The sequence below is a fragment of the Lygodium microphyllum genome, chromosome 3 (assembly GCF_053477565.2).
Source record: "Lygodium microphyllum isolate KBCC chromosome 3, Lygodium_microphyllum_v1.1.10, whole genome shotgun sequence".
NCBI classification, from domain to species: Eukaryota; Viridiplantae; Streptophyta; class Polypodiopsida; order Schizaeales; family Lygodiaceae; genus Lygodium; species Lygodium microphyllum.
The window spans coordinates 35,846,246-35,918,334 of NC_141137.1; the positions used below are offsets into that span (position 1 = coordinate 35,846,246).

The 72,089-nt window shown below is 40.5% G+C and overlaps 2 protein-coding genes and 1 pseudogene across 2 annotated transcripts; 2 read left to right on the plus strand and 1 right to left on the minus strand.

The window, feature by feature from the left end:
- Positions 1-6,506: 6,506 nt before the first annotated feature.
- On the plus strand, positions 6,507-8,243 carry LOC148038228 (uncharacterized; annotated as a pseudogene).
- A 4,878-nt stretch (positions 8,244-13,121) lies between these two features.
- On the plus strand, positions 13,122-15,476 carry LOC148038229 (indole-3-acetic acid-amido synthetase GH3.6-like). The gene is made up of 4 exons (XM_087675228.1): positions 13,122-13,579; positions 13,675-13,776; positions 13,958-14,766; positions 14,908-15,476. The coding sequence occupies exons 1-4, from the start codon at positions 13,122-13,124 to the stop codon at positions 15,474-15,476; spliced, it is 1,938 nt and encodes a 645-aa protein (XP_087531354.1).
- A 6,062-nt stretch (positions 15,477-21,538) lies between these two features.
- On the minus strand, positions 21,539-23,794 carry LOC148038230 (indole-3-acetic acid-amido synthetase GH3.6-like). Its single transcript, XM_087675230.1, has 5 exons — positions 23,666-23,794; positions 23,451-23,584; positions 23,236-23,337; positions 22,246-23,054; positions 21,539-22,107 (listed from the first exon to the last, which is right to left on the minus strand). Exons 3-5 carry the CDS (start codon positions 23,304-23,306, stop codon positions 21,539-21,541), a joined length of 1,449 nt encoding a protein of 482 aa, XP_087531356.1. The 5' UTR covers positions 23,307-23,337; positions 23,451-23,584; positions 23,666-23,794.
- Between the last annotated feature and the right edge of the window lie 48,295 nt (positions 23,795-72,089).

Genomic DNA, 72,089 nt, shown 5'->3' on the forward strand with positions numbered 1-72,089 from the left:
TTTTTTACAAGTCACCATATTGGACCCAATTATAGATCAACCATTAGTTAGGAGTTATAACGCTCTAGAAAAGAAAAAAAAAGATGCTACCTAGGAAATATGAAGGGAAGGGAATAATTCTATGCATATTTTCAAGAATGTGGATAGCTTATCATGGGACCACATCAAATAAAAGAGAGACATTGTAGGGGTACGAATGGATTTAAATGAGATAGGCAAGATGGAGGCACTTTGGCCACAGTCGAGCATTGATGGTTAGTTTCAACTACCTCATGCTCCTTGGGTCCTATCCACTAAAGAAGAGCACATTGTGAAGCAAACTATTAGGTCTATCTGCACCCCAATAGGTATAATGTGTTCCTATCAAGTTTGCTTTCTCTAAGACGACGAGCTATTAGGGTTGGAATCCCATGATTGTCATAAGTTTTGTCAAGTTTGTCTTGATATTGGTTCTAAGTAGCCTCAATATTTCATTACTTAGTGTCTACTCGATGTTTATAATGCTTCTCCATTTATGAAAATTTTTTGTACTGCCAATCGCGATCGCAGGGTGCCTTACTCTAGAAATACATGAGGTGATTTATAGGTTGTCAAATTTTGTGCAATGGATTTCATAGAAGGAGATCAAGACATTCTCTATTGAATCCACAAGGCCGGGAGAATCGGAGACAGTCTATCTCTTTGGGAAGTATCTATCCACAAGTATGCTCGTGATACAAACTCACCTCCTAGTGCATCTCGTAGCTGAAGTGGACATTGTGAGACCTCTCCATATGCGATGGATGTCCTTGTTAGAGCACTTCATGAAAACCCTAAAGGACTTTATGCGACAATGAGCTCGGTTAGAAGGTAGCATGACTGAAGGTTGGCTAATGTCGTAGGCATTAATGTATATTTCAGAGTAGCTACCGACGGTGGATTCAGACAATAGTATGCTATGGTCACTGAAGGACGACTAATGATAGACTGATTAGTGATGTGGTGGCTAGAAATGGAGTAGAAAAAAGCATGAATACTGCCATCATGGAGGAGAAAGTGAATTGTTGTTGTATGTTGCATCATGCATCCATGGAGAATTGCCTCGCTAGATATGAGCAAGACATGAGAAAGACTAAGAAGAAGTGTGATTAGAATTTTAATGTAGTACACCCCATTGATTGATTTGATATCTTGAGGGCATGGAGGAGATGCTGCGTTTATGTCTATGAGGTGGTTACATTGAGCTTTGATTGCAGTTTCTCATGAAGAGGTAGAGATCTCTACCAAGGAGTTGGAATTTTTGAGGGGATGTAGTGCAAAGGTAACCACATGCTTTATTTGATATTGTAACTAGATTTTATTGGCAATAACTAATCTAACATTTTCGGTGTACAGTAAAAAATGTATGACACAAAACAATCACAAATGTTGATTTACTCTTATATGTGATATTGAACAGGTAATCTTCTATCTAGATCTCTGACAACCTCGATGGTGGTATATTGTGTTGTTAACTCCTCGGAGTTCGCAAGTGTATGATGAAAGCAATGTTCCCACCATAGATGAGGAGATTATATAGGTGGAGGGGTCAATATTGTAGAGAGTGGAGCATGACGAAGAGGACTTGGAGCATGTAGAGGAGACATGCACAGGTAACGTAGATGAAGAGACAAGAGGCCAAGGGTTTTTTGAGAATGAAGGGAACTTATGTTTCTGTGGTGACCTATCTATAGACCTTCTAGTGTATGCCAGGCTATGCTAGAAGATTAACATTGGACCATATGCGAAGTCGTATTTGTATCCACTTACTCAATTTGTTGATGATTCACTTTTAAGGGTTCTTTCATATATATGTTTTAATTAATATCATTTTTTAAAAGAGTTATATCACTACAATAAAAAGGCCTCTTAGACGTGCTCTTAGACGTGATTTTTGAATTGAGAAAATCTTATGGGCGTGTCTATAAGCCCGTCTAACTGCGCGTGTATAATTTGAAGTCTATAGTTGCGTGTATATGAAAATCTACACGCACTAATAGACACGCTTTAGACGCGCATATACACACTTAAATAAACGTGCATATACACCCGAATATAGATGCTCATATAGACACACTTATAGATGCGCATATACACGCGCACATAGATGCGATTTCACCTATAACTTAGATGCATATATAGACGCGCAAAACAGTGTACGAAAAAAAGAGATGCTTTTTGGCCTTTTTCCCCCCATCAAATTTTGTGTGTTTGGGAAAAACACAAGAACATTACTCAAGAATATTAGCCATATTTCTCATGCAATAACAAAACATACCTTATCTATTATGAGCCCCTTCTCGTAAAAGTCCATTGCAAAGATCGTGTAGTACCAGTGTGAGAGATAAGTAATTTTACAAGGTAGCTAATACAAAAAAAAAAGTGATTTTATAAGCTAGGATCTGTTGCAAGGATCATGTAGTCCCAACGTAAGCAGGCTGTATAGCTTATGATAGCATGCATGTAGGGATTTCTCAACTATTTTGTTAATACTAGAAATAGAGCACATGCTTATTTCAATGCAAAGACACCTTAAGGTTAAGAGTAACATCGTTAGGCTATATAACACAATCAAAATATTGGTTGTGGTGATTATCGGCTTGCTATCCGCTCCCATGTTTACTCCTTGCCATCTTTTGCTATCTGTATTATCCTTTGCCTTCTCTTTTCTCTCCAATTCTGAATATATTATGTAGCCTACTGATGTTACTCTTACACTTAAGGTGCCATTGCATTGTAGTGAGTATTTCTATCTACATGTCTATCTCTTTGTTTCTTTATATGTTTGTCTCTCTATCTCTCTCTCTCTCCCTTTGCAAAACAAATTTGCGCGTCTATTAGCGCGTGTACACTGCACACTAGATACGCTTCTACACGCGCCAGGTCCACAAAACTCAAAAAACCTCAGAGGAGGTGTGTTTGTTTAATGTGAGTCCGTCTACAGGCCCCCGTCTACTCTTTTGATCAAATGCACTCTTACATGTGCCAACTCCATAAAACTCAAAAAAAACCTAGGAGGTTGCATGGATCTTCAACACTTGTGTGTGTATGAGCACATCTACTCTCTATATGAGACGTGCTTGCAGACATGAATTAACAATGAAGCACAAAATAAAACTAGGAAAAACAAGCAACAACTAACATACCCAAAGCTAAGAAGGAACCAAAATACAACTCAGAGTAAAGAGAGAGAGAGAGAGAGAGAGAGAGAGAGAGAAGAGAAAAAGGACTCACCTTGAATATTTGTTGTGATGGGCAGCGACACAACTACAAAATCCTTCTTCTCCTCCATCTCCTTGCTCTTTGGATGTTCTCCTCGTCACAACAAACATACCAAAAGCTAAGAAGGTAGCAAAATACAACTGATCAAAGCAAAGATAGAGAGAGAAAGAGAGAGAGAGAGAGAGGGAGAGAGAGAGGGAGGGAGAGAGAGAGAGAGAGAGAGAGAGAGAGAGAAGAAGAAGGACTCATCTTGAATCGGTGTTGGATGGGCGGCGACAGGGCTACAAACTCCTTATCACTACAAGGATCTAAGCTTATAGCGACGGCGGGTAGCGACGCGGGTAGCGGCATCGCTATTGGCATCGCTATTTGTGTTGCTTTTGTGATGCAAATAACGACGCTCCATAGGAAAAAAAATAGGCCGAAATTAAGCACGGCTTTATTTCGCATTTTTGCGTTTTGTGTTTTGAGAGCGAGAGCGAGAGAGAGAGAGAGCGACCATCGTGAGAGAAGGAGAGGAAGAAGACTTGCCGCCGCCGCCGCTGCCATTGTTCGTGAAGGAGAGGAGGAGCCTTCATCGTGAAGAGGAGCCACCCCACAGTCACCATATCTCATCGGTGAGTCTCCCTCTCTCCTTCTTTTGCTTGTTTAAGGTTTAAATCACTTTCTCAGCTTTTACTTGTTTAGGAGAGGAAATGAGAGAGAAAGAGAGGGAGAGGAAAAGGGAGGGAGAGAAAGAGAGAAAGAGAAAGAGAAAGAGAGGGAGAGGGAGAGGGAGCTAGGGGGAGGAAATGAGAGAGGGAGAGAGAGAAAAAGAGGGAGAGGGAGAGGGAGAGGGAGGGAGAGTGCATTCTCTCTCTCCCTCTCCCTTTTGCTTTTAGAGAGTGTTAGGATATATTGTGAGAGGGAGAGGAAATGAGAGAGAAAGAGCAAGAGAGGGAGAGGGAGGAAGAGAAAGAGAGAGAGAGAGGAAGAGAAAGAGAAAGAGAAATAGAAAGAAAGGGAGAGGGAGAGGGAGGGGGAGGAAATGAGAGAGGGAGAGAGAGAGAAAGAGAAAGAGAGGGAGAGGGAGAGGGAGGGAGAGTGCATTCTCTCTCTCCCTCTCCCTTTTGGTTTTGGAGAGTGTTAGGATATATTGTGAGAGGGAGAGGAAATGAGAGAGAAAGAGAGGGAGAGGGAGAGAGAGGGGGAGGAAATGAGAGAGGGAGAGAAAGAGAAAGAGATGTATACTCAAATGGATAGCTTTATGGAGATGTATGCCTACTCAAATAGATAGCTTTTGTCTACTCAAGATGTAGTCCACCTGTGTGTGTATATATTGGAAGGATAACATATCCATGATTATGGTAATTGTATGCACTTTGCTTTTTTTATGGGTACCATTACATCGACTCCTTACGAGGGCTAAAAATTGGTCATACACTTTATAAAGTCTAATTAGGAGATTTAAGATGCACGATAATAGACTTATCGATAATAGTATGCAATGTGCTTTACCATGGGCCACGTACATTGGTGACTCTTTAAGATGGCTTAAAATTGGTCATATCCTTCATAATGTCCAAGTAGGGGATCTAATTGTGATATGCATAATTCCTTGTTTTTGTATTAACTTTATAGGCATAACAAATTAGTAATCATGCCAACTAGTCAACGGAAGGACTAAAAGAAAATGATCCCCTAGCTAATGGTCATTATGGTACTTCATCAAAATGAACCCAAAAGTATTGCAATAGAAGAAGAATCCCTTAAATTGAGCATAGGATATTTTCTTCAAAGGTTATGACTATGAGTATAATTGATTGGAACAAATTTTTTAACTATGGTACACACACACACACCCCCACACATGCACAAACATTTTTACTATTTGATATTGTCTTTGACATGGTAACCTTATATTACATTGTTGCATTTGATGTCTTCCAATCATTATAATAAAAGTTGATAAATTTCATAGATGGCATTAATTTGGATACATGGACCTAGGACCAAAAAACCACATTACTAAGATGCTTTTTGTTGAGATTGATTTATTATTAGACTAAGAGATCCTCAATGATACTCATAGATTTTGTTGACTAGGATTACTTATACTCAAAGCCCTCTAGTACAATTGTATAAGTAATCCTAGTAGAGCCCCTCTAAGATACTCAAAGTACATAACCTAGAGACCGTAGCTAGGTATATAAGGTATAATGGCCATATAAGAAGACACCTCAATAATTGACTGATCACCACTAAATCCCAAAGAAGAATCGTGTTTCATCCCCTTCAACTCTATATTCACCTCATGAAGAACTTCATTAATCATAGCATCCTTGTCACCAATCTTTTTGTTGCAGTGATGAAGTAACATATTCATCACTTTTCCTTTTAGCATCTAAGGCATTATTCAATCGTTTAGTCAAGTCCAAACATTTAGTCTTCGATAACGCATGAACCTTATGAACCAATGCCTTTTTTTTCTACAATAATGAATAATTATCTATCAAGACAAACAAATCCTTGACCATGGTATACGACCGAGATATAACATCAATAAATCTCTCAACTACTATGTCCCATGCATTTTTTACATCAATCAATAAAGCATTTCTTATACCTTGAAGTTTAGATTTCAACACCATGGATGCATCAACATCAACCTCAATGTTTTTCAAAATTTTCTTCTCAACCTCTTGCAGAGGCTAAAATCTCTCAAGCAAGAGCTTATGGTCAACTTGCAACTTGACATACATCTCCATAAAGTTATGCATTTGAGCCTCGTTTTCCCAAATTGTATTACAAGTCATTAAATTGTTTGTTGTAACGTAGACAAGATGGAAAACGAAGAAGGTCATGTTGTTCAAGATTGCGAGGCGTATCTTAATCACTGTGTCCCATGTCCTTGCTCTCAATGCAAGTTGGCAATTAGACGAAAATGCCGATTGTCTATAGACGATTTGGCGAGTTTCAATCTGAGATCATTGATTAGGTGATTGCAGATTTTTGGCAAACGATAATTTGAAGTTAATATTAATCATGCATTATACTCATAAGCTAATTGAATACCATATACAATAAGATTGGGTCTTGCTGGCAAATTTTCTATCCAGGGAGGTGATGTCTCGTCCCAAGGAGGAGTGCACCCTTTGTAGCCAATTAGAAGAGTTCATGGGCGTGCGATGGATGGAGTGTAGGAGCCAATCCACCACTTGCAAGGCCAATCTATACCGTCAATGCCAAAGGAGACAGACAACCTTCCAAACCTACCTACAATCTTGGAGCCTGAGATGGAGGCAATGATCGATGCATTGATTCCCATGGATGTCGAGACTTCTGATCCGCTTAGAGAGGAAGCATCCATACCATTATATGATGGGTGCCGAGTATCTCGGTTGAAGACACTGCTTGCACTCTTAAGTGTGCAAGCAAAATACGGGTGGAGCGATACGAGTGTGACCGAGTTGTTCACGTACCTTGTACATAGGCTTCATTGATTTTTTTTTGACACTATTATTACAAACATTTGTGCTTTTTCAAGGTGTTTTATGATTTTTTTCAGGTTATTGAAATATCATATACTACCACCTGCAAATACTATGCCTGAGTCTCGTGATGATGCACAACATGTTTTACGGAAGCTTGGCATGGACTACAATAACATCTATTGATGTATCAACGATTGCATATTATTTCAAGGAGAATACGAGACTATGGAGACATGTCTAAAGTGTGGTGCTCATAGGTATCGACAGGACTTGCAAGGGCAAATCATCCCTCAAAAAGTTCTCAAACACTTTTCGCTCATCCCCCGCATAAACCACATGTTTCATACGTCCGGCATGGCGAGCTTGACAACGTGGCATGCGCAGAATAGGTCCACGAATGGAGTGCAACGAATATCAGCAAATTTGCACGCATGGAGCCAAATTAACTCTACCTTCCTAGGCTTTTTGCAAGAGCCAAGGAATCTTCGGCTCGGTCTCGCAATGGATGGCGTGAACCCATTCGGTTTGCGCTCAACTTCTTAGAGTGTGTGGCCTATAGTCCTTGTCAACTACAACATCCCTCCATGGCTTTCTACGAAGAAAGGACATCTCATCCTTAGCTTGCTCGTCCCAGGCCGCTACAAAGTAAGAAATATGGACGTGTATCTTCGTCCATTAGTCGACGAGCTTAAGATTTTGTGGGAGGAGGGGGTCATTGTGCAAGATATGAGCAAGCGCGATGGTCGACAGTCAGTCAATATTCAAGCCATTCTCATGTGAACGATGCATGACTTTCTGGGATTGGGAGAGTGCTCAGGTGAGCACGCCTCCATTCTTGCTGGTAATATCTATATTTTATCTCATGCAATCAAGTATTCACTAGGTCGTGGTGTTGGAACAGGTCTCGTTACCTCAGGTTATCATGCATGTCCATTGTGCGGGCCACAATTAGACTCCCGAAGGTCACGAACCATGAAGAAGTTGTTATATCAAGGACACATTACTTTCTTGTCGGAAGATCATGAACTCAGCGAAGGTTTCCTTGGACGACCTCCAACACGTATGAATGCCACAAGCTAGTACGAGCTAAAAATGGTCCACGCGGAATCACATCCAAATGGAATGCGGTGGTTCTCAGTTTTCTACCAGTTGCCATATTGGACCCACTTACAGGTCAACCACTTATTGGATCCCATGCATATTTTCAAGAATGTGGGTAGCTTGCTATGGGACCACATCACACGAAAGAGGGACACTATAGGGGCACAAATGGATTTGAAGGAGGTAGGTAAGATGGAGACACTTTGGCCGTAGTCTAGTGCTGGTGGTCACATGCAGCTTCCTTGCACTCCTTGCGTTTTGTCCACTAAAGAATAGCACATTGTGAAGCAAGTAATCAAGTCTATCCGCACTCCGATAGGTATGATGCGTTCTCTCAGGTCCGCATTTTCTAAAGACAACCAATTATCGGGGCTAAAATCCCATGATTGGCATAAGATATGTCAAGTTTGTACTACGAATGGATTGTAATTAGCGTGGGCATTTTGCTATTTGGATTGTGTCCATTATTCATAATGCTTTCTCATTTGTGGCAGTTTGTACTATCGATCGCGATCGCAGGATGCCTTACTCCAGAAATTCGCGGGGCCATTTACAAGTTGTCGACTTTAGTGCAATGGATCTCACAGAAAGAGATTAAGATGTCCTCTATTGAATCCACGAGGCGGGGAGCAGTGGAGACGGTCTGTCTCTTTGAGAAATACCTGCCCACTAGCATGCTCATGATACAAATCCACCTTCTTGTGCATCTTGTGGACGAAGTGGAGATTGGTGGACCTATCCATACGCGATTGATGTTCTTCCTGCAACGCTTCATGAAAACCCTGAAAGGCTTTATGCGACAACGAGCTCGGCCAGAAGGTAGCATGGTTGAAGATTGGTTGGTGTCTGAGACACTAGTGCATATTTCACAATGGCTACTAACGGTGGAACCAGACAATGAAATGCTATGGTCACTGAAGGACGATGATAAACTGACTGGAGATGTGGTGGTTGGAAATGGGGTAGAAGAAAGAATGGATGTCTCAATGGAAAATAACGTGAATCACTTTTGTATATTGCACCATGCCTCCATGGAGACGTGGCTCGCCAAGTACCAGATTGCAAGGCGAGATCGAGAGGAAGCGCGAGCTCAATTCCGACATAGTATGCGTTATCGACTGATTCGATATCCCAAAGGCATGGAGGAGATGCCGCAGTTTATGTCAACGCAATGATTGCATGGAGTCTTGACCGCAGCATCTCGCGAAGGGACAGAGGTCTCAATGGAGGAGTGGGAATTCTCGAGGGGATGTAGTCCAAAGGTGATGAGGGGTTTAGAATCTGTCATATCTAAATTTTATATGTGACATCTAATTTCAGTGTTTCAATGTATAGTACAAAATATATAGTACAGCGTGGTCGCACGGACGGCATTTTCGTGTGGAGCGTATTGACAAAATGCGCTCCACAATGGACTGTGGTATCATGGCAAGGTTGGAGCAAGAGAGCCAGCGACGAGCAACGGATCCGAACATGGTTGTGGATGAGATGGAGTATTTTGGGAACTTGCAAAGTATTATTACGGTGGATTACCATAGCTTTTCTATGATACTATTTGATGTGCAGTGGTTCAAAGTGGTACTTGGAGGAGCTGGAGCAACAGTTTGACGAGGTCCATTTGGATTTCTCGAAATAGATTCTGAAAAAAAATGGACGGATTTGCACGACACCTTTGTATTGCCGGCCCATTGTGAACATGTGCATGGAGTCATTTGCTTGCTAATGTATTACGACATGGTTTATGTCACAATGGTTTGAACTCTCTTGTACGTATTTGTGAACATGTAATCCTCTATCCAAACTCCCGACAACCTCGATAGTGGTATGTTATACATTCAACTCCCCGAAGTGCGAGAGTATATAATCAAAGTGATGTTCCGAGCATATATGAAGATAATATGCAAATAGAAGGGTCAATATTGCAAGGGGTGGAGGCCACCGAAAGCTTAAAGCCAGCATGGGCTAACAATGATGGAAATACAGGAGTCCAAGAATTCTTTGAGAATGAGACGGACTCATTCTTTTGTGGTGACATGTATATCGACCTTCCAGTGTATGCGGAGTTGTGTCAGGACATTAACATGGGACCATAGGATACTTTATACTTGGAACTTCCACTTACTCAATTCGTTGACCAATCCCTTATAAAGGTAGATAAGATATACATTTTAGGTGAGATTTTTTAAAAATAATTTATATTATTGTGCTTTATATGATTTAAATTGATTATTCTAACATCATTTTTTGTCTGTGCAGGTGACATTTTCAAGATGAGTCGAGGGATGAGCAATGAGGAGTTACAGGACATCTTCACACGCATGTTTCTAGACCAGCTCGCTAGATTCAGAGAGATGGAAAATCAGGAGCTATCTCGTTCTTCGTCAGGGCGCTCTACTAGATCTGCTTCAGCGTGATCGGATGCTTTAGCTTCGAGCAGACTTTCTCGACGCTCATGACCTGGGCCTGAGGGAGAGAGTGCATCAGGATCAGGGGAATGCTACTGTGGAGACACGGATGTGGTATCTCCATCTCGTCGTTTAGCATCACCTCCAGGATTTGTCACACCTGTGGGGACGTCTACACAAGTTTCCGGTGCCAGCCGCAGTAGATAGATTCTCTACGGGCTGGATGATGGATTGCATGCGTGCATACATGTCAAATAGACGATCCGACGCACGCAAGGCAATCAAGAGTGGGGCTGCAAAGCTCGAGTGGTTAGATGCAAACGACTGGCATCGACCGAGGGAGGAGGCTATAGATTCTCCAGGACCTTGGAGTCAGCAGTGCGAGGCGACGAGGACACGACTCGAGGCCGGAGTGGTCCATCATCTTGGAAGTGGTGGCCACATGACATATTTGGAGGACTTTGTAAGTTTTTCTTTTGTTTTTCTTGCTTGTTTTTTTGAAATAATCTTTGGACTGACAATCATGTTTCTAACAATTAGCATTTTGTTTTCTTTGCAGCACTCCATTACAAATCGCGATCCGACCGACCTTGAGACTCGATATGCAGAGAGGCATGGTCTCAATGCATTGATCGACTGATTGTATAGACACGGCGGCCCTGTAAGTCACTCATCTTTCTTGTTCGTAGTTACCATGAGATATTTGAATGCATTATTGTATGGTGGACTGATGTGTTGTTTCTTTTTCTGCAGAGTCCGTTCGATGCTCCTTTGCGGTGGGATGAGCTTTCGGGGGACAAGGATGCGTAGCTCGCCCTTGGATCCCTAGAGCTCATACACCTTTATTTTTAAGTCGCCTCATCTATGTAGACATGTTCTATGCATTAGTGATATCGTGTCATGACTGTACCAATCACTTTTTATGCGATCATGTATTTATTTCATGTATCAGTTTTATAATTTCAATATACGTTCTTTTTGTTTGCAAGCACTTTGTGCATAGTAGTGCAGAAACTATTTTGTATGGCTCTCATAAATCACACAGTGCTATATGTGGCAGGGTAGCTTGCTGCCATGTCACAAATTTTTTTTAATCCCTGTTACTGTCGCTATTAGCATTGCAAATTTTAATACTCGCGTCGATATTGGCGTCGCTATGCGCGTCGCAAACCGTTGCTATGCGCGTCGCAAACCGTTGCTACGATACTGATAGCGACGCCAATAGGCGACACTGATAGCGACGTCAATACCGATGTTTCTATGGCGTCGTTCATAACGACGCTTTTTGCGATGACGGGGGCAAATTTTGTTGTTTGTATTTTCATCGCTTTAAATGTCGGTATAAGACCTATATCTTGTAGTGTCTTCTTCTCCCTCTCTTTTCTCTTTGCCTCTTGCTTCCTCCTCTCTTTATCCTTTCTTCTTTGCCTCTTCATTTCTCCTCTCTTTGTGTCATGCGCCTGTCAGAAAAAACCCAAAAGAAATGCAAGACGGGACTACTTTGAAAAGAATGACACACCATCAATTTTTTTCAATTTTTTTTAAAATTTTAGTGCATGTCTGTATGCGCATCTGAAAGCGCATCTATAAGCGCGTGTATATAGAGCACGAATTGCATCTATATACATACGCTTATAGACGCGCTTATATATACACAGTTAAACACGCTTGACTATGCGCATGTACCAAGCACGTCTATAACTACTACTTGTTGTAGTGTATTGTCGTGCTTTATCTAAATCTTTATACCGATTGTGCTAACATCATTTTTTGTATGTGCAAGTTACCTCTGACGATACCCAAAGAGTAGGATGAATCAAGGGATGATCGATAAGGAGTTGCAGGAGATATTCACATGTATTTCTCCAAATCTTAGATGACTTGATTTAAAGATATGGCAGACCAAGAGCTATCACATGGACATCATTAGGTCTTTTTGTGAGGTCTACTTTGACATGGTTTGAGACTTCAATTTCCAATAGACGAGGTCGACGCTGTAGACTGGGCATGGATGGAGAGAGTGGTTGTAGGGGTATTGTAGAGATGTGGATTTAAGTCCTTCGTTGCTATATAGGAAACGACCAAAACCTCCTTGTTGTAAATGGATTTTTTTGGACAAGAGGTGTCCGATCAAGCGCGCTATAGCGCGAAACCCTTGTTGGATTCTTATCGATGGCCTGCTAATTATCCGCTGGTATCTCATATCGCTTAATTCTCTGCCGAGTTTCTCAGTGTTAACAACATCAGCACCCGACGTATTAAGATCTGCAGCACAATAAGACGCTGATGATCATGCTTCTTGGACGGCGGGTCTTCTTTAATCTTTTGCTCGTTAATGTTCACTTCTGAGAGACGGAACCACCAGCTAACGACGACGTCGTTGCTTCCCACGCCAAGATCGACGTGGCGACAATTTGTGTCGTCACAGAGGCCGACCAGAAGAGAAGACAGGCGCCTAGATGGCGTCGACCCATGTCGGGTTGGTCCTCCCTAGCTTATCCTATACAATTCTAGGGCGAGACGGACTGTTGATTTTCGCAGGCCGGACGATGAGGATAAGTAACGAGGATCAGTATTAAAATGGACTTGGAAGCTCCGTCTCATCCCCCTGTACTCAAAATCGGGCTACATGCATGGCCCACTTATATTTAATTGCCACAGAACGAGGGCGAGTGCTAGTAGCTAGCGCGACGGCATTATAAACACAGACGCTGATCAAACTTGCAGCAGTGCACTCGCAGTAATCAGCCCTGCAAATTTCTGCATCAGCAGTGCTGTCGACTGCACATTAAACGGCGCGCTGTTGATCCCTAATCGTATACCCATTAGCTTCTATATTATTCAGCCTTAGCACTCGATCCGAGCATTTATTTCCACTTATCAGTCGGCTTATCCTACAATTATGGGCTCCGACGATCATCTGCGAGCTCTGTTCGACGACGTCCTGCAGCTGCCGCCTCACCTCACGGCCTTCAATGGCAGCAGTGGCAATCCTCATGCGAATGTTGAGGAGGAGCATAAGGCGAAGCTGGAGGCCATCGAGTACCTGACGGCCAACGCTCAGGAGGTCCAGGACAGAGTGCTGCACACCATCCTCCGAAGGAACGCACGCACGGAGTACCTAGCCAAGCATCTCAGTGACAATATAATGAGCAGCATAAGCTCGAACGGCAGTAATAGTATCAGCTCGCCACCAGCCGAGCATGTAAGCAGTAGTCATGTAGACAATGTTAAGGCCTCCTTCAAGCGCCTGGTGCCGGTGGTGAGCTACGAGGACGTGGAGCCTTACATCCAGCGCATCGCCAACGGAGACAGATCCCCCATCCTCTCGGCCGAGCCCATCACCGAGTTCCTCACCAGGTAACTGTATCCGCCATACACCCACCTTTGATTATTCTACGCCACATTCGGACTCCTAAGCATGTGCTTACACGTAATTTCTTTGTGATTTGCAGCTCTGGAACATCGGGTGGAGAGAGGAAACTCATGCCAACGATACCGGAAGAACTCGAGAGGAAGAAGTTCCTTTATAGCTTACTCATGCCAATAATTAACCAGTAAGGCTAGACTTGTTCACAGCTTATTCCTCAGAAAAGATTTGAAGATCAAGCATCTTTAGTGTCACTGTGATCATCACGCATACACCTTGCGTACCACGGATCAATACCTTCCACATGTTGTGGTTCTGCAACATCTATCTCATATCCTAATGTGCTGGCATGCCATTTATATGTGCAGGTATCTCAGAGGCTTGGACGAAGGGAAAGGACTCTACTTCCTATTCATCAAGTCAGAGACCACCACCCCCGGAGGGCTCCTTGCAAGACCTGTGCTTACTAGTTATTACAAGAGCCGTCATTTCACAAGTACCACATTTGATCCTTTCAATGTCTACACTAGCCCAGTCGATACCATATTGTGTCTTGACTCCTACCAGAGCATGTATTGCCAGATGTTGTGCGGCCTTATTGAACGGGAACATGTGCTCCGGATGGGTGCCATATTCGCATCCGGTTTTCTTCGAGCTATCAAATTTCTCCGGAGCAATTGGCAAGAGCTTTGTAATGACATACGCACCGGAAGCTTGAGTAGCAAGATCACGCATGCACCTTGTCGACGTGCTATGGGACAGATTCTGCATTCAGATGTTGGGCTTGCAGACCTGATTCAACATGAATGCTCTAAAGAATCATGGAAAGGCATCATCCGATCGATATGGCCAAATGTCAGATATATCGAAGCCATTGTCACAGGGACGATGTCTCAATACATCTCCACATTGGACCACTACAGTGATGAACTCCCTCTTGTGTGCACAATGTACGCCTCCTCGGAGTGCTATTTTGGTGTGAACCTCAAACCCCTCCAAAAACCTTCAGATGTCTCCTACACCATCTTACCCAATATGGGCTATTTTGAATTCATCCCCTTAATGGACAATCAACTAGAGCACGATGAGTCATCCATTAGTCTGGATGACAGAGTCCTGGACCTCACTCAGCTTGAAGTAGGAAAGGATTACGAGCTTGTTGTCACCACATATGCAGGTAATGATCATCTCCTCTCAGTATAAGTCATATCAAACTTAGATATGTTTACATGCATGTGTTTGCTTCTCTTATTCGATTCTATTTATACACATCCTCGTGGATTTATAGCAACTGCTCATGTGCTTTGATCTCGACTAGGTCTTTATCGGTACAAGGTTGGGGATGTTCTCCGCGTGACCGGGTTTCACAATTCAGCTCCCGAGTTCAAATTCATTTGCCGCAAAAATGTCATTCTAAGCATAGATGCAGATAAGACAGATGAGGATTGCTTACATCAAGCAGTTCTAAACGCCTCCAAGTTTCTTAACCTCAAATCATCAGCTATTCTTACAGAGTATACAAGCTTCGCAGATGCCAAGGCAATCCCTGGCCATTATGTATTATTCTGGGAACTGCAAAACCGTACTGAGCCAGTAGACCCTCCCATCATGCAAGAATGTTGCTTAATAATAGAAGATTCACTAGACTCTGTGTACAGGCAATACAGAAACTACGATTCTATTGGGCCATTAGAGATTCGTTTGGTAAAATCTGGAACCTTCGACAAGCTAATGGACCATTGTGTCAAGAACGGATCTTCCATTAACCAATTCAAAATGCCAAGGTGTATCAAATCTCCATCTGCATTGGATATATTAGATAGTCATGTCATGAGCAACCATTTCAGCTACAAGCCTCCATTTTGGGCTCCAACTTCTTCATCATGAATGTGCTCCAAACGTCATATCTAAATGCACCTTAGCCCTCCAAGTTAGTGTTATGTAATAACCATGCATCCCATTCTTCAACAAGCTCTCATGATCAAAATCCACCAACAATATTCAGAATGTATATTTTTTCACCGTGGTGTCATACAAATCAAGAAATGCCCCCATGACATAAGTTTGTCGAGCTTAGTACTTATCTATGAATATTATTATTGTCCCTTTCAATATTATTAGATTATCTTAAATTACTTTAAGTATTTTGTTTCACACACTTCCACTCCTAACATGTATTTGAACTTTCTAAAACAAGAACTCGTGATAGACAAATATGCTACTTATGAACGATTAACTCGACCTCCAATAATAATCGTGCACCTACTCCATGTGTGGGAAAGGTAAAACTCAAGTGTATCTATATGTGTCCATGTGTGTGTGCATGTGTGTGTGTGTGTGTGTGTGTGTATTCTGACCATAAGAATTTGCCTCCACCATGAACCAATTTGAGAAAATTAATGTAAATTATTACATTTCACTTAAATTGTAGTGTACATTTGCTCTTTATGTGTATGGATAGACATGAGATATTTTTAGGAATAATTCATACAAAATACCTTCCAATCATGAATTATTTCTTGTTGTACATCAAATGAAATATCTTCAATCTCAAATTTTATCATTTGGAGGTAGTTTTACGATGCCTAAGCAAGCAAAGGGTGTTGTTTGGACGTATGTTAAGATGTACATTAACTCAAAAGAGAAAGGATTTATAAAACCTTGCAACAAATGTCCAATATAAGTTTCGATAGTGTGAGAACCTAGTTATTATCCATGTCCTATTTTCTAAGAACCATCAAATGCCTACATAGCAAAGGATAAAAAATAGAAGAAAATAGGTAAGGAACATCTGTAAGAGTACCACTATTCACTCTCTTGATGACTAAATTTTCACATTTTTCTATTCTATATATTATTGAGAGCTTTGCCTTGGGGGTCCCAAACCAATTAGAAAGCTCCCAAGCCTATGTGGCACAAGGAGGAGTTTGGTATTTAAGAAATCAAGATGGCTTTTTCTTGAAGGGCAAGTGGGAGTTATATTTATTATCTATAATCTCCACCACCCAATTGAACACACTTACATACACATACTCTCTCTCTCTCTCTCTCTCAAAGTAGAGAGAGATTATTATTGTTTAATTAGACATATGAAACGATATGATATTTTAACAGTTGAACATATGTATGCACCCTCCTAAAACATCTATAAATACACATACACTATAAAAAAAGAGTCAATTTTTTTAAAATTGAGCATTATGGGATGAAATAATAATTTTAATGGTTGACATGTGGATGCAATGTATACATACTCTAAAACCACACACAAATACACGTAGACTATAAAAAGATATCAACAATATATGCACACATACACATATATTTATTACATATAAATACACACTTAGGAGAATACACATATGCACACATGCAAATACACACATCCACACACAAATATATACATGTACATATATGTATAATGCATACAAACGTGTGTGCATATATATATACACATATGTATACATATACACATATGAGGTGAAAAAATATGAGATATAGTAGAAAGAAAAAGAAAGGAGAGAAACTAAAGATGATTGGAGGGAGAGAGGACATATATTTATGAGACTAGATAAATATGTTCAATGCATACAAACGTGTGTATATACATTTATACACATAGGAGGTGAAGAAAGATGAGATATAGTAGGAAGAAAAAGATAAGATATAGCATGCGTGTGTATACATTGTATTTTTTCATTATATATCTTTGAATTTCTACACAAAAATAAATAATTTTCAAATACATCCTGACAGATACGTGAGCTCGAAGGAAATTGATCCAAACACATTGCAAGATGCTCCAGTATTATCTGTTGAGGTGGTTTGTTTGGTGAAGGAAATTTTTTGTCGATCCATTTTGACTACTCAATTACATTTACTCGTACATTTGATTGATGAGATCGCACTTTGTGGGGCAGTTCATGCAAGGTGGATGTTTTTTCTTGAGCGCTTCATAAAAACCTTGAAAGATTTTGTAAGGTGAAAAGCACGGCCTGAGGGAAGCATGGTTGAGGGTTGGTTAGTGCAATCATCCCTTGTTTGTATCTCTGAATATCTTGCTGAAGTTGACCCCTCTCAACCACGACTATGGAAAGATCATGAAGACTTGAGGATGACCTCTATAATACCTCAAGGAAAAGGAATGAGTAAAGTGCTAACAAAAGAAGAACTTCGTAAGTTAAATAGTTTTTGTGTGCTCAATAGTGATGTAATGAGCAAATGGGTGACACTATATAATGAAGCAAGGGCAAGAAGAAAAAGCGAAAGACAAGCATTTCGCACCAGATATGGACGTAATGTCTCATTTCCAGATCATCTAAATGTGTTCCCACATCATATTTATATAGATTGGTTACATGAGAAAATGGAGAGAATGGAAAAAGAGGAGGAAATTAATATATCTCAAGAAGAGTGGGAATACGCACGAGGTTGCTTATCAAAGGTGAGACATACTATCAATTAATTTTTTTCTAAGTTTTATTTTATATAAATAATTGACATGTTTGATCTTGTATCTTTTACCACTAGTGCACATTATTCAATGCACTTTGGTGTGAGGGTAAACATCTTTGAACTCAACGTATAGATGAAAAGAAAAATACCCAAGATTGTGGTGTCCTTGCTCACTTCGAGGATGCCAATGGTACCATGGAAGGTTATTGTGGCTTGATCCAAGATATTCTGAAGCTTGACTTTAGACGATTCTTTATATATGTATTGGATGTGAAGTGGTTTAAAGAAGTGGTAACAAAGGGTGAGCATTGCACAATCAGACGTCATCCAAGTGGTTTTGTAATCATTAACTCTACAAAATTTCACCAAAACAAGAATGACACATTAGTACTACCTCAACAATGCGAGCAGGTATATATGCAAAGGCTAATTTTTTAATATGTATACATGTGATACATATACACAATATAATAAGTATTTAAGTTTCTTGCTTTAATTTGTTTTTCAAATACAGGTTGTGTATCATCCAATGGTAAATAATAATCGATGGTGGTATGTCATCCCTATATGTAATCGTTCAAAACCAATATATGGTAATATTAGCGACATGGAGATAGCGGATGACAATCCAACAATTAATGATGATGTGCATGATGACACCATAATGGATGATATGCGTGATATAAGAAGACAATAATGTGATTGCCAATGATATTGATGAAGTTATTGAGCAATATAGCAACACATCTGATAGTAGGATAGACTTATTTGTTTCGTTACCTCTTGGTAACATAGACCTAGAAGTAGATAGTTTAGCAAGGGCTAATCTCATTGAAGATGAGATGGATCATTCACTGTAACATACTTAATTTGCTTAATGATTCAATGTGTATTCTTAATTCTATGGTTTTTATCATGCGCACACGTGCATACTCAAGAATCAATAGTCAAGTTTAAAGCTAAATTGAATTTTTCATAATAAAAAGGAAGTATTTTTTATCATCTTCAAGTAGAGAAATTATGAGATACATATTGCAATGCTTGCTACTAATTGTATAATAAGGTTTTGTCACTTGCCGCTAATTACTTATATCAGGCTTGTCAACTGGAGGAACTGCCATTCATTAGAGAGCAATGCAAAAATAATTATTAACTCTAGTTTTTTTATTCAATGATTCAATGTGTATTCTTAATTCTATGTTTTTTATCATGCGCACACGTGCATACTCAAGAATTAATTTCAGGCGGTTAAATAATTATTACATCTGGTTTTTTTATTATATTAAGTCCAATTTCAAGTGGTTAAATAATTGCACGTCTATATTGGCATCTATTTACGCGGATATATAGACGCAAAATTTGTGTCTATTTACACACTCTTTTACACGCACATATAGCACGTCTAACATGTGCGTCTATGCCTCGTTTCTGTTGTAGTGTTGAGGTCACAAGCACTAGAACTCATCATGTAAAAACGTTTCATTTATATATATGAAATTTCATATTCTACATACATTGTTTTTTTTTCAGTACAAAAATCTTCAAAATAATCTTTCTCTGTTTTTCCTAAGCATACAATTTGATGTCGATGGGGGGGAAAAAACTAGAGAGCACGTGGCTTGCAAAGCCACATGCTCTTTGGTTTTTTTTTCATACCTCTGTTTTGCGCATCTATCAGTGTGTCTAAATTGCATGAAAAATGCGCGTCTATTATCGTCAATAATTTGCAAAGTACACGCCTTTGTAGACGCACAGTTACATGCGTGTATAGACACAAAATATGAATATATCTACTTTCTTATAAATATGATTATATATTTACGGAGCGTGTCAATAGATGCGTCTATATGCGTGTGTAGGTTTCACTATAAGCGTGCTTGTAGATGCGAAATATTAGACGCGGTAGTAGACGCGGTAATAAACGCACCCGACATTTTTTAACACAGTTCATATATTGCGTCTACAAGCGCGTCTATGGAGTCTTTTTGTTGTAGTGTAATAATCACACTTTTGATCTTGTGATCATTTCAACCATCATGTATCCTCCTAGAATACCTTGTAACCTTGGGGTCCATCATATAATAGTCATGTATTTTCATATAGCACTATAAGAAATGAAGGGAATTTTGATGCCAATTTGTGATATGTTTTTTGAAAATTTTGGATGTTGGTATGTATGTCAATATGAGCATTAGAAAGGGTATGTAAATAGATACAAGTGGCCATACCCACACAATTTCAAAAAATCTTCATGGACATGTTGGCACATACTTTAACATTGGTAAAAAATACCAATAGCCAAAGTTTTTCTTATTTCTTGATTTTGATGTTATCGAACTTCAATGTAACTACCTAAGTCCTATTGTAAATTTCTATTTCTTCGACTTCTTTGTTTAATTGGATGAAGATTTATATATCCGATTGTGATTTAGGCTATAGGAGTAGACATTTTCCACTTCTAATTTGTGTGTGTGTGTGTACACATGTGTGTGAGCTCTATAAGAGAGAGAGAGAGAGAGAGAGAGAGAGAGAGAGAGCTCGTCTCTTTAATAATGACTTTTGGATAATGCATATGAAGGTGAAAATTTAGTAATGAAGAGTGAATAATAGTGGTACTCTTACTAATGTTCCTTACTAATTTTCTTCTCTTTTCTATCCTTTGCATAAGCATTTGCTAGGTTCTTAGAAACTAGGACATGGATAATAACTAGGTTCTCACACTACCAAAACTTATAGTAGACATTTGTTGCAAGCCCTCCTCTTTTGAGTTAATGTACATCTTAACATACATCCAAACAAGACCCTTTGCTTGCTTAGGCATTGTAAAAATACCTCCAAATGATAAAAATTGAGATCGAAATTATTTCATTTGATGTACAATAAGAAATAAATCACGATTGCAAGTTTTTTTTGTATGAATTATTCCTACACATATCCCATGTCTATCCATACACATGTAGAGCATATGTACACTTCTATTTAAATGAAATGTAATAATTTACATTATTTTTCATAAATTGGTTCATGGTGGAGGCAATTTCTTATGGTCAAAACACACATACACACACATGCACACATATAGATACACTTGAGTTTTACCTTTCCCACACATGGAGTAGGTGCATGATTATTATTGGAGGTCGAGTTAATCGTTCATAAGTAGCATATTTGTCTATCACGAGTTCTTGTTTTAGAAAGTTCAAATACATGTTAGGAGTGGAAGTGTGTGAAACAAAATACTTAAAGTAATTTAAGATAATCTAATAATATTGAAAGGGACAATAATAATATTCATAGATAAGTACTAAGCTCGACAAACTTATGTCATGGGGGCATTTCTTGATTTGTATGACACCACGGTGAAAAAATATACATTCTGAATATTGTTGGTGGATTTTGATCATGAGAGCTTGTTGAAGAATGGGATGCATGGTTATTACATAACACTAACTTGGAGGGCTAAGGTGCATTTAGATATGACGTTTGGAGCACATTCATGATGAAGAAGTTGGAGCCCAAAATGGAGGCTTGTAGCTGAAATGGTTGCTCATGACATGACTATCTAATATATCCAATGCAGATGGAGATTTGATACACCTTGGCATTTTGAATTGGTTAATGGAAGATCCGTTCTTGACACAATTGTCCATTAGCTTGTCGAAGGTCCCAGATTTTACCAAACGAATCTCTAATGGCCCAATAGAATCGTAGTTTCTGCATTGCCTGTACACAGAGTCTAGTGAATCTTCTATTATTAAGCAACATTCTTGCATGATGGGAGCGTCTACTGGCTCAGTAAGGTTTTGCAGTTCCCAGAATAATACATAATGGCCAGGGATTGCCTTGGCATCTGCGAAGCTTGTATACTCTGTAAGAATAGCTGATGATTTGAGGTTAAGAAACTTGGAGGCGTTTAGAACTGCTTGATGTAAGCAATCCTCATCTGTCTTATCTGCATCTATGCTTAAAATGACATTTTTGCGGCAAATGAATTTGAACTCGGGAGCTGAATTGTGAAACCCGGTCACGCGGAGAACATCCCCAACCTTGTACCGATAAAGACCTAGTCGAGATCAAAGCACATGAGCAGTTGCTAATCCACGAGGATGTGTATAAACAGAATCGAATAAGAGAAGCAGACACATGCATGTAAACATATCTAAGTTTGATATGACTTATACTGAGAGGAGATGATCATTACCTGCATATGTGGTGACAACAAGCTCGTAATCCTTTCCTACTTCAAGCTGAGTGAGGTCCAGGACTCTGTCATCCAGACTAATGGATGACTCATCGTGCTCTAGTTGATTGTCCATTAAGGGGATGAATTCAAAATAGCCCATATTGGGTAAGATGGTGTAGGAGACATCTGAAGGTTTTTGGAGGGGTTTGAGGTTCACACCAAAATAGCACTCCGAGGAGGCGTACATTGTGCACACAAGAGGGAGTTCATCACTGTAGTGGTCCAATGTGGAGATGTATTGAGACATCGTCCCTGTGACAATGGCTTCGATATATCTGACATTTGGCCATATCGATCGGATAATGCCTTTCCATGATTCTTTAGAGCATTCATGTTGAATCAGGTCTGCAAGCCCAACATCTGAATGCAGAATCTGTCCCATAGCACGTCGACAAGGTGCATGCGTGATCTTGCTACTCAAGCTTCCGGTGCGTATGTCATTACAAAGCTCTTGCCAATTGCTCCGGAGAAATTTGATAGCTCGAAGAAAACCGGATGCGAATATGGCACCCATCCGGAGCACATGTTCCCGTTCAATAAGGCCGCACAACATCTGGCAATACATGCTCTGGTAGGAGTCAAGACACAATATGGTATCGACTGGGCTAGTGTAGACATTGAAAGGATCAAATGTGGTACTTGTGAAATGACGGCTCTTGTAATAACTAGTAAGCACAGGTCTTGCAAGGAGCCCTCCGGGGGTGGTGGTCTCTGACTTGATGAATAGGAAGTAGAGTCCTTTGCCTTCGTCCAAGCCTCTCAGATACCTGCACATATAAATGGCATGCCAGCACATTAGGATATGAGATAGATGTTGCAGAACCACAACATGTTGAAGGTATTGATCCGTGGTACGCAAGGTGTATGCGTGATGATCACAGTGACACTAAAGATGCTTGATCTTCAAATCTTTTCTGAGGAATAAGCTGTGAACAAGTCTAGCCTTACTGGTTAATTATTGGCATGAGTAAGCTATAAAGGAACTTCTTCCTCTCGAGCTCTTCCGGTATCGTTGGCATGAGTTTCCTCTCTCCACCCGATGTTCCAGAGCTGCAAATCACAAAGAAATTACGTGTAAGCACATGCTTAGGAGTCCGAATGTGGCGTAGAATCATCGAAGGTGGGTGTGTGTGTGTGGTGGCGTAGAATCATCGAAGATGTACCTGGTGAGGAACTCAGTGGTGGGGTCGGCCGAGAGGATGGGGGATCTGTCTCCGTTGGCGATGCGCTGGATGTAAGGCTCCACGTCCTCGTAGCTCACCACCGGCACCAGGCGCTTGAAGGAGGCCTTAACATTGTCTACATGACTACTGCTTACATGCTTGGTTGGTGGCGAGCTCATACTATTACTGCCGTTCGAGCTTATGCTGCTCATTATATTGTTACCGAGATGCTTGTCTAGGTATTCCGTGCGTGCGTTCCTTTGGAGGATGGTGTGCAGCACTCTGTCCTGGACCTCCTGAGCGTTGGCCGTCAGGTACTCGATGGCCTCCAGCTTCGCCTTATGCTCCTCCTCAACATTCGCATGAGGATTGCCACTGCTGCCATTGAAGGCCGTGAGGTGAGGCGGCAGCTGCAGGACGTCGTCGACGAACAGATCAGCTGCAGCTCGCAGATGATCGTCGGAGCCCATAATTGTGTGATAAGCCGACTGATAAGTGGATATAAATGCTCGGATCGAGTGCTAAGGCTGAATAATATAGAAGCTGATGGGTATACGATTAGGGATCAACAGCGCGCCGTTTAATGTGCAGTCGACAGCATTGCTGATGCAGAAATTTGCAGGGTTGATTACTGCGAGTGCACTGCTGCAAGTTTGATCAGCGTCTGTGTTTACAATGCCGTCGCGCTAGCTACTAGCACTCGCCCTCGTTCTGTGGCAATTAAATATAAGTGGGCCATGCATGTAGCCCGATTTTGAGTACAGGGGGATGAGACGGAGCTTCCAAGTCCATTTTAATACTGATCCTCGTTACTTATCCTCATCGTCCGGCCTGCGAAAATCAACTGTCCGTCTCGCCCTAGAATTGTGTAGGATAAGCGAGGGAGGACCAACCCGACATGCGTCAACGCCATCTAGGCGCCTGTCTTCTCTTCTGGTCGGCCTCTGGGACGACACACATTGTCGCCACGTCGATCTTGGCGTGGGAAGCAACGACGTCGTCGTTAGCTGGTGGTCCCGCCTCTCAGAAGTGAACATTAACGATCAAAAGATTAAACAAGACAGGCCGTCGAAGAGGCATGATCATCAGCGTCTTATTGTGCTGCAGATCATAATCCGTCGAGTGCTGATGTTGTTAACACTGAGAAACTCGGCAGAGAATTAAGTGATATGAGACGCCAGCGGATAATTAGCAGGCCATCAATAAGAATCCAACAAGGGTTTCGCGCTCTAGCGCGCTTGATCGGACCCCTCTTGTCCAAAGAATTCCATTTACAACAAGGAGGTTTTGGTCGTTTCCTATATAGCAGCGAAGGACTTAACGTCCACATGTCTGCAGCACCCTTAGAACCACTCTCTCCATCCATGGCCAGTCTAGAGCTTCTATCCCATCTATTGGAAATTGAAGTATCAAAACATGTCAAAGTAGACCTCACAGAAAGGCCTGATGATGTCCGTGCGATAGCTCTTGGTGTGCCATATCTCTAAATCAGGCCATCAAAGATCTAGAGAATTACATGTGAATATCTCCTACAACTCCTCATCGGTCATCCCTTGACTCATCCTACTCTCTGGGTATAATCAGAGGTAACTTGCATAGACAAAAAATGATGTTAGCACAATCGGTATAAAGATTTAGATAAAGCATGACAATCCAACTCTTTTTTAAAATGATGCTAATTAAAACATATATATGAAAGTACCCTTAAAAAAGTGAATCATCAACAAATCGAGTAAGTAGATACAAATATGACTTCAGATATGGTCCAATGTTAATCTTCTAGCACAGCCTGGCATATACTGGAAGGTTTACAGATAGGTCACCACAGAAACATAAGTCCCCTTCATTCTCAAAAAACTCTTGACCTCCTATCTCTTCATCTACGTTACCCATGCGTGTCTCCTCTGCATGCTCCAAGCCCTCTTCATCCTGCTCCACTCTCTACAATATTGACCCCTCCACCTGCATAATCTCCTTGTCTATGCTAGGAACGTTGCTTACATCATACACTTGTGCACTCTGAGGAGTTGACAGCACAATATACCACCATCGAGGTTGCCAAAGATCTAGATAGAAGATTACCTGATCAATATCACATATAAGAGTAAATCAATATTTGTGATTGTTTTGTGTCATAGATTTTTTACTGTACACAAAAAATGTTAGATTAGTTGTTGCCAAAATCTAGTTACAATATTAAATAAAGCATGCAGTTACCTTTGCACTACATCTCCTCAAAAATTCCAACTCCTTGGTAGAGACCTCTACCTCTTCATGGTGAGAAACTGCAATCAATACTCCATGTAACCACTGCATAGACATAAGCCGTGGCATCTCCTCCATGCCCTCAAGATATCAAATCAATCAATGGGGCGTACTAAATTAAAATTCTAATCGCGCTTCTTCTCAGTCTTTCTTGTGTCTTGATCATATCTAGCGAGCCAATTCTCCATGGATGCATGATGCAACATACAACAATGATTTACTTTCTCCTCCATGGTAGTATTCATGCTTTTTTCTACTCCATTTCTAGCCACCACATCACTGGTTAGTCTATCATCGGTCGTCCTTCAGTGACCATAGCATACTATTGTCTGAATTAACAGTCGGTAGCCACTCTGAAATATGCATTAATGCCTACAACACTAGCCAACATTCAGTCATGCTACCTTCTGACCCAGCTCATTGTCGCATAAAGTCCTTTAGGGTTTTCATGAAGTGCTCTAAGAAAAACATCCATCGCATATGGATAGGTCTCACAATGTCCACTTCAGCTACAAGATGGACTAGGAGGTGAGTTTGTATCGTGAGCATACTTGTGGGTAGATACTTCTCAAAGAGATAGACTGTCTCCACTTCTCCCGACCTTGTGGATTCAATAGAGAATGTCTTGATCTCCTTCTATGAGATCCATTGCACTAAATGTAACAGTCTATTAATCACCTCGTGTATTTCTAGAGTGAGGCACCCCACAATCGCGATTGGCAGTATAAAAATTTGTCACAAATGGAGAAGCATTATAAACATCAAGTAGACACTAAATAGTGAAATATTGAGGCTACTTGCAACCAAGATCAAGACAAACTTGACATATCTTATGACAATCATGGGATTCTAACCCTAATAGCTTGTCGTCGTAGAGAAATCAGACTTGATAGGAACGCATTATACCCATTGGGATGTAGATAGATCTAATAATTTTCTTCACAATGTGCTCTTATTTAGTAGACAGGATCCAAGGAGCATGAGGTAGTTGAAACTTACCATTAGTGCTCGACTGTGGCCAAAGTGCCTTCATCTTTCCTACTTCATTTTAATCTATTCATACCCCTACAGTGTCTCTCTTTTCTTTGATGTGGTCCCATGATAAGCTGTCCACATTCTTGAAAATATGAATAGGATTATTTCCTTCCCTTCACATTTCCTAGGTAGCATCTTTCTTTTTCTTTTCTAGAGTGGTATAACTCCTAACAAATGGTTGATCTATAAGTGGATCCAATATGGCAACTTGTAAAAAACTGAGAATCGTCGCATTCTACTTTCGATGTGACTCCTTGTGGACCATTTTCAATGCATATCAGATTTGGGTATTCACTAGTGCTAGAGGTTGTCCAAGGAAACATTCTCTTAGTTCATGACTCTCCGGCAAGAAAGCGGTTTGTCCTTGATATATCATCTTTTTCATGATCCATGACCTTCCCAAGTCTAATTGTGTCTCAAATAATGGATATGCATGATAACCTGAGGTAACCAGAAGTGTCACAACACCCCCCAATACAAACTTGAACGAGCTATGTTAGATATCACAAACTTGAACGAGCCCACTTACTTAAGCAGTCTTGAAATCTTGGAAAGTCTGGCATAGTCCACATGAGAATAGCTTGTATATTAGTGGACCATTGCTCATGTCTTCCACAACGACCCCCTCCTACAAAAAAATCTAGAGCTCATCAACTAATGGATAGAGGTAAACATCTATTTTCTTAACTTTGTAGAGCCCATGAACAAGCAAGCTAAGGATTAGGTGTCCTTTCTTCCTAGAAAGCCATGGTGGGATGTTGTAGTTAATAGGAACTACATGGCACACACTGTAAGAAGTTGAGCAGAGACCAAATGGATTCTTGCAATCCATAGCAAGATCGAGCCGAAGATTCCTTGGCTCTCATGCAAAGCTTGGAAAAGCGGGGTCAATGTGGCTCCATGTGTGTGAATCTGCTCATATTCGTTCGATTCTATCTGTGGATCTTTTCTGTACATGCCACATTGCCAAGCTTACCATGCTCGACATATGAAATATATGACGTATATACAATATAAGTGAAAAGTGTGTGAGAATCTTTTGAGGGATAGTTTGCCCTTGCAAGTCCTATAAATACCTCTGAACACTATACTTCAGACATGCCTCCATAGTCTCATAGTCTTCACAAAATAGCGCACAATCATTGACACATGCATGGATACTATTATAATCCATGTCAAGCTTTTATAACACCAATCATACATCATCACATGACTCAAAAAGTATCGTGTTTCCAGGTGGTAATATATGATACTTTAGCAACCTAAAAAAAATCACAAGGTGCCTTAAAGAGTACAAAAAGTGTCTTTCATTTTATAATAGAGTCAAAAAAATCAATGGAGCTTGAACAACTTGGTCACGCTTGCATTGCTTCACCTGTACTTCACATGCACACTTAGGAGCGCAAGCCAGAGCATCTTCATGAGAGATACTCAACACCCATCATATAATGGTATAGAACACAATATTACTAAATTTAGGAATCTCCCAATTCCATTTTTTGAATACTAAACAAGTGCCACCCGGATAACATGCCCATAAGTTTCTTAGCACCATATGATGTGACCTATCATTGGAAAGCACCCAAACTTATTGAAAATTCCCATATTCCCCAATATGGTGTTATAGAAGCTTCTTCTCTCAATGGTGGATTAGATGACCCGGCATCCATGGGTATTAATGCATCGATCATTGCCTCCATATCAGTTTCCAAGGTTAGAGGAAGGTTTAAAAAGCCCATTGTCTCCTTTGGTATCGAGGGTGTAATCTGCGGCGTGCCCCCCAATTGGTGTATCGGCTTAAGCACTCCATCCATCGCACACCTAAATAGGTGCATTTCTTGGGATGAAGCGTCACCTCTCTATATAAATTCCATGGGCATGTCTAATATTTTTGTATATGATATTCAATTACTTTGAAAATGTAAAGCATGATTGATACTACACACTTTTCTTATTGTTCCCTCAAAGTCTGAGATCGCTTGGTCAATAATCTCCAATTAAAACTTATCGAAGCATGGTATGTGTTCTATGGACACCAATACTTTCCTCTAATTGCAAGCTTGCATTGAGTACAAGGACACGAGACATATTGATTAAGATATGTCTCACGATCTTGGACATCTCAATTATCATTGCTTTTCATTGGGTCTATGTTACGACAAATAATAGGTTTCTGAACCCCTCATTGGTGTTCCTTCTACATTTTAATCTCTACTCCTCTTTCTTTCCCTTTCTGTTTATTTGTTTTCCTCCCTTCATCTCTCTTTGTCCATTTGGCTTCATTCATCTTTCTTTGTCTCTCTTCCCATCTATCTTTCTCTTTTTTTATTTGTCTCCCTTCATCTTTCTTTGTTTCTCTCTTCCCCCCTCTCTCTCAATGTTTCTTTCTCTCCACCATCTTTCCTCCCACTCTCACTTCTCTCTTTTTCTTTCTCTCCCTTCTTCTGTCTATTTTTTTCTCTCTTTTCCTCTCCACTCTCACTCAACACATCTTGTTACAATCAAAATCAAAGATGGAAAATAAAAAACTTATAAAACAAGGACATTGAAAGACCCTCTCTCCCCACCTCTTTTGTGTCTCCCTTTATTTTACTATCATTCAATTAACTCTAATTCTCTTGTTGTTTCCATTTTTCTCTCTTCCTCTCTCTATTTATCGTTCTCTCTATCTCTCCTTTTTTCCTTAGCTCCGTCCCTTTTTCTCCCCCTCCCTCTCTCTCTTTTCTTTTCACTCTTCTTGCTCTCTTTATCTCACCCTTTTCTTCCACCTCTTCCATCACTCTCCGTTTCTCTTTCTCTCCCCTCTCTTTCTTTCTCTCTGATGCCAGGATGCATATTCCACGGTGGATTCCATGAGGTTTTGCGGTGGATTCCGTAAACTTTGATGACCGGGGCTCATACACAAAGTAGATTCTTTGTGCGAGAAGTTGATGGGGACGCCTATCCTTTTCGGGCGTTTCATTAATTTAGTGTGTACGTGGGTGATTCCATAGCGGGTGATTCCACAAAATACATATTAAATTAATAAACGTTTATGAGTTTAGAGTGCACACTCGTAATAAATTAAGGTTAGGATTTTTTTCTAACCAGTTGATTTATTTATGTAGCTGAAGACTGCTAGGTATTCACTTTTGTCGGTTTAATTGTATTATTTTACTAACGATTGTGAATGCTTCAGTTGATGTGTAGAGATAGCAGCAGTGGCGGAGGAAAGCATTGGAGTCTAACGAGTATTCGATCTATGGATTATATTTTCATAGGCGCCACGCCTATATTTTGTCATGTCTATTGAGGCATCGATTATTTATTATTATTTTGTATGCGCCTATATGCACGGATATGTTATTTCTATTTGGACATTGTATTGGGCGTGCCAGACTCTTTGGGCATTGTCCATTAGCTTTATTCATATTTTTGTAAAAGCAAACTCAAAAGCTAAAAGCTTGATATATTTTTGTAAATTGGACTATTATTGAGCATGAAGAAGAAATATACATAAAATACATGCTTTGTGAAGCGCTCACACAAGGCATGGGGGGAGATTGAACCCAATTAGTCTATTGCTATTGTCATTCATGCTTTTTACCTTGTAACTTGTGCAATGGAGCCCCGAGAGGAACACCAAGGAGAAGGGAATTCTCTTGCAAGAAAATCTATCTTGTAACATCAACAAGCTTGTTTATCATGTTTCATATGATCACAATGAAGAAAAGAACACCATGCACAACAAATCTTCATGCAGCATCATGTAGATCTCCCACGGTTTTTAATAGAATCAACCATATTCTTCAACATCTTTACAAAATCCATCAATAGAACAAAGAAAGCAAAGAAATACACCATCTTTGAATGGAAATACATCACATAGTATTTATCTTCAATATCTTCATAGTCTTCTCTCTCAATCTCTCATATACAATCACTCTGTTTCAGTAGAATTAGCTATCTCTGACTCTCTCTCTCTCTCTCCATCAATAATACATCATATCCTCACTACAATCTCTCAAAAATCACTCTCAATAATCACTCTTAGGTCGTGGATACCCCTCCCAAGAGGTATGTCTGATATGAAGAGTCATCAGAGCCACTACAGTGTCTCTTCATAGCTCACTACTGTCACTTCACTCTAGTCTTCACTTGAGTCTTCAGCAGCTACTTCTTCCACTTCTTTCAGCTCTTTTGCACTTGTATTCACCTCTTTCGAAGGCTAGAAAACTTTCCCCAAAGTCACACATACATTCCACAGAACACTTACAGAAGCATACAGAATAGTCTACAGAACAGTACCAGAACAGCTACAGTACAGAACAGAATAGAAACAGAACAGAAGCAGAAGCTCTACAGAAGACCTACAGAAGGTTACAGAAGGTCATCAAAACCACATAACTCACTCTCAACCCATTTCAAACTCTCACAAACCATTCAATAAACTTTCACAATATCTCATTCTTCATCAATCAATACTTCATCCCTCCTTACAGAAGACAATCAGAACAAAACAGACCAAAACAGAACAAAACAGAAGGTATACAGAACCATTCAGAACCTATCAGAACATCACAGAACCACCAATAAACATCATGATCTTCCAAAACACAATCAATATCATCCAAAACACTCTCAAATCACTTCCAAATCAATCAATCATCCCATAAAATCAACCATTCAGCTCTCCAAAACAACAAAAATCAGCAAAAAAACAAGTCATTTCAACACTCAACATATTCCCACACTTAATAAGGAAGCGTCCTCGCGACCCAGGAAAAAGGGAATACAAGTTCAGGGAAAAGCTCAACTTTGATCTTCAATATCTTCTCAAAAATAATCCATCCACCATGACCCCAACTTATAACCTGTTTCTGATATAAAAATATAAAGAAAGGAAAACTCTTTATACGTTAACACCTCTTATCAAACTAAAAAATCACAACAAATTTGTAAAGGATATAAGAGTTTGCTTCGTATTCATCAGCATCAGCTTCAACTCTCCAACCACGACCCCAACTCTACAAATCTCCAAAACATAGCTTGTACACAAAATCCAATAGGAAACCACCACGTTCGTTTGACATAAATAAACTCACAACACAAACACTAATACACAACACAACCATCTGAATGACTCCTTCAAAAAGAGAGTTTTTCATTAAAAAGCTTCCACCATACATTGGAAAGGTATCAATGAAGATGATTCTTCTTAAAAGATTGATGCTGTCGGAATCGATCCATAGATAAGGATTCATCTACAAAGTTTTTAGGAGGATTTTGGAAAAATTGGAGACAGCACATCCTTTCCAACAGGACGAGGTATCTGCTAGGCAAACAGAGGGCATGAAAATACAGTATCTCCAGCTGTTGGGAATCAATGCTTACATTGACATTCATACACAACTTTGGAATAGGCTTTGAATCAGTATGAGAGTGCCTATGCATATACGCCAGGTACCAAGCAAAGTGAGCAGTTAATCTCACTGAGGGATCTGCAGACTGTGAATACTGTTGGGCAAAATGAACATAGTTTTGATAAGCTTGACTAGAAGCTGTCCATTCTCCTGGAATTACTGGCCAATTAATCTGCGGTCCTGTAAGGCAATCATCCGAACTCCATCTCCTTCTTCTGGAAATCTGATTATCAAACCCATCACAGTCACTAACCAACTGAGGTGGTTGAGATATGGAAGTGTTAGGAGAGGGTAATGGAATAAGGGAAAGTGGATGAAGGGAAGGATAGGAAAAATCATAAAAGGAAGAAAAGGTTAAAGAAGGAGTGGCAGAAATTTGTAAGGAATCACTAAGGAACGGTGTTAACTGATAAATAGGAAATGTGGAGGGTACATTAATGAGGGGTCAAGAACAGGGTGGAGAAGGGGAAAATACCCTATCCTCAATAAAGGAACAGTAAGTGAAAATAGGAATTTGAGGGAAAGATGAAGGTTGGAAAAGAAGAGGTAAAATAATGGTGGAATTAGATTGACAAAGGGAAAAATATATAGCATAGCGGTGAACCATTTGTTGGTAATAGAGGAGGGTAGAAACAGAAGGTCCCAAGAGAGATCGTTTATGATAGGCATCAAAGAAGGTAGCATCAAATGGATTATGTTTGGAAAGATAGGTTAAGAGATCCATCCTCAGTTGGGTAGTACTCTGGACAAAGGTAGGAGCTGTGTTTTGTCTTTGATTGAGGACCACCGAATCAATCATGGGATGCCACGAATTATCATGACAATCAGCTACTTTGGAGGAATAACTTTGAAACATGGTAGCTATGCGCAACTCCAAATGATTGACATACAAAACAGCCTGTAAGACCACATCCCCCACATACCATGCCATATCTACCTCATCTGGAATTAACAAATCTCCGCAGAGATACATGTATGACATCAACATGGTGTCTGGCGTGACAGAATCTTCAAAGACCATTCTGACTACCTCGGTCAACAACTCAGCAGACCAAGCCCCACTCCAGCCATCCTCTGGAAAAGGTAAATCCATCGTGGAAAGCTTCATATAGAAAACCAACTTCTGTAAGTGGTAGTGGACAAAGAAAGAATGGTCTGGTAAGACATAGTCCTGAAACTGCTCAAAGGTAGACCAGAACAAGTCCATTCTGGACTGCAATCTTTCCACTTTATCTTGGAATAGAGGGCACAAAGTAGCTTGTCTCTGTAGGGCAGCCAAGTCCTGCTGTGAAAGAGAAGGAATCAATGGAACATGAGGGCTCGGAGGAACAGAGCGGGACTTTGCAGGCTGATCTTGCAACTGCTCGATTTGGGAGGCTTGGTTGGCCACTGTGTCATTAGCCATCTGTAAAGCTAAAAGCTTGTCATCTAAGATAGCGTGCAATTCCGTCGCTTCCCTGGACATCCTCTCCTTCTCCTTTGAAAGGCTAGTAACATGTGATTGAGCCTCTAGTAACTCGGTCTTCAATGAAGAAATCTCATTGCTTTGGGTGGCAACCAGTTGGGTTTGTTGTTCCATTTGCTTAAATAAATCTGCTAGGGTATCCTTAGCAGAAGCTAACTCAGATGTTGCCTTATGCAACTGGTCTTTGGATTGCATGAGCTCCTCATAGAAAGATGCGTACAGCTGTTGAACACAGGCTGTCACAGACAACTCAATGGAACTTTGAATATCCTTGCAGAGGAAAGGAATGGCATCGCCTGAAACGAGACTATTGAGGGAAGAAACTGAGATCTCCAAGGATCCTTCTCGATGTGCTCTGAACAGGTTATTGCAAGTGAGATACCCAGGGAGTTCACTGCCAGAAGTAGCAGGGATAGGCACTGAGGGAAGTACAGCAGGGGCTTTATCCGCTACCCTCTTCAAGCGTTTGCGTTGTATGACCAGGGGAGGCGGAGAATCATCATCCTCAATGTCAATGGGTGCTGACTCTTCTGAAGGTGGAGGAGGAGGTACTGGATCTGATGGAGGAGGTGGAGGCACAGTCTTCTGTAAACCTGAATAGGTCAAGAAGGCAGACAAATATGATCCATATGTGACATTGGTAACATTACCCCTCGTGACTTTAACAAAATACTGATCCATTTTAGTAAGGAGGTAAGTGCTCCAATCAATAGCAACTCCTTTTAGCACCATCCTGGAAGCTGTGAAAAGCTCTTTGGACAAATAGTGGGATGGCATTTTGGCAGGCATAAACCTGTCCTGAAGGAACTGACAGATCGTCTTCCATACGAGATCAGTAATCATAGAAAAAGAAACTCCTGAAGAGTTTATCACCTTCTTAACATCAAGGACTTCCCTTGTCTGGTTTTGCAATAGCTTCAGAATCTCTTCATTAGAGAAGAGCTGACGAGTGGTCACAAAAGGTTCTCCTTTGAAGGGTAGAGACAGAGCCTTCCCTAAGCCTCGAGATGTCAAAGTCATAGACATTCCTTGGACTACGCCTGTCTTCTTGCTGTAAGAGGCCAGGAACTCATCACAGAACGACGGATCCTCTAGAAGCAATGGAAAAGGAGTGGCCACAAAAGCAGCAAGTCCCGCCTTCGTGAGAGGCTCAAAAGTAAGTAGGGAAGAGTAATCCCTACTAACTAATGGGACGTACTGGATAGGGGGAGGAGTATGAGAAGGCGCCATTCAGATGGTTACACACACACACCACAAACATAGACAGTCAATGAGAATGCCTGCAAAGCAACAGACAAAAAACCAAGGATAAGAGAATTACCAATAAAACGTGACTCGACCTACTAACCCCAAGCAAACCACATCCTAGAAAAAATTTGACATAACCTTGAGACAAATGCGACCGAAAGCTTCATGCGATGCATCAGACAAACACCCTGAACCCCGTATCAAGCAATTTAAAAAAAAAACTGCATACCGTACCCTTAACCGTAACTAAAACAGGAAACCAAAATAATACCACATCCGACACATATCAAAACTATATCTGTGATAAACCAAGACTGAACCATGGAAAATAACTCTAAGAACTGCGCATACCCATCCCACGAAACGGTTCATTAAAAAGGGGAAGTAAGTGCAGTGAGGGGGGAATTAATTGAATGAAGGGTTGATTTTAATCAATTATTAAAAATGGGTGAATTTTTATTAGGTGATAAACCTTAGCAAGAAAACGGTGGTTCCTTATTAGTTATTTAATTACTAATTATTAGGTTAAGCGGTGCAGTTATTCGATTCCCGGACTTCGATTCCCGACTGGGTCTCTAAATGCAATTCATTAATTACAATTTAAGGTGATGTGGAGCGCTTTTTTGCCAGCGCGTGCTCATGTGACGACTGGTTGATTTAATTTAAAATTTAAAGTGCCTCTGTAGCGCACGTAGCGCGTGCTAAGTGAACGGCTGGTTGATTTTAATTTAAAAAGTATGTGTGTTTAGCGCGAATGCGCATGGAAACTGTGGGTGAATTAAAGGGTTCATTTTAACAATTAATTTGTGATTAAGGGGAAAATGAAAATAAATAAAACACATAAAATAAATACCTAGAAGGGGTGTGTATGTAATGCAGGAATGCGCACGGAAGAGTCCACCAAAAGAAGGGAATCTAGGAAAGGAAAAGTAAAGATCACTGATGAAACAACAAACAACACCTTAGCGGATGTGTGGATTTGGTTTGGGTTGGTTGTTTATTTTTATTTTAGTGTATTGTATTTTATTTTTTATGGTTTTTGTTTTTTGTTAAGTTGTGATTATTAATGGTTGAATAAATGAAAAATGAGCAAGGGAGGTGAGGGGAATGTTTTAGAATTTTTAAGAATTTTTAAATAATTTTTCTACATTTATTGGCAAATTGGGGGTGAAATGAGGAAATATTTAATTTTCAAAAATTTTAGGATAGGCAATTGCCAACAGACAAATTCCCAAAAATTGACAAAAGGCAAAAGGAATTTTTAGAAATTTTTCTGAAATTTTTTAATGGAAAAATTAATGTAGTGATTAATTAAGTCACCTAAATCACATTAATCAAATAAGTCAGTTAGGCATAAGTCAATTAAGTCTGGTTAGTGGGGGTAAGTCAGGTTAGTCTGCCCAAGGCAAGTCAGGTTAGTCTAGGTTGCTTAGGTTAGTCAACTAAGCTAGGTTAGTTAACTAAGTTAGGTTAATCAACTAAGTTAGGTTAACTAGGTAGGGGTTAGTTAATTAAGTTGACTATGGTTAGATTAGTCTAGGTTAACTATAGTTAGGTTAGTCTAGGTTAACTATAGTTAGGTTAGTCAACTAACTAGGGGAGGGTTAGTAAACTAACTAGGGTTAGTTTAGGGAACTAACTAAAGTTAGTGTTCTTAGTTAGGTTAGTTAGGTTGGAACTAACTAGGGTTAGTGTACTAACCAGAATAGGGTTAGTGGAGGAGGCAGTTAGGGTTAGTGGTGGTGGTGGGAAGAGGAGGTGGTGGTGGCGGCGTGGAGAGAGGCGGCAGGCGGTGCGGCGGCTCCGTCCAGTGGCGGCTTCATCCGATGGAGGCGGCGGCGACTCCGTCCAGTGGCGGCTTCGTCCGATGGCGGCGGTGGCGACTCCGTCCAGTGGCGGCAGCTACGAGGAGGAGGGGAAAAGAAAGGAAGGAGGAGGAGGAGGAGGGAGGGGGGAGGGCGGCGACGGGCTGGGGGGAGAAGACGGAGATGGCGGGGGGAGGAGGACACGCCGCCGGGGGGGGGTAGGGGAAGAAACAGCGGGGGGTTGGGCTGCGGGGGAGGAGGACACGCCGCCGGGGGGGGAGGGGGGGGAGGGGAAGAAACAGCGGGGGGTCGGGGGGTAGAAGACGGAGATGGCGGGGGGAGGAGGGAAAAAGAAGGCGGCGGTGTGGCGCTGGGGGAGGGAAGAAGAAGGCGATGGTGTGGGGGAGGGAAAAAGAAGGCGCTGGCGGCAGAAGGGCGGGGTGGGAGGCAGAAGGGCGGGGTGGCTGGGGGGCAGAGATGGCGGGGGGTAGGCAGAAATGGCGGGGGGTGAAGATGGCGGGGAGAGGGAGCGCTGGGCGCTGGCGGGAGGAGGAGGTGGAGAAGGAGGGGGCAGGGCACGCAGGAGGAGAGAGAGAAAGAAAGGGAGAGAGAAAGAGAGGGAGAAGGGCGGTTGGGGGGAAGGGGTCGGCAGTTGGGGGGAAGGGGTGGGGGGCCCATGGGGGGGACCATGGGGTGGGCAGGTGGGGGGAAGGGGTGGGGGGCAAGGGCGCGTACCCTCGTCCCGCGCGCGTGCGCGGAGCGGGGTAAAATAATTTGCCGTGACGGGATTGAAATGATGCGGGGAAGACGGTACGGGTTACGCGGACATGACCGGGGCGCGTGGAGACTCGTAAAATCAAAAACGGGCGCGTTCACGCGCAAAACGGGCACGAGAAAAAACGTAAAAAGAAAAAAAATTAATAACTCCCAATCCGGACGTCAAAACGAAATAGCGTAAAAACAAAAAGTGGGCAGGACAACAGAGGGAAAACAAGGAAAATATGGGGCGGGGGTTCCGGGAGGGGTAAAGGGCGGTCACGTGCAAAAAACACAAAAAACAAACAAAAAACGCAATTTAAAAATTAATATCGAAAGATCCGTGCATCGGAATGAGGTGCAGAAAAAAGAAAAACTATGCAGAAAGATGTGCCCGACAATCCTATCACATCAAAACATAATCGCGACGGAAATAAGACGCGTTCACATGGGAAAAACCCAAAAAACAAACCGGAAAATGGGATCGGAAATTAATAGCGGACAACCCATTCACCGGAATGACATGCAGTAAGAAGGAAAAATGTCCGCAGGAAGGATTGGCACAGGGATATCATGTTAAAACGCAGTTCTGGCGGAAATAGGAGGGGTTCACATGTGAAAAACTCCAAAAATACTCCCGGAAACTCATTTAAAATTTAATAAGTAAAAATCTGGAAGTTGAAAAAGGGTGGAGGAAAAAGGAAAAAGGTCAAGGAAGGCACAGGGGACACGGCTGTCAAATCAAATTGGAATTCTGATGCAAACAGGGCAGGTTCACATGGAAAAATGTCAAAAATACACACGAAAAAATCGTGAAAACCCGGAAAATTAATAACGGACAAACCGTGTATCGGAATGATGCAAAATAAAAAGGAAAAATGTCAGGGGAAAAGTGGTTGTCAGGGCTATGATGTCAGATCATGGTTCCGAAGCAAGAAAAGTGCGTTCACATGGAAAACCGGCTAAATTGCACAAAATGCTTCAAAAATTAATAACGCAAAAACCGTACACCGGAACAGGGGTAGGTAAAAAGAAAAAATGGTCAGTTCAATAGGGGGAACCGGGCTATAAGGTTGGATTGGGATTTTGGTGAACGTAGGGTGCATTCACATAGTAGGACCTCAAAATCAAGGAATGAAGAAAAACTGAAAGGGAACAGTCCCAAGGGTGGGTGGAACATGAATGGGTGGGTGGGAAGGGACCCCATCATGGTAAAAGCAAGGCATGGCAAACATGCATGAGCAGGGTAAGGCAAATGCAGAAGATATGCAATATAGACGCGCAGGGACGCGTCCCCACACTTAAGACCTCAATGGATAGGGTTAACCGAGCAACAGGGACCTAGGACCACGCCACAGACCATCCACTAACTTCCCCACACTTAAAACATGACCGGCACAAAGAAACCAAAGTGTAGGGTTAGATAAACTTGGCCCGTTTCGTCAAGAATCAAGGTTGAGTGTCGACGGCACGTCCAGTGTGGTTGTCGGCGCTGGAGGGACCAAGGCATCTTTACACCGCACACGTCCGTCATGGCAGGGACCACACGGCAGCACCCAGGGAGGTAGCTGATGGAAGGAAACGTAGGAAATTCGTCGATAATGATGAGGGATATTGCACTCAACTCACAGTCACTCAATTGGAATGAAAGAACAGTCACTCGCCCCATGACTAATATCACTCGCGGAAGAATGATTAAAACCCAGATCTCATACCCGGTTGAGGAATCAACAAGGGGGAAATGGTGCAAAGGGAGTATGCCAGGGTGCACAGTTGATGGTGCATTAGTGCGTCTAACCCGTCTGGCATAAGTGCAAGGAGAAAGGCAAGGGAGTCTTACAGTGCAGTGTACAGAACAGGGTGATGTGTCTTGTGATGACGGTAAAGACCCATCCCGTGGGTGCATAGGGAAAGTGGAACATACCTGACTCCAAGTGTCGTAACGTCCCTCAATCTCACCTCTCGGTATTTGATTGAAGAAACTCCAGTCACACTCAGCCCACCCCTGTCTCACGCTCTGTGGATAGTTACAGGAGGGCAGCCTTTTCCTGAAACCCATTGATGTAATCCTCACAGTCACTTGTGCAAAGATTGTATGCCTTGTGCGCATTTGATGGTGCAACTGTGCATCCCGCCCTGTGCTGGCATACGGTGTGAGAAGGAAGGCCAGGGAGCCTTATGGTACAGTGCACAGAAACAAATTGTGCTTTGTGCTTTGAGAGGCCCATCCCGTGCATGCAACTCTTCATTCACACTTCTCACCTCTCATTTGATTGGAAGGGAAAAGACTGGTCTCTCGACCCACCCTCTGTCTCACTCTTTGTTGATAGTTATAAGAGGGCAGCCCATACTCACATCCCCATCCGGTTAGGATGAAAGCTCACATCACTTGATTGTTTGTCGATGAAGATCGCGTCATCAATTGTTAAAGAGGCGTACCCAGGGAGTTAGCCATCAAATCGAACATTGTGTTGGATAGGAACATGTCGTTGGCTGGAGGACAGGTAGTCACTTTGCAAAGAGACCCAGGACACAACGTACCAAGGGAGGCAGCTTCGGAATTGGATCCTAGGAATATCAATTAATGAATCCACTTCTGGACTGCTGGGTGTTACCACCTTTCCCACAGCCAGCTTCTCGCCCAAGGGTGTTTATCACCTTTTCTTGGAACGAGGCCTGCTATGACAGGGAATTGCTTCCTTTTCTCTCATAACAGATTTGTTTTGTTTTTTTTTTCTTCTTTTTTTTTCTGTTTTTCTTTTTCTCCTACTCCCGAGGGTGTTTCCACCTTTTCCCGAAGAAGAGGTCGGCATGACAGGGACCTAAGTCCTTTTCTCCCATGACCGATATGTTTTTTTTTTCTCTCTCTTTTTCTATTTTCTTCAAATTGAACAAGGGAATGGTGGAAAGACCATGTGTCAGAACCCACCTCGCCACTGTCGCTGATGGAAAATAGAGGATAAGAGATCAAGGCTAGAAGGGGGGTTTGAGGAGATAGAGGGTTGCATCCACTTCATTAGGAGTGATTGAAGAACGGCTATCAGAAGTAGCATCATAGCAAGTACAGTGCCGCGCCAACGAGGGAAAAGATCAAGTGACCGTAATTGTCAAGATCCCCAAGGAGGGAAGTACTTCTTCAGGCGATATCCATTGATTAGAAAGGGATCATCAGAGGCATCCACGGTCTGTACTTGGACAGAGCCATTAGGGTTGACTGCAAGTACCTTATAGGGGCCCATCCACCACTGCTGGAGCTTGCCAGGAAACTTGCCAAAGTGTGAATCATAGACTAGGACCAAATCACCTTCTTTGAACTCCTTGTGCTTGATGAAGCTGTCATGGTAAGCCTTGCGTCGAGCTTGCGTGGCTTCCATGCACTGTAGAGCCATCCTGCGAATTTCGTCCAAACATTCCAAGTGCAGGAGACGGCGTTGCAGTGAATTATCTTCCCCCAAACGCTCTTTGATAGCCACTCTCAAAGAGGGTAATTCTAGTTCAACAGGAAAAACAGCTTCTGTACCATACACCAGCTGGAAGGGTGTTTGTCCTGTTGCTGCTTTATGGGAGGTTCTGTACGCCCAGAGGGCCTCTGTAAGTCGATCGTCCCAATCACGACGATGTGCGGCAATTGTTCTTGTCAAAATCGAGCAGAGGATGCGATTGGTGACTTCGACTTGGCCGTTGGCTCTAGGGTAATAAGGAGTGGACTTGCGATGGCAGATCTTATACAACTCTGTCAACTCTTCGATGACTTTGTTGAGGAAATGAGTACCTCTATCACTTACCAACTCTAAGGGACTACCAAAACGGGTGATGATATTCTCATACATGAACAGGGCCACGCTGTTACCATCGTCCCGCTTTAGGGCTTTAGCTTCACACCACTTTGTGACATAATCCGTACATACAAGGATGTATCTGTTCTGTTTCCTTCTGGTGGGAGGATCGATCAGACCTACAAAGTCAATGCCCCACTTCTCAAACGGCTTCAAAGGAAGAATAGGTTGCAATGGCATGGCACTTGTCTTCGTGGGTTTCCCCATTCTTTGACAAGCATCACATCTTTTACAGTAATCATAGGCATCTTTGTGAATTGTAGGCCACCAATAACCTGCTAGCAGAGCCTTCCTAGCTGTAGCTTCTCCTACAAAGTGACCTCCACATGGCTCGTCATGGCAAGCCTTCAGAACAATCCCAATCTCATCTCTTGCAACACATCTTCTGAGTACTTCATCTTTTCCTTTCTTGTACAGTGCACCACCTAGCAGGGTGTATGGGGCTGATTCTAGCATGAGCTTCTTCCTTTCCCGACTAGAAATACCAGGAGGGTACTGTTGGGTTGCCAGCAGATTGGCAATGTTTGCATACCAGGGAGTTACAGTCTCTACCAAGAATAGGGAAGCATCAGGGAGGTCTGGATCATCCTGCTCCTCGTCTGTAGTTTGTGGGATACGCGACAGATGATCAGCCAGAACATGGGAACGACCAGGCTTAGTAATCACCTCAAAGTCAAACTCTTGGAATAGAAGGAGCCATCTCATCATTCGTCCTTTCACATCTGCTTTGTTCATCAAGAAGGACAGTGCCTCATGATCCACATAGAATTTAAAGTGGGTAGATAGGAGATAGTGGCGAAACTTCTCCAGGGCAAACACCATTGCCAAGCACTCCAGCTCGGTCACTGTATAGTTCCGTTCCCTATCAGTGACTTTTCGGCTTGCATAATAGATCGGTTGATCCAACTTTGAGGAGCCCTTATGGCAGAGGACAGCACCTAAACCTTCAATTGATGCATCAGTGTGTACATGGAACTCTTTCGTCCAATCAGGATGTTGCAGAATGGGTGCCTCTATCAGACACTGCTTCAGAGTGTGGAAGGCTTTGTCACATTCTTTTGTCCAAGTAAACTCTGCATCTTTCCTCAGGAGCTTGTGCAAGGAAGTTGCCTTTGTTGCAAAGTGAGCTATGAACCTTCTGTAGTAACCCACATGGCCTAGGAATCCCCTCAATTGTTTGAGGTTGGTGGGTGCTGTCAGAGCTGCAATCTTTTCAATCTTTGCAGGGTCTGTTGATATCCCTTGTGCAGAGACAATGTGGCCCAACAGAACTCCAGAAGAGACCCCAAAGATGCACTTGTCTGGGTTGAGGGAAATCCCATACTCCCGGCATCGGTCAAAGCATTGTTCCAGGTGTTCCCAGTGTTCACGGATCAAACTATAGACACAAAAGTCATCCAAATATACCTCAATGAAGTCGTGTAGATGATTTTGAAATGCGGCCATCATGACTCGTTGGAAAGTAGCAGGGGCATTGCAGAGTCCAAATGGCATCACTCTGTAAGCGTAGGTCCCCCATTCTGTCGTGAAGGTTGTTTTGGATTGGTCTTCTTCTGCGATCTGTACTTGATTGTATCCACTGAATCCATCCAGAAGGGAATAAAGCTCATGTCCTGCCACTGTGTCCAACAGTTGGTCTGTGAAAGGGATAGGAAAGTGATCCTTCTTTGTCTTGGAATTAAGCTTTCGGAAATCCACACATATTCGCAATTTGCCATTCTTCTTGGGTACAACCACGATGGGTGAAACCCATTCACTATTTGCCACTGGATAGATGAACTCGGCTTCCAGAAGCTTCAGCAGCTCCGCTTTCACCAATGTGGAATAATTCCGGTTCATTCGCTTCTGTCGTTGCCGTACTGGCTTGGCATTAGGCTCCATGTCAATATGATGTTGACATATTGTGGGATCAATCCCCTTTAGGTCTTTATAAGACCATGCAAACACGTCCAAATTTTCTTTCAACAAGTTGTACAAGGTTGACAACTCCTCTTCTGGGAGACTGCTACCCACCTTCAAGTGGCGTTCAGTGCCTTCTGAATCCACAAAGGTTAACTGCCTTTCACCTTCCGCTTCACGGATGAAGGTCCCATGGACTGCTTCTGGATACAGATCCGACTCCTTCAAGGGAGTGGTGTCCTCTTCTGATGTCCCACTAGAACCGATTTCTTCTTTTGGTGGAGACTTAGGTTGCTCCTTAAGACGTTGGAATGGGATTAGAGCTGTTTCGGGTTTGGTTTCAAAATTAATTACCTCTTGGCTTGAAGACTCATCTTCTGATGATGACACATCCAGGAACGTCACATAACAGGGACCCTCTGGTGCTTGTTGGGTTAGTTGGATTGGTGCTTGTTGGCACGGTGCATCATCATCATCTTTCTTTGGCAAGGATAGGTTAGGACGGCAGGAGCCACTCTCAAAAGACGGCTTGTTCTTCTTAATCCATTTCTTATAAAGGTTTTGCATATGAGAAGATCCATTTACCAGACCGAATGGTACCATCGCCATTCTGTCCCATAGCATGAGCTCATCGGCTTCTGATACTTCTGGAATTTCTTCCTCAAATGTATCCTCTTCAGGTGGGATAGATTCTTCTGGCTCACTTTCATCATTCTCTTCGTCCATATCATATTCAACCTCTTCTGCCTCTGTCTCTGCTTCTGCTTCTGCTTCTGTAGGAGCTCTGTAACAGAAGAACAGATTCTATGTTTCCTCTCCTGCCTCTGTCTCTGTTTCACTATGGCCATGTAACAGGGAGAGCAGTACATCCATGCTTCTATCTCACTGTCAGAAGTGATTTCAGAAGTCATTCCTGGTTCAGGCAGGAAGTATTCACCCATTGATAATGGCTTTGCATCTTTTGGAAGTCGGCTTACAGTTTCCACTGTTAAGGAATGTGCCACTGTTTTCTTGGGAAGGATCAGTTTGACAGCATCTTCGTCTGCTGACGTTCCATCTGTAGCCTCGTTAGGGGAATCAGAAGATAATTCCAAGGAGGTGGATCCATGTCCTTTTTGAGAACCATACAGTTTCAGCATCACTCTGTTGGGTCCTCTACCCAAGGTCAAAGTTCCTTTGAACCAATCCGTCCTTGCTCGGGCTTCAAAAAGCCATGGTCTGCCTAGTAATAGGGGATAGGATGTACCATAAGAGTTTGGCTTCACCACCAAATAGGTCAGCCAATAATCTTTTCCAGCCACTGTAGTCTTCACATAGGGAAGAATGCCCAAAGGCTTGATTCTACTCTGATCCGCCAGTCTGATGAGCCATTGGGTTGGTTGCACACCTTGTAAGCCTAGATCCTTCATCGTCACATCCGTCATAATGTTTACTGATGAATCTCCATCAATCAGTGCATTTGCAATGAAGCAGCCTTCTATCCATACGCCAGTCTCTGGAGTACCTGGATCTAGGAAAGCGTTAGCCACATCCACTTCTTTTACAGGCTCTGGAGCCTTGTTGGGCTTTGTTGCTGTTGAGGGAGCAATCCTTAAGCCACGTCTTCTTGTCAGTATACTTTTGAACCTTTTCCAGCAACTGGGAGGCAACATCAATAATTGTCGGAATGTGAGGTTTGGTTTAAAGGTATCTAGATCTCTAACTAGATCGTATTCCTTAATAGGATCCACTGGCTTCTCTAACCGATTAGGGAATGGGGCAACACCCATTTTCATTTTCCCTCTTTCTTCCATCAGAGGAATTACAGAAACTTCTTCTGCCACTTGTGGCACTTCCTCCTCTTCTGTATCCTGGACCTCTGGTCCTGTCTCTGTAACTGTCTCTGTAACTCTCTGTGGCACTGTAGGGCTCTGTACAGCACTGTTAGGCTCTGTTCTATTCTGTTCTTCTGGTGGAAGATTGAACTTCACTGTTCTGGCAGGAGGGTTATTCTCTTTCTGGACAGGTGGTTCCTTTTGCTTTGCACGCGTGATGGCAACAACTTCCAATTCCACCAAATTGGAGGTAGGCTCTTGGGCCTTGGCTGGACTATCAGTAGCACTGTTTTTCACTGGGGCTGGACTTGGACAGTCTTTTGCAGTGTGGCCTTCTCCTTTGCATCGACTGCATAAGGGCTTGTAATCCACTGACCTTCGAGGATTTGGACAATTTGGTGAGATGTGTCCCTTTTTGCCGCATCTGTAACACTCCACTTCTGATCTCTGACCACCGCCAGACTGTCTTCCTCTGTAACTTTGGGAAGGAAATCTTCTGGGTCCGAAATTAGGACCAAACTCTCTAGGCTTGGGTCCAATATCTTGTGTTGTCATTTTGGATTCCAGCAAGTTGAATCTTGCATCTTCTTCCTTCCTTCTCCTATCATGCATCTCCTTCAGAGAGCAAATGTCATCTGTATGATTCTTCCGCAAACAGTAGGAACAGAAGGCTCCAGGGATGGTTGGTTTTCGTGTACATTCTGTGGCTAAATGGCCTGCTTGATGACACTTACCACACCAAGTATTTGACCACATCACATCTCTTCCTGCTCCTGCAACGTTGGATATGCTAGCAGTATTCACTTTCAACGTCTGTAGTTGCTCTGTAATCACATCCATCAACTCCTTTTTAATGTTTGCAACTGAGTTGGATAAATAATCCTTCAAGCTTTCTCCTCCGGACGTACTGGCATGAGGGTTTTGAGGAGTCTCTGTAATTACTGCATAAACGGGTTGGGCTGGTACAGAGGGGTCTCTATTCTGGTTCTGATTCAGAGCTCCTGTTTGAACTGTTGGCTGTTGGCTCCAGTTGGTAGGATTCCACTGTTGCTGCTGATTTGGCATTGAGGAAATTGGTTGGGACCATTGTTGTTGTGGTTGAGCCATCATTTGAGGCATGGATTGTGGCCACTGTGGATTTGGTGCACTGTACTGTGATACCAGGGGCATCTGTTGGTAGGGATAGGGAACAATCCCTGGAACTGCATTTGGTGGATACATCATTCCTGACATCAGAGGAGGTAGGACTTCTCTTCCTGTATTCATCGCTAATCTAGCTTCCACTTCATCGTACAGTCTTGCTCCTTCTGTTGCAGCTTGCAGGGTGGCTGGTCTTTGTAGCTCCACAAACTTACGGACTTCTGGTTGTAATCCTCTGAGAAATACCCCCTTTTGAATGCCATCATCTAGATTATGGTTAGTCCATCTCTTCAGGATGGATTCCATTCGTAAGACATAGGCTTCCACTCTTTCTCTAGAGGACTGACTTAGGTTCATAAATTCCTCTCTCATCCGCTCTTCAAAATCTTCACGCCTGAATTTAGTGAGGAAGGCCAACTTCAGGTCGTCCCATGTGCCAAAAGTTCCTGCTGCTTGTCTCTCATACCAGTGAAACGCCGCGCCCTTGAAAGTGGCGGGGAATATTGCCAACCAATGCTCAGGGGTTCTGGCATTGTTAGCCACACATGCTACCATAAACTCTGCTACATGAAGATCGGGGTCTTCATTGTACTCTCCCTTAAAAACTGGCAATGGGACTACATTCGCTGGCCTGTCATCAATATTTCCAGGACGGATCTGGCTTGGAAGTGGACCTCCAACAGGAGGAGGAAGGGCTTGATGTGCCATTGGGACTTCTGTAAAGAGTTCCGCAAGGGCGTCAAAGGCGGCTTCTGTTGCGAGCTCGCTCTCGGCTCTGATCCTTGCTTTCTCTCTTCTCACGTACCTCTGGACTCGTTCTAACGCTTGCCTTTTTATTGTGTCATTCATCAGGGGGTTGGCTCCACTATGTTGTTAGTGCTCCACAGAGGGTTAACCGAAGGCCTCAGTCTCTGTAGGACTCTCTTGCCAACGTTTCTTCTACTTCTTTCTTTTCAACGTCCCTGAATTCTGCTTTCATGCCACTGCACAGAGGAAGGTATTCGGTTCTGAAGGTGTCAAAATGCATACGTCTGAGCATGGTGGTGGTGCCATCATCATAGTAATGCCAGCTTCTGATGGTTTCAATAGTGTATGTTGTGAAAAACACTCTGTCTACCAACTTCCAATGGGTTGCTAATTGAACAAACAGAAGATTATCAGTACACCAAGCATCCCATGTATCTTGCTGTTGAGCGTCCACGAACAAATTCCAACTCTTTTCCTTCTTGTCTTTGTGAACCTCTACAAACCAAGACTCCTGAAGCTTCTTCACAATCTCCCACTTGATGTTATCTGGAAACTTCTCAATGAATGCCAAATCTTCCATGGATGGTCATTCTCTCTGTTTCTTCTCTTCAGTTTGTTCCCAAACAGTTTGCCACCAAGATGCAAGTTTCTGCTGCTTCAATAGGAAGAGGAAACTGTCCACCACATAGAGCATGCATCATGATGGTGATGTGTTTCTGCCATTGTGGGATGAACTTCTTGTGGAAAGTGGCTTTGATTATGAGGAATTCCAACTCTTCAGTGGAAGAAGGAACTTTACAATCATCCATTGAATTCTTCTCTTCTTGGCAATGCCATTTCCTTCATTTTCAGCCTCTTGTGGTGCTTGTTGATGGCAAGTTTTCCCCGGCTGCGCACCAAAAACATGGAGCCCCGAGAGGAACACCAAGGAAAAGGGAATTCTCTTGCAAGAAAATCTATCTTGTAACATCAAAAAGCTTGTTTATCATGTTTCATATGATCACAATGAAGAAAAGAACACCAGGCACAACAAATCTTCATGCAGCATCATGTAGATCTCCCACGGTTTTTAATAGAATCAACCATATTCTTCAACATCTTCACAAAATCCATCAATAGAACAAAGAAAGCAAAGAAATACACCATCTTTGAATGGAAATACATCACATAGTATTTATCTTCAATATCTTCATAGTCTTCTCTCTCAATCTCTCATATACAATCACTCTGTTTCAGTAGAATTAGCTATCTCTGACTCTCTCTCTCTCTCTCCATCAATAATACATCATATCCTCACTACAATCTCTCAAAAATCACTCTCAATAATCACTCTTAGGTCGTGGATACCCCTCCCAAGAGGTATGTCTGATATGAAGAGTCACCAGAGCCACTACAGTGTCTCTTCACAGCTCACTACTGTCACTTCACTCTAGTCTTCACTTGAGTCTTCAGCAGCTACTTCTTCCACTTCTTTCAGCTCTTTTGCACTTGTATTCACCTCTTTCCAAGGCTAGAAAACTTTCCCCAAAGTCACACATACATTCCACAGAACACTTACAGAAGCATACAGAACAGTCTACAGAATTGTACCAGAACAATTACAGTACAGAACAGAACAGAAACAGAACAGAAGCAGAAGCTCTACAGAAGACCTGCAGAAGGTTACAGAAGGTCATCAAAACCACATAACTCACTCTCAACCCATTTCAAACTCTCACAAACCATTCAATAAACTTTCACAATATCTCATTCTTCATCAATCAATACTTCATCCCTCCTTACAGAAGACAATCAGAACAAAACAGACCAAAACAAAAGGTATACAGAACCATTCAGAACCTATCAGAACATCACAGAACCACCAATAAACATCATGATCTTCCAAAACACAATCAATATCATCCAAAACACTCTCAAATCACTTCCAAATCAATCAATCATCCCATAAAATCAACCATTCAGCTCTCCAAAACAACAAAAATTAGCCAAAAAACAAGTCATTTCAACACTCAACATGCAAAAAGTAGAGTTCATTGTTCTTGGGGACCTTCCAAGATTCACTATGTGAGCATACAACGACCGATCTACGTACTAGTGGTATCAGAGCGGAGCTCAGATCAAGAGCTTCTAATCGTTACCCATCTCGTGCGAAGGCGGAGCTCCTGGAACGATCGGGCTCTACGGTCAATCTCGTCGCGAACCGTCGATACAGGCAGACTTCTGGCGATCAAGAACCTCTGTTTCTGTCGTCAGATCGCGAAGGATCGGGCTGTATAGGCAGAGAACCACTCCTTCATCTCCATCAATAAGTCGTGGATAAACAGAGTAATTTCTTTTCATTAAGCTTCAAAGCTTAAGATTAATAGTCAATAAGCTTGATTAGAAACTTAAGGAAGCTTCAATCATCAAATCGTTGACAAGCGGCTTCATCCCGAAAATCACGGCGGAAAAAACGGCCCCCCCCCACGAATTCGCCGTTTTCTGATCAAAAAGTCTCCCCCCCTCCCCCCCCCCCCCCCCCCACTAAGCTTAAGCAACTAAGCTTAATCAAACTAAGCTTACTCTTGCAAGTCATCTCTGGTCAACAACTCTAGGTCCCACACCAAAGAAATCAAGTTCTACAAGTAATTTGTGATCAAGTTCTACAAGTTCATTAAGTCGGCTAAGTTCTGCAAGGCTGCAACTCTGTAAGTCACATAAGTCTGCAACTCTGCAAGTCAAACTAGTCAACTGGAGTCACAATTGACTTGTGCTCAAAACTCCTAGAAGGAGTGTTCCTGCGCAGAAACTCCAAACTGCAAAATTGTTTGTTGGAAGGTATTCTACCCATACGTAGGTTTGCTGAAGCATTTTCAGCATACGAAGAAGGAAAAATCGCTGATTTTCTGAAGATTGAGAAAGAAATACCAAAAAACACATAAGCCTTGTAATCTTGAACTTGAGCTACGCTCATCCTACTAACCTGATTTTGAGTGAGAGAGGTCTTTTGAGTTTTACAGGATGACAGAACCACATATGGATGATCTTATGGCTGAAGATGACCTACCTGAACCTACGATGGAGCAAAAGCTGGACTTAATCATGATGCAATTGGAAGAAGAACGAAGGGCTAGGCAAGCATTGCAAGCGCAACTGGCAAAATTACAAAGAGCGTCTACCGACAAAGAAGAACCTCAAGCTGAAGATTTGATTCGACGTACCATCGATGCCACTCTTGAAGCTCAAACCATTCACAAGGAATCAAAGATAAGTAAACAAAGTTTCAAATTTCGTACTTTCAATGGCATACGAGAATGAAAAACTATTCTAGCATTCATTAGTTAGTTTGATGACTATTTCCATGAGGAAACCTATGCAGAAAAAGATAAAATCAAGTGTGTTCTAATCATTTAGTAGACAGAGCATCACTTTGCTGGACTGTAGTATGCAAGAGCATAGAATGTCCTGCTACTTGGGAAGATTTCAACAAGAAGTTCATGCAGAATTTCATTCCACCGCAATTTCATGAGAAAGCTATTAAGCAATGGGATCTTCTCCAGTAACAACGGGATCGTGAGCCTATATCTCAGTATACAGAGCGTTTTTGGAATGCACTTCTCCAGCTACGCATGCTTGAAGATGTACCATAGGCGACACATAAGCGGAAGTATATGTCTGGACTCCTTGGGCATTACTACGCTGAAGTTAACATGTTCAAGCCTGCTACTCTTGAAGACGCCATTTCACTAGCTCACGACACTGAAGATAAGCTACGCGGTAGAGACAAACGACCACAACAATTCCAAGCCAATGGTAATTATGGATCTAAACAATTCAATTCCAAATTTAGAAGATTTAATCCAAGTCGTTTCTCTTCATCATCTTTCTGCAAAAATTGGGCAAAACCACCTGCATTACCATCCAATGTCAATCAAAACCCTAAGTCTTTTGCACAGCCAAATCCAAATGTACCTAGACTTCCCGCCATTGCAAACAATGTAACCAAAGCGAAGCCAATAGTATGCTATAAATGCCACCAACCTGGACATCTAGCAGCAAATTGTCATTCAAAGAAACCACCAGCTCATATCAACTATCTTGGAGCCATGGACGAAGACGAATATGAAGATATACCTAATTTCACTGAAGATGAGGACGACACTACTACTACTTCCGATACTTTACCAGGTATGCATACTCCACATTCTTTATTGACTATGAAATGTTTGGTGCATGGAAAGGAAAAGACTATTTTGCATGATGACGGTAGTACTCATGATTTTATTTCAGCAAAATTGGTAAAGGAATTGAAATTATAGACTGTACCTACGCATTATCGCATAAAAGCTGCATTTTTAGGCACTAGGTATAATGGTACACAGGAAGTGCAAGACTTAGAGATTCAAATTGGTTCATACACTGAAAGAAGAAATTTCTTAGTTGTTCCATTACAGTCGAGTGACATTATTTTAGGTATGCCTTGGCGACACCGGCATAACCTAGATATAGATTATTCCACACACACAATGAATATTACTTTTCAAGGAAAACCTATTATATTATGTGGTATGCACGCATCCAATGTCTTTCCACTGCTTTCGCATACTCAAGCTGAACGTGCATTACGCAAGAGTAGTAAATCCTATCTAATTTGGGTGAATGAATTGCAAGTAAAGGAAAATCATATGCACCCTAGGCATAAGGAATTTCTTGCATATTTTAAGAACTGTTTTGCAGAAGACCTACCACCAGGTTTACCTCCTTCACGTCTAGAAGACCATAAGATAGATTTGATCCCTGGCACACAACCACCTTGCAAAGCACCATATAGGCATAACCAGATAGAGCAAAAAGAAATTCAAAGTCAAGTTGAAGAATTACTAAATAGAGGATTGATTTGACCTAGCGGTTCTCCATTCGATGCACCTGTTCTGTTAGTCAAGAAAAAGAATAATACCTATCGTATGTGCATTGACTATCGAGCTTTAAATAAGATCACTATAAAGAATAGGTATCCTATTCCTAGAGTTGATGACCTTATGGACAAACTGCAAGGATCTGCTATATTTAGTAAAATTGACCTTAATTCTGGTTATCATCAGGTGAGACTAGATAAGTCTAACATATTCAAGACTGCATTTAGAACACAGTTTGGTCATTACGAATTTTTAGTCATGCCATTTGGATTGACTAATGCACCTGCTACGTTTAGTAGAATGATGTACCGTATCTTTTTGAAATATCAGTATTGTGTAATTGTTTTCTTTGATGATATTTTGGTGTTTAGTCAAAATGAGGAAGAACATTATGAGCATTTGTCATTGGTTTTTCAGTTATTGAAAGAAAATCAAGTGTATGCAAATCCTGAAAAGAGTGAATTCTTTAAAACGGAAATTGAGTATTTAGGTCATATTGTATCATCTGATGGAATTAAAGTTGATCTTAAGAAAATTGATGCAATATTGAATTGGCCTATACCTAAAAACGTGCATGAGTTACGCTCATTCCTTGGTCTTGCCAGTTTCTATAGGAAGTTTGTACGTAATTTTTCATTACTTGCTTTACCATTAACCAAACTTCTCAAGAAAGGAATTGTTTATCAATGGACCGAAAATCAACAGAAATCCTTTGACTTATTGAAACATGCATTAACCAATGCCCGTGTTTTACAGTTTCCTGACTTTAATAGACCATTCTTTCTAGTAGTCACCAATGCTAGTGGATCAGGAATATGAGCCGTACTTATGCAAGACAATCATCCTATAGCATATTCTAGTTGTAAGCTGAAACCTTCTGAACTAAAATATTCCACATATGACAAAGAACTATTAGCAGTTGTACAAGCATTAAGATAGTGGAAACACTACTTAATGGGTTCAGAATTTATGATTAAGACGGATTAGCAAAGTATTAGGCATTTACTTAGCCAACCTCAAATCTCTGACCGACATATCAAATGGGCTTCCTTTATTCAAAGTTTTCATCCTATCATTCAATACCAACCCGAAAAAGAAAATGTAGTGGCTGATGCATTGAGTAGAAGACCTGCCATTCATAATATTTCTGTCATATCTTTTGATTCTTTGATTGCTATGAAAGATACATATCACCAGGATATTACTTTTCATTCTGATTGGAATAAATTAGTTCAAAATAATTTCATTCTTGTTGATTCATTGTCATATAATGATGGATTTATGTTTTATGAAAAGAGATTGTGTGTTACAATTCCATTTCGATCTTTTGTTTTGAATGAAATTCATTGTCCCCCATATCAAGGTCATAGAGGTATCATATCTACATTACGTATGTTAACTGAAGATTTTTATTGGCCGCATATGGATGCTGATGTATCTAACTTTGTTTCTAAATGTTTGATTTGTCAAAGAGTTAAGAGACATCATGGTAAACAGTATGGATTACTTATGCCTTTGTCTATTCCATCTAAACCTTGGGAACAAATTTCTATGGATTTCATTACTGGTTTACCAAATACTAAATCTAACCATGATATGATTTGGACAGTTGTAGATAGATTTAGTAAACAAGCATATTTCATTCCATGTAAGAAAACTTTAACAGCATCACAAGCAGCACAATTGTTTTTGAAAATTGTTTTTACTAACCATGGATTGCCAAAAGTTATTATTTCAGATCGTGATTCTAGATTTTGTAACAACTTTTGGATTACTCTACTTGCTAGCCTAGACACAAAGATTGATTTCTCATCTGCATTTCATCTAGAAACTAATGGACAAACGGAAGCCACTAATAGCACCATTCTAGATCTTTTACGTGCATATACTATCTCTAAACCTCAGACATGGGACACTCATTTGCATTTATTATAGTTTGCATATAACAATACACCGCACACATCTACAAAGAAAGCACCATTTGAAGTCATTTATGGATATAGATTATCTACACCTGTTGCATCTTTGTCTAATAGAATTCAAAGTGCTGATGATATTGCTACTATGCATAACAGTATATTTGATGAGGTTAAAGATATGATTGCTAAAGCCCAGCAATCATATACCAAACAAGCCAACAAGAAAAGACAAGCCATGAATTTCAAAGTTGATGATTATGTTTGGTTGAGAATAGAAAAATGTAGACTGCAAAGTGTAGATAGACATCCAGTTGTCAAATTAGCCCCTAGATTCTATGGACCATTTAGGATCATTCATAAAATTAATGAAAATGCATTCAAGTTAGAATTACTATCTCATTGGAAAATTCACAATACATTTCACATTAGTTTATTGAGACCATTTAGAGGCCAATTACCTCTACACCCTGTTTATGAAAACCCACCTTTATTAGAGGAAGAGACTGAAATACTTGAACCAGAAGCTATCATAGACACTGATTTTATGACCACTAGAACTGGCCGAAGGGATTCTAGATATGTAGTTAAATTTAAGAACCATCCTGTAGAGGAAGCACAATGGATGCACGCTCGAGACTTAAATGCTTTCCCCACTTTGTTAGCTCCACATTGAGCTAATAGCAATTGAGGTCAATTGCTATCCCACCCCGGGGGTATGATGCCAGGAGGCATATTCCATAGCGGATTCCGTAAACTTTGATGACCGAGGCTCATACACAAAGTGGATTCTTTGTGCGAGAAGTTGATGGGGACGCTTGTCCTTTTCGGGCATTTCATTAATTTAGTGTGTACGTGGGTGATTCCATAGCGGGTAATTCCGCAAAATACATATTAAATTAATAAACGTTTATGAGTTTAGAGTGTGCACTCGTAATAAATTAAGGTTAGGATTTATTTCTAACCAGTTGATTTATTTATGTAGTTGAAGACTGCTAGGCATTCACTTTTGTCGATTTAATTGTATTATTTTACTAATGATTGTTAATGCTTCAGTTGATGTGTAGAGATAGCAGCAGTGGCAGAGGAAAGCATTGGAGTCTAGCGAGTATTCGATCTATGGATTATATTTTGATAGGTGCCATGCCTATATTTTGTCATGTCTATTGAGGCATCGATTATTTATTATTATTTTGTATGCGCCTATGCGCACGGATATGTTATTTCTATTTGGACATTGTATTGGGCGTGCCAGACTCTTTGGGCACAGTCCATTAGCTTTATTCCTATTTTTGTAAAAGCAAACTCAAAAGCTAAAAGCTTGATATCCGTGCGCATGGGGGGAGATTGAACCCAAGTGGTCTCTTGCTCTTGTCGTTCATGCTTTTTACCTTGTAACTTGTGCAAAAAGTAGAGTTCATTGTTCTTGGGGACCTTCCGGGATTCTCTCTTCCTCTTCTTTTCTTCTTCTCCCTCTCTCGTTTCCTCTCTTCCTCTCTCTCTTTCATTTCATCTGATCACAAAGAAAACAAAAACAGAGAAAGGAAGAAAATACAAAAACAAAGCAAGAAGAGGAAATGTACCTACCACAAAGGCTCGAGGATGAATTCGTTTCTGCTTCCTCTTAATAACGTCCCTTCTTTCTCCCTTGCACACTTCTCCATCTTCTTCGCATACGATAGCGGCAACAAGAATGAGAAGCTCTCCTTCTCTCTATTTCCCTCTCCCTCCCCTCTCAAGGTAACAAACTCTCTCATTCTCTCTCTCTTGAAAATGTTTGTAAAAAAGGCCATGCTTGGATTTTTTTCCCTTTTTTTCTCAAACCGGCATTCCCATTAGCCTCACAGTTAGCATCGCTTAAGCATTGCTATCTGCATCACAATTAGTGTTGCTAAGCATCACTATCTATATCACTATTAGCATCCCTAACTCTTTTAGCAATGATATTTACAACGTAAATAGCAACACCACTATTTTGCATCACAAACCTCTATTGTTATGTCCCCATTACCTTGTAGTGACTATAACTTTTTTGCATAGAACATTGAAGAGAAATGAAAAATCTTTTATTAAATTTATTTATCAATAGCTAGTGGTATTACATCATAGATAGGTTTCTATGATAGATTCACCCATGGAATTTTTCATACATTAATCGTACTATAAGATGGGGGTTTAACAAATATATCTAGAATTCTATACTTGGAGGGCAGGTTGGGATAATCTTCTTTACAATAATTATTTCAACAAGAGCAACCTAAAATCGCAACTCTATCAGCTAGGGATTACTTTAGTGAAAGTGATAGTGAGAAAAAGAGGAAGAAATAATGAGTCAATGAAATAGAGAATAAATCACATACTTGTATTGAATCATACTTGCTCATTTGCAATAGCTTAGAATACATATATATATATATATATATATATATATATATATATATATATATACAAGAAAGTTATGGATATGGTAGGTTCTCTTATTGACATATCCTCCATATGTCCTAATTTTTCTCAGTATACCTTCATGTAAATACTATTGGAGGTATATATAGCTCACTCTATCTAGACTAGGTCTTACATATATATATGTAGAGAGATTGTGATCAATATGAAATAGTCATTCGGAGTGTACATGGTGTGTCTCCTCTCTCTCTCTCTCTCTCATATCTAGATATCTTCTCTCTCTACATCTCAACATGGAATCATAGCTATCATGATTGACTACAACCAATTCCTTGAGGAAGACAATTAGGAAGTATACCTATATAGTATCTCTTCAATTATTGATTTGTGTTCTTTTCATGCTTAAATTTGATGTATTGTGTTTGTTACGAGCATCTTATATTATGAACTTTAAGCATAGAAGAAGTTCATTCGATCATCATTTAGATTGTAGATATGTTGAATTTTAGATATGCCTTTCTTGGACACCCTAAAAGTTTCTATTTGGGAAGCTCTTTAGGAAATGCCGTGCTAGGACTCACAAGCTTTCTTCTTGGTAAATCCATGCTCAATTTGGAGTTCTTTGTCAAAAGTTATGTCGGTTTAGGTAAGCTGGACTTGAAACAAGAAAATAAATAGGACAAGACCTTTTTGTGCCAAATTCTAGGACACAAGTTTCATCACGATTACTCACTCTTAACTTTTTGCTAAAATTAGCCAGATCATCATCTATTCTTGGCCACAAAGTAAAGTGATAATGTTTTGATCATTTTTCATATTTCTTGTCTGTGTTGGGCCAATTTATTCTCGCACACATTTCATCTATTTTGGGTCACTTTATTCTTACGCATGTTTTGTCTAACTTAGGTCTCTTTCTTTTGGAGTATCATTTTCAAACTAAATATCTTTCTTTACAATATAGCTTCATCATACGACTTGTTTTGCCGTTGCATTTTCGTTGTTGTTTCATATATGATATATAGATTCTCTGATCTCATATTGTATGTATTCTCTCAACCGAATATGTCAATTTCTATAATCGTCAATGAATTTCCTTCTGGACAATGTTATGTCCCTCACTTTCAAGGATAAGGATTCCTTGGATACAAAGTAAAGATGTTGCTAATTCTTGAAGGTGATGACTTGCATGATATTAATCTTGGTAATTATGAATGTCTACGGCCTCAACAAATTAATCAAGCTCATGATAATACCCTTGTAAGTGAAGGATCTCTCTTTGAATAATGGCAAACTATTTATAATGGAGTGGGAGTTAGACGCAACAAAGTAGCTCATCGGTATATTATTTTTTCTCTTCAAGAATCTCTTATGCCTAATGTATGTAGTCTTTCAAGCTCACAAGCTATATTGGAGTATTTGATAGCAAATTTTTAGAAGAAATCTATTACAGAAAATACTTTCTCTTCGTAATTAGCTCACCGAGTTACAATCCAACATCGAAACTTCTATGATAACATATATCAAATCATTCAAAAACATTATCAATCAACTTGTTGCTCTATTGGTGATGCCATTCCATAATGTAATTGGTAATAGAGCTTCTTAACACTGTAAAAGATCTAGCTTATGATAATATTTTTACCATACTACCTAACAAAGATGGGATCAATCTTTATCAAGCTTGTATATATTTGATTGAATATTCATAATGACATGAACAATGATACACAAATCAAGAAACAACTATGATCTCACAAGAGGACATGCACTTTGAACAAATCGATGAAGCTTTACTTGCTTGAAGGCATCCCTTTCCATGCTTTACACGTAGGAGTCATCGTGGTGGTAACTTCTCTCATCTCAAGTTTCCTAATAACACTATATTAGGGAGGAGTTTGGGAATTTTCATGCACTTTGGGAACCTCCAATACCTTTATTATTTAACCACATGGTCAAATCTTGTTATCTTACTTAAAGGTGGAGTCTACCCTAAATACTATATAAGCTACCTTCCCAAATCGTAATTTCAAATATGGATCAATATCTAACCACATGGTCAAATCTTGTTGTCTTACTTAAAGGTGGAGTCTACCCTAAATACTATATAAGCTATCTTCTCAAATTGCAATTTCAACTATGGATCAAGATCTAGCCACATGGTCAAATATTTACCACTTATTTGAAATTGGGACTTGAAAATTTTCCAAATTCTCTAATATGGTGTTTAATAGATATTGTTCTTATTGCAATAGAAATGATCACACTACTGATGATTGCTAGGCAAAACAATATGATAAAGAACATGGATTATAAATAAATAACCATGTTTATCCAAAGATTGTTCTCCTTGTGACTACTTCAAAAAGAGTGATCACCTAACCCATCTATATTTCAAGAGGCCTTTTGATTCAGATCGTAATAGAGCATATACTACTACACATGACAACACTACTGAAGAAGTAAATTGTGTGAGTTATTCTATCTCTGCAAAAATGATACTTCATGTTCCTGATAGATCCTCAGGGAAGTTACTACATTTATATCCTCTATATCACATGTGTTCAAGGCCTATTTATAAATATCACTATTTATGAATTTTCTTAAATAAAACATAACCCCTTTCTATTCAATGTGTAAATAACCCCTCTATCTTATACCCTTTTGTACGTTAAAAATGTATAAAAATGGTAGTTTAAATTTTTTTTATTTTGAACCTAGGTGATATACACATATATTCATGAGTAACTTACCGAAGGATGGATCTCTTTTATTTATTGATTTTGGTGCTATGGGAAACATGACATATCATACAAAGTCATTACTCATTGCTTTTCCTTTTCTATATTATGATGATGAATCTCCTTCATGTGATAATATTGGCTCTTCAAATTAAGATTCATAACATGCATCTATTATTTCTTATGAGATGACCTTGGCATTGATCTTGATGTTGATCTTCCAATTGATAATGAGCATGGTACACTACAACAGAAACGAGGCATAGACGCACATGTTAGACACACAAAGTTGGGCGCATCTATCACAGCGTCTATAAGTGCGTGTAAATAGACGCGAATTTTGCATCTATATATCCGTGCAAATAGACGCTAATATAGACGCGCCAACAGACGCACAATTATTTAACCACCTAAAATTAGCAATTCACATAATTAAAAAACCAAAGTTAATAATTATTTAACCACCTGAAATTGATTCTTGAGCATGCACATGTGCGCATGATAAAAACCATAGAATTAAGAATACACATTGAATCACTGAATTAAAAAAATAGAGTTAATAATTACTTTTTCATTGCTCTCTAATGAATGGCAGTTCATCCAGTTGACAAGCTTAATATAAGTAATTAGCGGCAAGTGATAGAAACCTTACAATTAGTAGCAAGCATTGCAATATGTATCTCCTAATTTCTCTACGTACTTGAAGATGATAAAAGATACTTCCTTTTTATTATGAAAAATTCAATTTAGCTTTAAAATTGACTATTAATTCTTGAGTATGCACGTGTGCGCATGATAAAAACCATAGAATTAGGAATACACATTGAATCAATAAGCAAATTAAGTATGTTACAGTGAATGATCCATCTCATCTTGAATGAGATTAGCCCTTGCTAAACTATCTACTTCTAGGTCTATGTTACCAAGAGGTAACGAAACAAATAAGTCTATCCCACTATCAGATGTGTTGCTATATTGCTCAATAACTTCATCAATATCATCGACAATTATATTATTGTCTTCTTCTGTGTTTCCTTGAACATCCTCGCGAGGTTCATCTTGTACTATATCATGCATATCATCCATTATAGTGTCATCATGTACATCATCATTAATTGTTGGATTGTCATCTGCTATCTCCATGTCAGTAATATTACAATATATTGGTTTTGAACGATTAGATATAGGCATGATATACCACCATCGGTTATTGTTGACCATTGGATGATACACAACTTGTATTTGAAAAACAAAAGCAAAAAACTTAAGTACTTATTATATTGTGTATATGTATCACATGTATACATATACAAAAATTAGCCTTTGCATATATACCTGCTCGCATAGTTGAGGTAGTACTAATGTGTCGTTCTTGTTTTGGTGAAATTTTGTAGAGTCAATGATTACAAAACCACTTGGATGACGTCTGTTTGTGCAATGCTCACCATTTGTTACCACTTCTTTAAACCACTTCATATCCAGTACATATATAAAGAATCGTCTCTAGTCAAGCTTCAGAATATCTTGAATCAAGCCACAATAACCTTCCATGGTACCATTGGCATCCTCGAAGTGAGCAAGGACACCACAATCTTGGGTATTTCTCTTTTCATCTATACGTTGAGTTTGAAGATGTTTACCCTCACACCAAAGTGCATTGAATAATGTGCACTAGTAGTAAAAGATAAAAGATCAAACATGTCAATTATTTATATAAAATAAAACTTATAGAAACAAATTAATTGATAGGATGTCTCACCTTTGATAAGCAACCTCATGTGTATTCCCACTCTTCTTGAGATATATTAATTTCCTCCTCTTTTTCCATTCTCTCCATTTCCTCATGTAACCAATCTATATCAATATGACATGGGAGAGCATTTAGATTATCTAGAAATGAGACATTATATCTATATCTAGTGCGAAATTCTTGTCTTTCGCTTTTTCTTCTTGCCCTTGCTTCATTATATAGTGTCACCCATTTTCTCATTACATCACTATTGAGCACACAAAAACTATTTAACTTACGAAGTTCTTCTTTTGTTAGCACTTTACTCATTCCTTTTCCTTGAGGTACTATAGAGGTCATCCTCAAGTCTTCATCATCTTTCCATAGTCGTGATTGAGAGGGATCTTGACATAATCGAGGCCTCCCAGAGATGTCAAGTAATGTCTTGCTTGCTCTCTCTTAGTTGGCAATTTGTTTCCTTTTGGAAGCATTTGTGATAATAACCTACATATATTTTTAAAAGTGAGTTAAAAAACCACCAACATATATTTCTGTCTGATTTCAAAATAGAACAATTAATATTATGATTCATAAGCCAAACTGAATTGATACCTACTTCAATAAGGCATCCAAACTGACATTACTCCATCCATAAATTGTTTGCAAGTTAAGTATCTCGAGGGACGCACGAAGAACGGAGTATGTACAACCTTCATACAACGGAGTAGATGATGCTACATATAGTGGATCATCTGGCTTTGTAGAGTAACCTTCTTCCTGAACCGGTTGCGAAAATAGATGGTGTACCATGTTGTCCAAAATCTCATCCTCTACGACTTGATGGGGCATTTCATGAGGGCTACTATTTTGCAGCCTCTCGATGCCCGAGAGGGAGCATTTGAGGATGTGGCATCGCATCCTGCTCAACCACAAAAGGCAGTTTCATGTACGTTGATATATAATTCCCGTAACATAGACATGTAATCTTAGTGGTAAAAAAAAACAATGAATACCGGTGATTTTTCTCGGTCCCATTCTCCATACAAGCTGAGGTGTGACATTGCAATTTGACCTGCTCGAAAAATACACCCTTGACAACGATCACACATACATTTAATTTTTCGTCGTAGCCATGCATCTCGATTATGAAGACGCAATGTTTCATCCTCACTTGAGGATGTGCTCATTGACTCATTAGCTTGTACCGCACTAGGTGATGACGATGTCGACATGACAACATCAAAATATTTATCATTCATATATTTACATAAGATCTCAATTTTAAATACACAAAAATCATCATAAATACATTAAAACTTATGATAAGAATTCACTATCAAAACTTATCTTAAAAACAAAAAATTATGATAAAGCCCAAATGCACGTCTATATCCGCATTTACCTACGCATCTATATTGGCGTCTATTTCTGCGTCCATGTTCACGTCTATACTCGCGTCTATCTGAACAATAGACGCACATATACACGTAAAAATAGAAGCACATGTCAAAATTCAAACCATACTTAAATCATTTATTTTCAAACTGCGCCTTTCCTTTCCTCCATTTTTTGCGGTTCTGAAGCTTGAGTTTAGCCGACATGCAGTCTCTTCATGCCTTGCCTAGTCTCTTCATGCCTCACCTTCTCATGACTCACCTCTTCTTTCATTTCAAACACACAAGAAGGGAAAAAGGAAAGCCAAGGAGAGGAAGAAAGAGAGAACAAGAAAGAGGAGAACAAGAAGAAGCAGCAAGCAAGCATCAAGGGATGGTAACTTACCAAGGAGAGGAAGAAGGAGAAGGAAGAAGCGCCACTACCCGCCACACCAAACACCCACGATGGCTCTCTCTCTCTCTCTCTCTCTCTCTCTCTCTCTCTCTCTCTCTCTCTCTCTCTCTCTCTCTGTTTCTCTCTTCCTCTCTCTGCTATGTCTGTGTATTTAGGATTTGTGATTCCATTATGTATTGCATTTTGTAAATCATTAATGGTGGTCATCGACCTAAAATCGGTCGACTGAGCGCATCTGATAACGCGTCTACATCTTAGTGTAGACGCAAATATAGACACCAAAAAATGTTTCCTATCATAGCGTCTAAGAGCACGTGTGCTCTGCACTATACACGCGATGATATACGCGCTGCACAGAAGGTTGACCTGCAGTCTACATGCGATTATACACGCGCATTGACCTGGAATGCACATCTGACATTGCGTCTGTGCTGCATCTTAAATGCACAAGTAGACACGCTGGATAGAAGATTCACTCTGGAGCGCGTCTGAGGGCGCGTCTAACCTGCAATTTAGACGCCGGGATACACGCACGAGGTCTCCCAGTTCTGATAGTAAACAATATATTTTTGCAATGATGAATGTGACCAATTCCATGTTTGTGTTTATTAGTTTTAATGTTTAAGAGAAGAATTAGCACTTAAGTGTTATGCTCAATGTCTAAAGAAAGCTCTTTAAAAATGTAGGTAATATATGATTTTTTGTATGCAAATAAATTTGTCTTTTTCCTGTTTTTTTTTTGCAGATGTCGTATCGTAGTTCATGTAGCAATGACCCAGATGTGGATCGCATGAACGATACATTGGCCTCCTTTGGCAGGGGGGTCAATGCATTTTTTGGAGGTTTTCCTAGTAGGAAAGACTTCATGAGAGAGATGACCAGACACCTTGGCCGCTCTCCCACAGCAGACGAGGTGTTCAGTGTCATGTCTGGGACGCCTCTGACGTCTTTGCCTGGCACTACTTCCCAAACTCCACATGCAGGTACTCCACATACATGTGCTCCATATGCAGGTACTCCACGTGCTCCACATGCATCGGCTGAAGCACAAGAATCTACAAAAACACATGCATCTGTAGAAGCTCGTGCATCCAGCAAGGCAGAGGGTAGTCGATAGAGAGGGAGGAGGAAGAGACGAGGGGGAGGACGAGGCTTGTGTGGGGGTTGCCTAAGAGGTGGCGAGCGATCATCCTCACCAGTAGATCACATAGAGGAGGTTGTATGCCAGTACTATAGAGTTACAGATGCTGGTGGCATCTTTCATGATGATGAGGGAAGGGATGTAATGGCGTACATGAGGAGCGTCGTGCATAAGACGTATAAAGATTGTTTCATTGCCTTCAAAAATCAGAAAAGCGGCTTGTGACAGGAGGTGTTGAGGGCAATCCATAGGAGGTACCCAAATCCTGAGGGTCAGCGATTCTCGGATGATTAGGGATATATAAAATTGAGAGATATGCTTCATAACAAAAGATCCCACCTCATGACATGGGCCAAGGACTCACTGCGGAGGCTGGAAGAGGGGCATGGAGCCTATAGCCAACCACCTATGTGCCACCGCATAGAGTGGAAGAAAGCCAAGAAGAAAGCTGTTGAGAAAGTGAAGAGTCACTAGCATGCAGAGGCGCGACGGATCCAAATGGAAACCATGGGATCATCGCATTACGGATCGGGCGGCAGAGAGTCGTGGGAGGCAGAGTTTGTAAGTATATTTTGATTTCTAGTTTTTTTAAATTTATATTTCTTTCAATTCTTTATATATTTTAGTCTAATATATTGTGACTCATAATTGTTTGTATATCTCTAAAGGTTTTGCAGACTACCATCGTTGGTAGGACACCTACTCCTAGAGAGGTAGGTTACCATCAAGGCCATAACCGCGCAGCGACATGGCTTCACTTTTATGAGGAGGGTCTCATCACTGAGGACCAATACAACCAGGCCATGAGGATTCGAGAGCCAGAGGAGGTATGTTTTTCTTACTTTCCTATTAAAAGTATAGCTAATTATAACTTTTTCTCCACCTTGTCTATGTAAGCAACCCTGATCTTTTGTGTGTGTAGGCGAACCCGGATGTGGAGCATAGCGAGGAGGGGGATAGCGACGCTAGTAGCCATGGTGGTACTAGCAAAGATGTTTCCTCTTTAGATTCATAGAGGAGCACCATACCTCGTCATGAGGCCTTCTTTTCTTGTATATGTATGATATCTCTTTGGGCCTACTGCTTGCGGCCATGCTTTAGGTCGCAAGCCCTTAAACTTCCCTTGTAAATGCTTTTGATATATAATGAATACATGGACTTTTATTTTCAATTCTCGTGCCTGTAAGATACATTGTCTTTTTTCCAAATACACAATCTGATGTATGGGAGGGGGAAAAAAAAAACCAGAGAGCAACCACATTCTCTCTGGTTTTTTTTTTCCAGTTCTGTTTTGCGCGTCTATTCGCACATCTAAATTGCAGAAAATTCGCATTTATACCCGTGTCTATAATGCAAACTACACGCGCTTATACACGCGCTTCATAATTCAAATTTAAAAAAGAAATTAAATATCTTTTTAAAAAAATGACATTTTTTGTTTTCTTTTCGCGTCTACCAGTGCTTGTAAAAGTGCGTCTACCAGTGTGTCTATATGCGTATGTATATGTGCTTCTATTGCGTGTCTATTTGTGTGTGTAAATTCGTTGATACATGCGATTATAGACGCGAAATGGTAGACGCGCAAATAGACGGGCGGATAGATGCGCCTGTAAGAATTTCTCTATATTCAAAAATCGCATCTAAATGTTCGTCTATGAGGCCTTTTTATTGTAGTGGTACCTACCATTTTTATGATCCTAATATTCTTGAGAATGCTCTCAATATTTGTGATGATCCTATCTCTTATAGAGATGTCATGTCATCCCAATAAAAGAAAAAATGGTAAGAGGCTATGGAAGTTGAGTATGAATCACTTCTCTCTAAAGGTACATGGGTTCTAATTGAGTTACCACCTGAACATACTGATATTAAATATAAGTGGATTTATAAGACCAAAGCAAAAGTAGATTGAACATTTGACAAATTCAAAGCAAGGCTAGTTGCCAAAGGTTTCTCACAAATTGCAGGAGTTGATTATCACTAAAGAAATTTCAAAGAAGCAACCTCTTTGTGTTGATGCTCTCTATGTTGATACATATAATGCTAGTGTGGTACCCTAACTTTGATTTTTTTGAATACATATGTACATTTTTAAAATCAAGATAAGACACATACATCCAAGCATTTAGTCGTGGATGGGAGAAGGCACCGTCTTGGCCATGCTAATTGATAAAGTGTATGTGTATTCTTGCGTTCGTCAACGTATTATTGACGCCATGAGCTCTAGCACACCAAAAAATCGAGTTGGAATCCGTCAGCCTGGTGGAATGATAGACTCCAGTATGGCAGATCAAATAAGCATCTTGTCAGCCTCCACAACACCATCTCCTTTGCTAGCCATTTGATACGTATGTAGTCAGCTAATATTATTTTATTTTCTTCCATGCAAATCCTTCATACCACTTTGTTTTTTTCTATATACTTCCTAAGTATGTCGAGCTTCTGCACTATTTTTTCGAAGGTGTAGCATCATCATATCCAACTTAGTCGAGCAACTCTTTCCAATATCCTTTTTTGTTATGTCTTACATAATCCATTTTTGGTTCTTTGTTGCCCACAACCTTTGGTGCACTTGCAAAGTAGCACTCAAAATCTTCTCAGACCGCATCCTCTTCACATGTGTCCCATCAATTTTCCCTTCTACACCATGCTTCTCTTTTCTGCATCCCGTACAAGAGATGTACTCATAGGACTATTATATTAGAAGTTGCTACTCCTCATTTAGGTGCACTTGACATGTCTTCTCTTCTTTCACAATCCACTCCACACTTGAAAAAACTCATCTATCTTTGTGAATATTATTAAGACTTCTTCCTCAGAATTGTGAAAATTTACCATTTTGTTCATAGAGTACTCAGTAACGATGTAAGACTTATGACCTTTCCTTTGATCCTTGAGTCTTAAAAATAGATATTCTCTTCATATGAACTTGTTATTCATGCAATGTGCCCCAAAAGAAATATATCTTAAAATAGAAATTCATGCTCAACCACTAATGATTTGGGAAAATATCTCAAGTAAGTTATTCATGAATATATGTGTGCATCACGTGGGTTCAAATAATGTATTTTAAAATATCATTTTTATATATTTTTTACATATAGAAGGGTATAATATAAAGGGTTTATTTACAAATTGAATAGAAAAGGGTTATCTTCTATTCAGAAAAAATTCACAAATAAGGATATTTATAAATAGACCTTGAACACACATGATGTATAGGATATACATAAAGTAACTTCCGTGAGGAAAATATGTAATGTCGGATTCATGATATGGAATCAATCAATCGATGCTCACACGAAAATAATGAATGCATTGAAAAACTATGCCTAGTCTTGTCTACACATGCTCCTGCATCATGCATTATGCAAACAAAGTTTCTTGTTAATTTTAAGTTTTCTTATCCTCACTTCTTAACACTCATATAAAAGAAATGTAAATCTATGCTCCACCCACCCAAAATCTCACTCTCTCTTTGGAGATGAAGGTCCTCAAATGTTGACTAAATAAGAACAACCCATCTCATAATTAGCAGTGTCCTTCACAACCCTCTGACTCACCCTACCACATTACCCACTCATCCAGAGGTTCCTAACTTGGTGATGAATATCCCAACTCTCGTGTGTGCAAGAAAATAGAGCGTGCTCAATCAACAGGTGCTCTCTCAAGTGCGCATGCATCAACACTTTACTGCATATAGCTACAACGAGCCTCATGGCGTGCTAGTGCTCAACAATGGTGCAAAAAGTGTATAATCCCAATCCATGGCATGAAAGTATTTGAACAATTTAGGAGACAACTCTCGAGTGCAGTGCAAAAACAAGTGCAACATGAAGTGCTCGTGAACCCATAATCCCCAATGCTATGCAAAGTAAAGGCAAGAAAAGAAACCTTATTCCACTATGTTCGATAGCTACTAGCAATCTCCAGCTTCAACCTATCCAAAACAATATCGAACTCGACCAAGGCTATCAAGTTTCCACATTCAACGAACCAAACAAAATGACACAAACAAATCCTAATCTAGATAAACAAAAGAAATCCAATTACGAAACCACAACACAAACTATCACGCAAACAACTAAGCTAACAAAAATCAAGCCTAACTATAGTTAGACTAGGGGTTTTAAGTTTTCAAAAAAATGATTGACAACGTTTACATATACATGTGAACTTTACAAATACATTAAGTAATGTCATAAGTAAACATCATATGTGAAAAGTCCTTTAACGGTTTAAAACTTAAGGTTTTTAAGATTGAACTACTTTAGTTCTTATTCCATTATTTCATTTCACAAATTCTCTCTTCATCTCTTAACATCCATCACATTTCTCCTCCTCACTATAATGGATGCTCATATATGCTCTGACACATGGATCAATGAGACTCTCTTTGAGAGCTAGGGTGACAAGATCTTTGAGGTTTTCTCAAAGAACTTCGACCTTGAATGTGTGCTCTCACCACTGGATCCCCTTTTTAGCTCAGGGGATTCACTATATATATATCATCTATATAATGTGCATTCATGGTCTATTTATAAATATCCTAATCTTTGTATTTTTCCTAAATAAAACACATCCCTTTTTTATTCAATCTATAAGTAACACCTTTATATAACACCCTTATGTATGTAAAAAATGTAAAAAAATGATGTTTTACAATCCCTTATTTTGAACTCATGTTATACATACATATATTCCTGAGTGATCCCCCGAGCTCTTTAGGTCTTGGAAGACTTTGTGACCACCATTGCTACCTAGACATACTCCATCGAGCGATATGGCATGACTTGGATGCCTCTAATATAGCTTGTCGTATTTTAAGTAGGAAAGAACCACCAAAAAATGGTGAATAGGTGTTTGGCCCATGCAGATCCTTCACATAAAGTATGCACTATTCCCATAGGCAATGCATGAAGTACAATACCTTTGGAGCTCATGGACATAATTGTGTATTGGCAATTTTTCTCCTTGCATTGGATACACCCATAGAGAAGGAGAGCAATAAATATACAACTCCACTCGTTGTTTCTTTTACATAAAGGAGCAAAGAGCCGATTGAAGATCCAATAAATATTCAAGAGGAACATCATGTGATGGCAAATCAAGGGTTGGCTCTCATGATGCCATCCTCTTCAAAAGAGTCACAAGTCAACAAACCCAACCTTGCCTCCTTGGCACACATTGAAGTAGATGGCGTATAATATTTTCTTCTATTAAATATGCTATAATACTTGGAAATAAATGAAGAAGAAATGTTCTCTATCCTAGTCAAGGATTTGATGAAAGACCTTATTAATTATGATTATGTGGATGTGCATCCAACGATAGCAAATGCTAGAAGATATGATAACACAAGCTTAAATACAATGGGTGCCATCATGGCAACACAAGAGCTAATTAGCTTTGTTGAAGAAGATTTCCTTATGTCAAATATTGACTTTAAAGCACTACAACACAATCTATTCAAAACGAGGCCTCAACTTTCTACCAAGGAGTTCTTGGATCCCTATGTCTAGAGAGGTGTCTCATTTTGACACATAAGGAAATGAAGATATGAGATTATCTAAAAAAGGTGAGATTTCTTATTGTCATACAGTTTTATGCAAGAAACTTGACCATATGATGCATCGGGTCCCTTGGAGTCCATCGAAAAATTCTTGAAAAAAATGATACATGCGGCTACCCTATCCAAAGTTTCGCATTTGGAGCCACTTCCTGATGCATCCTACGATCAAGTTTTGTTACTTTTTAATAAATTTAGACTAGTTATAAATCAGATTCTTTTATTTGATCATGTCATTTGGAATATATTGTATATAGATGAATTTGCATCAAGGTAAGGAGGGTCTTGGCATATGGATTAACGAAAAAATCTATCTCTAAAGGAGTACATTGGCAACCTTGTTACCGACTTGGTGGTCTTCCACAAGAAGTGCTCACCACTAGAAGAGGAAATAACCATGAAATTTTATACCCTCACCAAGTTGGACCTTTTCAAGTGATGCCTTCAATGTAAAACATGGAGAAGGTGGTGCTAGTGAAGCAATCAAAGCTTCTTGGTCTGTTTAACAAAGCACATGGTGGAGCAATGTATGTGCTCACTACATTAGGTGACTCGCAAAAGTGTCAGATTTGCTTCGCTTGAAGGAAGAGCTAAAGGGAAAGTGTATCGTCTTTGAAGCAAAGAAGGAACTTCTATTTTCATCAAAAGCTAGTCCCTCCTCTCTGCCAATGAAAAAGCCAAGGAATGAATGCGAGTTCTTGTTGGCTATGAGCTCTTTGTATTTGTCATCATTAACATTCATCACTAAAGATAGATGTGTTGGATGCCATAAGGAAGAGACTATGTATACTTGAAAGTTGAACCGTTCTAAAGAGAAAGATTCAAATATGACATGACAAGGCTTGAAATGCATTGTGCTAACTTGCAATCTATTTATAATTGGGATTGCTATTTATATGTTAACTCCCAAGTCATAACACTCTTTGGAGGATTCTATTGGTAGGTTTATTGACCCTTATGGGATAACAATGGGGAATTTCTTGAATTGAATATTCATCTTGAAGAATGTTATTCTTGTTAAAGGAAAATATTGCTTTTATTAGCTTAAAGCTAGTTTATTTACCTTTCTTTTTATTGAAATTGAAGAACTCCCTAAGAAAAAGAGTTTACACATTTTGAGTTTTATTAAATGAGGGTTTAAGGGCATTTGTGGATCACCTCGATAGCACTATAGAAATGGATGCTAGTAAAGGCAAGGAACCCAAAAGGGGCACTATTCAATACACTAGCCAAATGTCAAATGGTTTGAAGGCTACTACGGAACATTAGTTTGCTCATATGGTGCTTTCAAGTCAAGGAGGTTATCAACACAAATGCCCATCTTGGAGAGTATGTGATGCTGTTTGAGGGATCTAATAAGTATTAGCTCCCTTGTGACCTCTTGACATACATCAAAGACAAGTGCAATTCCTTTGAAAAGGTTGTGTATATACCATAGACCAAGAGTATTTAGTTCAATGCATAGAATTCAACTTACAGTAGCTATATAGAGAAGTGCACTTGGGGTGCACTTGCAATGGCAAAGTTGCATCAAGCCGGATCAATGCTATGCAACATATATAGTTTTGGAGAGTTTGTATAAAAATCTTTGGAATTTATAAAGATAGGTATCCTATCCTCCCTCATGGTCCAATGTGCCATTGTAACATATAGGCTTTGGTCACATCACTTGTTTGCATGCGTAGGGGAGTAGATCGAATCACTATTATGAGAATTCACATTGGTTTTAAGGAAACCGATTTGGTTCTCTATTGTTTTGGTACATTTGGAAAACACCTTTTACAATCATGGTGGAAAATAATAATCACTTTCAAAAATGTGGTAAGAGAGATAAGATGGGTGTGAGTGTGTGCTTGAAACCATAGATAATGTAATATATCAAATTCACCTCCTATTAAGGTTAAAAGGGAAATTTTTTTCTCTTATCCTCCTGTCCGCGATGGTCGAGCTGGAAGGGGGGAAGGGAATAGAGGAGCCAGCAAGCTCCTCGCTAGAGCTCACTCGGCTTCACGGCCATGCATAGAGACATGTTTGAGAGGGAGGATTCCCTCCCCTCCCCTATATAATTGAGGGAGGGCCGCAGGCTATTGGGAGAGGAGGAGGAAGGACAAAAGATGAATGCTACCACCTAATGCCAAAACGTCACCTAACTGCCATGAGGGAAGGAGAGATTGATGTCGAGTGTCTGAGGTGAAGCCAAGGAGGTGGTCGCCGGGAGGAGAGAACCGTCAGACTTCAAACACTGCCGTTGAGCACTACTGTCGAGAGGAAGGAGCCAAGTGCCATCACGCCAACATTTGCCGCCTCCATCCTCTCTCCCCACGTGGGCCTTCAAGCCCACAGAAGCTTCAAGAAGCTTCTTGAAGCTTCTAAGGGGGGGCTCCTCTAAGTCCCCCCTTCCTATACCCTTCATTTACCCTTTCACCCCCCTCCCAGGTTTTATCCCCTTTTACCCTTTCACCCCCCCCCCCCCCCCCCCCCCCCCGGGTTTTAAACCCTTAAACCCTTCCGGTGGAGCCACTAAAACCCCCACCCCGTGTTTAAGCCACCTTACCCCTACTCCCCTTGGCCTCAAAAACCACTAACCCCCCCCTCTATGCTTTATAAGCCTTAAGCCCTTTCTCCCTTAAGCCCCCTTCCCTTGGATGGAACCCCCCAAATAACTAAGTCTTGAAAATTCTTATCCACCTTAACCCCGGTGTTTAACTTATTATCCCCTTCTTGTGCTTTTTACCCCCTTTCACCCTTCACCTTTCCCCTTGGTTTGGAACTTACCCCGTGTCTAGAAATCTCTTCAAGATCCCCCTTTTTATACCCTTTCAAGGCCCTTTATATGTTTGCAAAACCACACTCACACACTCCCTTTTTACCGTGTATATACCCCTATAGGGCCTTTTTAGGCTTTGTCAACCTTTCCCTCCTGAAGAAGCTAATACCTTAAAGGTCTTATTACCCCCTTCTCGTGGTCAATCCCTTAACGACTCCTTCCCTCGAAAGAGAGAAGAAGAGTATTGAAGTGATGGTGGAATTCCGAAAAGGAGTGTAAAG

Excerpts from the sequence above, each read along its gene's own strand:
- LOC148038230 (XM_087675230.1), bottom strand. The coding sequence starts at position 23,306 with ATGCCAACGATACCGGAAGAGCTCGAGAGGAAGAAGTTCCTTTATAGC. Across the intron at positions 23,055-23,235 it reads CTCATGCCAATAATTAACCA|GTATCTGAGAGGCTTGGACG; the intron begins GTAAGGCTAGAC and ends TTATATGTGCAG. Across the intron at positions 22,108-22,245 it reads TGTTGTCACCACATATGCAG|GTCTTTATCGGTACAAGGTT; the intron begins GTAATGATCATC and ends GATCTCGACTAG.
- LOC148038229 (XM_087675228.1), top strand. The coding sequence starts at position 13,122 with ATGGGCTCCGACGATCATCTGCGAGCTCTGTTCGACGACGTCCTGCAG. Across the intron at positions 13,580-13,674 it reads ATCACCGAGTTCCTCACCAG|CTCTGGAACATCGGGTGGAG; the intron begins GTAACTGTATCC and ends TGTGATTTGCAG. Across the intron at positions 14,767-14,907 it reads TGTTGTCACCACATATGCAG|GTCTTTATCGGTACAAGGTT; the intron begins GTAATGATCATC and ends GATCTCGACTAG.